This window comes from Pseudophryne corroboree (genome assembly GCF_028390025.1).
Source record: "Pseudophryne corroboree isolate aPseCor3 chromosome 3 unlocalized genomic scaffold, aPseCor3.hap2 SUPER_3_unloc_79, whole genome shotgun sequence".
Lineage (NCBI taxonomy): Eukaryota > Metazoa > Chordata > Amphibia > Anura > Myobatrachidae > Pseudophryne > Pseudophryne corroboree.
Window position 1 is genome coordinate 215,545 of NW_026967573.1, and position 72,089 is coordinate 287,633.

A 72,089-nucleotide genomic window follows, 5' to 3' on the forward strand; every position below is an offset into this window, starting at 1 on the left:
TAAGTAAATTCTTATTTTCTAAAGTGCACCAACAAAGAGACACTCCTTTTCTTTCCAGTGTTCTCCTCCTGAGGATAAGAAGAAATGGGAAAAATCCACCGATAGTGGATGCATCAGAAAAAGAGTGCACCACACATTAAGGCTTCTTTAGATATAAGTTCACTAGTGTTTTTTCTAAACCCCCTAACCAGTCATTGCAATTTGCTTAATGGCGCACCTCCAACCAGGTTAGCTAATCTTTGGTATTAACACTTTCGGATTGTTCCCTCTATCGGTTGGTTCATACATAGAAGGATCATATAACAATTATCATTTGGGCCTGCGCATAGTCCCTCGGACTTAACATCTTCCCTGGAAATACTTGTGGATGGAGCCCTTCATTCGCTTTGCCGGGATTCAATGGTGGTCAATCTGTTGAAATCAGAGCACTACATTTTGGCCACATGCTCGTTACTAGGTGTAAAGCCTACGTTGTATCTCTCTTTCCGGACACAAGTCTGCAGAGGTGGAAAGACCTGCTGGTGAGAAAATTGTCAACTCAAGTGGAACGTGACCCGTCAACAGCTCCTCCTTCATTTTCTCCAGCAACTGGGGCTGCGAGGAAAAGGATAACATTTCCGAGCCCACCTTAACATTTCCAAGCTCATGGCTTAATCTTTGAGACAAGCATACGCTACTGGCAGGATCAACCATTAACAGTAATAATACGAGTCACACATTAACAGGAAATTGTTTCTGTCACCATAGCGACAATTATCTGGAAATAAGATAATACACATACACATAAAAAGACTCAACGGAAATCTTTTGGTTTTAAACGTATCTTTAATAATCTCTGATTAACCCCCTATAAGCTTCCAGAGTGCACCTCATATCTCATCTTTTCCAAGTTACTACAAATGATATGAGATCGGTAGCAGCACTACTTTCAGGATTATTACACAGAACACACATAAAGGCTGACACAGCAAATAACAGTAACACATACAAGGGATTCATTGGAAATACGGAAGCACAATCATCATTAAGTCTAATTATCAACTGGTGCTGTGAGTGACCTATACACCTCTTTACTGCCTCCAGTAGCCCCCGGTACTGCACTGCGGCCCTCCGCCCTGTCTCCCTCAAACTACTGCCACCGCCCTGTCTCCCCCCACTACTGCCACCTTCCTTGTCCTCCCCCACTACTGCCATTGCCCTGTCTCCCCCCCGACAACTGCACCCGCCCTGTCTCCCCCTCTGACACCTCAGCGCTGCTTGGGGACAATATTACCCACAGACAGTGCCTCCGGCAGCCCCCACTACAGCACTAGTGCCACCATCATGTCTCACACCTGACATCTCAGCAGTGCTTGGGGATTTTTGGTACTACTGGTAACAGTCCTTCATCTGCAGATTGAAGTAAGCAAGCAGGGCAGTAAGGAGGCAGAAGCTGCTTCTGGTACCATGGACCCTGGTCATGTAGGGTTGGGAGAGTCAGTGAGATTATGTAAGAGTAACCATCTTACAGGCAGCCGGTGAAGGGAGCAGAAAATGGGTGTTATGTGGCAGGAACAGGCTGGTTAGGTAACAGCCTGGCTGCTGCATTCTGTACAAGCTACTAGCGGTGCAATTCTTTTGCTGGGAGACCCAGGTAGAGGACATTGCAGTAGTCTATGTGTGATGATACAAGTACATGTATGACTGTAGGTAGATCTTCTGAGGGAAATAAGTGCTGGAGTCTGGCTATGTTCCTCAGATGAGGATCTGATTGTGGCAGATACCGATGTCTAAGTGTCACTCCACCATCCAGGACACCAAGAGTCCGCACAGGATCAGCATTTTGTAACTCTGAACCCCCAAGCGTAAGTCTGGTTGGTAGGCAAAGCTGAGCTGTAGCCCTGCCCTTTGTTGGTGAGCTTCTACCATATGGACCTGTTTCACCAGGACTGAGTCACAGCCAACTGACATCACCCACACCTGGAGCTCAGCTAGACAACCATTAAGTATTGGTACTGGGTTTTCAGTACCTGGAGCAAAAGACAGGTGTCTGTATAGCAGTGGCAGATTAGGGCATGACATCTGATTATTTCCCCCAGTGGTAGCATGTATATTGCAAAAAGCATAGGAGATAGGATAAGAACCTTAAAGAACAACGTATGGCAATGATGAGTATACTCCAGAAGATTAAAATGGTTCCTCACCTGAGTGATGTCTATTGTGTGCAATATGAGATGATTTATTTCTCAGAGTATAGAAATGGCTTCTCATCTGTGTGAGTTCGCTGATGTCTAACAAGATGTGATTTTTGTGTATAACATTTCCCACACTCAGAGCAAGAAAATGGCTTCTCACCTGTGTGACTTCTGTGATGTTTAACAAGATGTGATTTGTGTGCAAAACCTTTCCCACACTCAGAACATGGAAATGGGTTTTCACCTGTGTGAGTTCGCTGATGTGTAACAAGATATGATTTCTGTGTAAAACATTTCCCACAATCAGAACATGGAAATGGGTTCTCACCAGTGTGACTTCTGTGATGTATAACAAGATGTGGTTTTTGTGTAAAACATTTCCCACACTCAGAGCAAGAAAACAGCTTCTCACCTGTGTGACTTCTGTGATGTATAACAAGATTTGATTTGTTTGCAAAACATTTCCCACACTCAGAGCATAGAAATGGCTTCTCACCTGTGTGAGTTTGCTGATGTGTAACAAGATATGATTTCCGTGTAAAACATTTCCCACACTCAGAACATGGAAATGGCTTCTCACCTGTGTGACTTCTCTGATGTTTAACAAGATCTGATTTGTTTGCAAAACCTTTCCCACACTCAGAGCATAGAAATGGCTTCTCACCTGTGTGAGTTCGCTGATGTGTAACAAGATATGATTTCCGTGTAAAACATTTCCCACACTCAGAACATGAAAATGGCTTCTCACCTGTGTGACTTCTCTGATGTTTAATGAGATCTGATTTGTTTGAAAAACATTTTCCACACTCAGAACATGGAAATGGTTTCTCACCTGTGTGACTTCTCTGATGTATAACAAGATCTGATTTGTATGTAAAACATTTCCCACACTCAGAACATATAAGTGGCCTTTCACCTGCCTTAACTGTGTGCGGGTTAATAGGTTTTGTGTTCTGTGTAAAACATTTGGCATCTATAGAACATGGAAACACTGTATCTACTTTCAGAGCTGTAACAGATGCACCAATATCAGAGTGATCAGGAGAACATTTCCCAGGATCAGAGGGATCAGCTGATAGAGCTGGATGTATAATTGGGGTAATGGGGTTAGCTCCTGGAGAATCCTGTCTACTGGCGTCATCTTTTATTTCACAATCCAGGGATAACATTAGATGTCCTTCTGAGATATTCCTGCTTGTGTGTCCATCTGCTGGAAATAAAATACATTATGGAAATGTGAAATTTTCTGTAACAATATTAATCTTGTAAACAATAGGAGAAGACGACTCTCTGGGAAACTTAATTGTAAACGTATGTATAATAAAACATAACTTTTAATGAAGGCTTTATAATATTGTGTCTCAGACTATCATTGTGTCCACCCTCCTGAGAACACTCACAATAATAAATGTAATATTAAAACAGTAAGCGCAAACCTAGATCAGGGTAAAGACGTGGATGTAATCTTTTTAGACTTTGCCAAAGCGTTCAATACTGTACCACACATGAGACTTATCTACAAGCTACAAGAATCAAGGCTAGGAAGCACAATATTAACTTGGGTCAAAAACTGGTTAGATAATAGGAAGCAGCGCGTTGTGGTTAATGGATCTTTTTCAACTTGGACTTAAGTGCTAAGTGGTATGCCGCAAGGCTCAGTATTAGGACCGCTATTGTTCAATATTTTCATTAACGACCTAACAGAAGGTCTAGAGAGCATGGTGTCAATTTTTTGCAGATGATACCAAATTGTGTAAGGCTAAATACAGAGGAGAATGCCGAGTCTCTTCAGAATGACTTAGTTAAATTAGAAGCATGGGCAGCCAAATGGAGAATGCGCTTCTACACAGACAAGTGTAAGGTAATGCACTGTGGTAACAAGAACAAAAATTACACCTACCTACTAAATGGGGTAAAATTAGGGGATTCTGTACTGGAAAAGGACTTAGGTGTCCTCATAGATAGCAAACGAAGCAGTAGTACCCAAAGTAGGACTGCAGCAAAGAAGGCTAATAAGATATTAGCATGCATAAAACGGGGTATTGATGCTAGGGACGAGAGTATTATACTCCCGTTATATAAATCACTAGTGAGGTCACACCTTGAATACTGTGTACAATTCTGGGCACCGTACTACAAAAAGGATATCCTGGAGCTTGAAAAGGTACAGAGGAGGGCGACCAAACTAATTATGGGCATGGAGACGATGGAATACAAGGAAAGGCTTGAAAGACTAGACATGTTTACATTGGAAAAGCGGAGACTAAGAGGGGATATGATCAACATCTACAAATATATACGGGGACAATACACAGAGCTTGCGCGGGACCTGTTTTTGGTTAGATCAACACAGAGGACTCGTGGACACTCGCTCAGGTTAGAGGAGAGGAGATTCCGCACAATACGGCGTAAAGGCTTTTTCACGGTAAGGACAATACGTGTTTGGAATTCCCTGCCCGAGGGAGTTGTAATGGCGGAATCTGTCAACACCTTTAAGAATGGGTTAGATAAATTCCTAATGGATAAGGATATCCAGGGGTATGGTGCATAGTCACGCATTATAGTTACTATAAATAGGGATAAAATGCAACGGCTGACAGCAGCATCAGTCAGAAATTTTAGTCAAATCATCATGCATAGGAGACCACAAATAGGTTGAACTCTATGGACAATTGTCTTTTTTCAACCTCAGATACTATGTTACTATGTTATAATAAGACTTCGATATCTCACTCTCTCTTGTACTGGTAACTAACCATGAAGTATAAATGGAGATGTAGTCACTCACCAAGTCCTATGTCAGCACCAATGTAAAACAATGGATGGGGAACATATCATATGAATTGGAGATTCTAGATGAACAATAACATCAGTCATATGAGCTGATGGATCAGAGAAATGTCTCCTAATGTTACTCCTGGAAGCATTGGTAAGGTAGCATTCCTTTATGTGTGTGCTCATCAGGGCCGGTGCAAGGTTTCTCAGCACCCTAGGCAAATAGTCTGCAGCCCCCCCCCCTCTCTGCCAAAATACTGAGCCCGCAGGTAAAATTTAGGGATAGGATATTAGGGTTGTTTTAGCAGTTTGTGTTAAGGCAGAGGTTCTCAAACATGGTTCTCAAGGCACCCCAACAGTCCAGGATTTAGGTATATCCATGGCTCGGCACAGATGGTTAAATCAAATTGACTAAGGAGCTAATTAAGTCACCTCTGGCCAAACATGGATACATTTAAAACGTGTGTGTGTGGTCGAAGTGGAAATTTTGAAGTGGAGGTATGGAAAAGGGCGCTTCTTTGAAAAAGGGCGTGTGGCCACTTCAGTGTAGTTTACTACCCCTTATACACATTTTGCACCACAATAGTAGGATCCCTTATACTTTCTAGTACTGGTGCCCATTTCACATTATACCACACACTTTGAGCCAAAAATCACATTATACCACACAGTATGAGCCAAAAATCACATTATAGCACATGGTATGAGCCAAAAATCACATTATAGTACACGGTATGAGCCGAAAATCACATTATAGCACATGGTATGAGCCGAAATTCACATTATAGCACATGGTATGAGCCGAAAATCACATTATAGCACATGGTATGAGCCGAAAATCACATTATAGCACACGGTATGAGCCGAAATTCACATTATAGCACATGGTATGAGCCGAAAATCACATTATAGCACATGGTATGAGCCGAAAATCACATTATAGCACATGGTATGAGCCGAAATTCACATTATAGCACATGGTATGAGCCGAAAATCACATTATAGCACATGGTATGAGCCGAAAATCACATTATAGCACACGGTATGAGCCGAAATTCACATTATAGCACATGCTATGAGCCGAAAATCACATTATAGCACACTGTATGAGCCGAAATTCACATTATAGCACATGGTATGAGCCGAAAATCACATTATAGCACACGGTATGAACCGAAATTCACATTATAGCACACGGAATGAGCCGAAATTCACATTAGAACACACGGTATGAGCCAAAATTCACATTATGCCACACACATAGCCACATATCTACATACTCACAGCCACATACAGTATACACACACGCATATATATATTTACACACACAGCCACATTTACACACATACACTGTCCCTACCCTGACACTCTCCTCCATCAGTTACCCTCTGCTCCCCAGTTGCCGGGTAGCCAGGGGTGTCAGCATACGGAAGCCAGGCAGCTGTGCTGTGGAGCGGGAGCCAGCCACCGGAGTTGTTATCAAAGAAAGAGAAAGCCGGGCAGCAGAGCTGTCAGGGGGGCAGGAGCCGGAGCCTTGGCGTAATCATGCTGCATGCGGGAGCCGAACCTTGCAGCCGCACTTGTCAGGGCTCAGGGACGGGAGCCGGGCACTGTACTATTTCAAATCTGTCGCGGACCGGCAGCCAATCAGGAGCTGCTGCTACTGATTGGCTGCCGGTCTGCGGCAGATTTGAAATAGTAGCGCCGCGGTCAGCTTGCTGCGGCGGGGGACAGTGCTCGAAGAAGTGCCGGTATACCATACCATAGTATACCGGCCCACTTCAGGCACTGTAATATATATATATATATATATATATATATATATATAAAGAGCAAGTTCAGGCGGCACTCCACGGATTTTCAAAACCAAATTAAACAGCTACACAGGCTTGATTGTCAACGTTTCAGGTGCTGTTTAATCACACCTTTCGTCAGGTAAATATATATTAAACAGCACCTGAAACGTTGACAATCAAGCCTGTGTAGCTGTTTAATTTGGTTTTGAAAATCCGTGGAGTGCCGCCTGAACTTGCTCTTTGTATCTGCTCTGTTTGGACCGTGGGAGGGCACCCAGGTATTTAACAAGTTGTTTGGAGTGCTGGTCATATTGGAACTATATATATATATATATATATATATATATATATATATATAGAACAGAATTGATACTGCGGCACTCGGAGTCGTTTAAAACGAGCAAAGTGTAGTCAAAAAAATGTACATCACACAGTCCAATGTTTTGGGGTGTCTAACCCCTTTGTCACACCTTGACTTTTTTTTGACTATACTTGGCTCGTTTTAAACGACTCCGAGTGCCGCAGTATCAATTCAATATACTATCTTCCTCACTGAGGGCACCGGGGCCAATCAACATCTAAACCGGAGTGCCGGGCTGATTGTAATATATATATATATATATATATATATTTCTCTGACGTCCTAGTGGATGCTGGGAACTCCGTAAGGACCATGGGGAATAGCGGGCTCCGAAGGAGGCTGGGCACTCTAGAAAGATCTTAGACTACCTGGTGTGCACTGGCTCCTCCCACCATGACCCTCCTCCAAGCCTCAGATTTCGTGCCCGGCCGAGGTTGGATGCACACTAGGGGCTCTCCTGAGCTCTTAGAAAGTAATAGTCTTAGATTTTTTTATTTTCAGTGAGACCTGCTGGCAACAGGCTCACTGCAGCGAGGGACTAAGGGGAGAAGAAGCGAACTCGCCTGCTTGCAGCCGGATTGGGCTTCTTAGGCTACTGGACACCATTAGCTCCAGAGGGATCGACCGCAGGCCCAGCCTTGATGTTCGGTCCCGGAGCCGCGCCGCCGTCCCCCTTACAGAGCCAGAAGCAAGAAGATGGTCCGGAAAATCGGCGGCATGAAGACTCTGTCTTCACCAAGGTAGCGCACAGCACTGCAGCTGTGCGCCATTGCTCCTCTCACACACTTCACACTGCGGTCACTGGGGGTGCAGGGCGCTGGGGGGGGGCGCCCTGAGGCAGCAATAAAAACACCTTGGCTGGCTAAAATACCTCAATATATAGTCCCAGGGGCTATATATGAGGTAAATACCCCTGCCAGAATTCCATAAAAAGCGGGAGAAAAGGCTGCGAAAAAGGGGCGGAGCCTATCTCCTCAGCACACTGGCGCCATTTTTCCCTCTCAGCTCCGTTGGAGGGAAGCTCCCTGGCTCTCCCCTGCAGTCTACACTACAGAAAAGGGTTAAAAAAGAGAGGGGGGGGGGCACTAAAATTAGGCGCAGTATACATTATATATAAAAACAGCAGCTATAGGGGACATAACGTGTGCTGGCATACTCTCACTCTGTCCCCCCAAAGGGCTTTTGTGGGTCCTGTCCTCGTTTAGAGCATTCCCTGTGTGTCTGTGGTGTGTCGGTACGGCTGTGTCGACATGTTTGATGAGGAGGCTTATGTGGTGCGGAGCAGAGGCCGATATATGTGATGTCGCCCCCTGTGGGGCCGACACCAGAGTGGATGGATAGGTGGAAGGTATTAACCGACAGTGTCAACTCCTTACATAAAAGGGTGGATGACGTAACAGCTATGGGACAGCCGGCTTCTCAGCCCGCGCCTGCCCAGGCGTCTCAAAGGCCATCAGGGGCTCAAAAACGCCCGCTCTCTCAGATGGCAGACACAGATGTCGACACGGAGTTTGACTCCAGTGTCGACAAGGTTGAGACACAATCCACTAGGAACATCCGTGACTTGATCCCGGCAATAAAAAATGTGTTATACATTTCTGACATTAACCCAAGCACCTCTAAAAATGGGTTTTAGGTTTGGGGAGAAAAAACAGGAAGTGTTTTGTTCCACCATCAGATAAATAAATGAAGTGTGTGAAAAGCGTGGGTTCCCCCGTTAAGAAACTGGTAATTTATAAAAGTTACTGATGGCGTACCCTTTCCCGCCAGGAGGATAAGTTACGCTGGGAGATATCCCCTAGGGGGGATAAGGCGCTCACACGGTTGTCAAAAAAGGTGGCACTGCCGTTTTAGGAACGGCCACTTTGAAGGTACCTGTTGATAAAAAGCAGGAGGCTATCCTGAAGTCTGTATTTACACACTCAGGTACTAGACTGAGACCTGCAGATCGTGCTGCTGCAGCGTGGTCGGTGACCCTGTCAAACATACTATTTTGCTAATAGGAGAACATATTAAAGACGTCGTCTTATATATGAGGGATGCACAGAGGGATATTTTGCCGGCTGGCATCCAAAATAAATGTAATGTCCATTCTGTCAGGAGGGTATTAGAGACCTGTCACTGGACAGGTGATGCTGACTTAAAAAGCGCATACAGATTCTGCCTTATAAGGGTGAGGAATTATTTGGGGATGGTCTCTGGGACCTCGTATCCACAGCAACTGCTGGGAAGAAATATTTTTACCTCAGGTTTCCTCACAGACAAAGGTACAGTCCTTTCGGCTTCAGAAAAGCAAGCGGGTCAAATGGCGCTTCCTTTCTGTACAGAGACAAGGGAAGAGGGAAAAAGCTGCACCAGTCAGCCTGTTCCCAGAATCAAAATTCTTCCCCCGCTTCCTGTGAGTCCACAGCTTGACGCGGGTGCTCCACAGGTGTAGCCAGGTACGGTGGGCGGCCGTCTCAAAAATTTCAGCAATTAGTGGGCTCGCTCACAGGTGGATCCCTGTTTCTTTCAAGTAGTATTTCAGGGGTACAAGCTGGAATTCGAGATGTCTCCCCCCAGCCGTTTCCTAAAATATGCCTTGCTGACAACTTACTCAGGCAGGGAGGCTGTGCTAGAGGCAATTAATAAGCGGTATTCCCGGCAGGTAATACTCAAGGTGCCCCTACTTCAACAAGGACGGGGTTACTATTCCACACGGTTTGGGGTACCGAAACCGCATGGTTCGGTGTGACCCATTTTATATATATTAAAATCCTTGAACACATACATAAAAAATTCAAGTTCAAGATGGAATCGCTCAGGGCGGTTATTGCAAGCCTGGACGAGGGGGATTACATGGTATCCCGGGACATCAAGGATGCTTACCTGCATGTCCCCATTTACCATCCTCGCCAGGAGTACCTCAGATTTGTGGTACAGGATTACCATTACCAAGTCCAGACACTGCTGTTTGGACTGTACATGGCACCGAGGGTGTTTTATCAAGGTAATGGACAAAATGATGATACTCCTTCGTAAAAAGGGAGTTTTAATTATCCCGTACTTGGACAATCTCTTTATAAGGGCGACGTCCAAGGAGCAGTTGGTAGTCGGGGTAGCACTATTTTGGAAAGTGCTACAACAGCACGGTTGGATTCTAAACAGTCCATTGTCACAGCTGGTTCCTATGACACGTCTACTGTTCCTGGGAATGGTTCTGGACATAAACCAGAAATAGTGTTTCTCCCGGAGGAGAAAGCCAAGGAGTTGTCATCTCTAGTCAGAGACCTCCTGAAGCCAAAACAGGTAGCGGTGCATCATTGCACGCGAGTCCTGGGAAAAATGGTAGCTTCCTACGAAGCAATCCCATTAGGCAGGTTCCATACAAGAACTTTTCAGAGGGACCTGTTGGACAAGTGGTCCGGATCGCATCTTCCGATGCATAGGCTGATAACCCTGTCTCCGAGGACCATGGTATCTCTACTGTGGTGGCTGCAGAGTGCCCATCTTCAAGAGGGCCGCAGGTTCGGCATACAGGACTAGGTCCTAGTGACCATGGTTGCCAGCCTTTGAGGCTGGGGGGCAGTCACACAGGGAAGAAACTTCCAGGGACTTTGGTCAAGTCAGGTGATTTCCCTACACATAAATATTCTGGACCTGAGGGCCATTTACAATGCCCTGAGGCCGGCAAGGCCTCTGCTTCAAAACCAGCCGGTACTGATCCAATCAGACAACATCACGGCAGTCGCCCATGTAAACCAACAGGGCGGCACAAGAAGCAGGATGGCGATGGCAGAAGCCACAAGGATTCTCCGATAGGTGGAAAATCATGTGTTAGCACTGTCAGCAGTGTTCATTCCCGGAGTGGACAACTGGGAAGCAGATCTTCTCAACAGACACGACCTCCACCCGGGAGAGTGGGGACTTCCTCCAGAAGTCTTCCAAAGGATTGTACACCATTGGGAAAGGCCACAGGTGGACATGATGGCGTCCCGCCTCAACAAAAAGCTATAAAAGATATTGCACCAGGTCAAGGGACCCTCAGGCGATAGCTGTGGACGCTCTGGTAACACCGTGGGTGTACCAGTCGGTTTATGTGTTCTCCCCTCTGCCTCTCATACCAAAGGTACTGAGAATAATAAGAAGGCGAGGAGTAAGAACGATACTCGTGGTTCCGGACTGGCCAAGAAAAGCTTGGTACCCAGAACTTCAAGAATTTATATCAGAGGACCCATGGCCTCTGCCACTCAGACAGGACCTGCGGCAGCAGGGGCCCTGTCTGTTCCAAGACTTACCGCGGATCCTGAAGCAAAAGGGCATTCCGGAGGAAGTCATTCCTACGCTTACTAAAGCCAGGAAAGAGATTACAGCAAATCATTATCACCGCATATGGCGGAAATATGTTGCATGGTGTGAGGCCGAAAGGGCCCCAACAGAGGAATTTCAACTAGGTCGATTTCTGCATTTCCTGCAAGCAGGAGTGACTATGGGCCTTAAATTAGGTTCCATTAAGGTACAGATCTCGGCTCTGTCGATTTTCTTTCAAAAAGAACTAGCTTCAGTACCTGAAGTTCAGACATTTGTAAAGGGAGTGCTGCATATTCAGCCCCCGTTTGTGCCTCCTGTGGCACCTTGGGATCTCAACGTGGTGTTGAGTTTCTTAAAATCACATTGGTTTGAACCGCTAAAAACCGTGGATCTGAAATCTCTCACGTGGAAGGTGGTTATGTTATTGGCCTTGGCTTCTGCCAGGCGAGTATCAGAATTGGCGGCTTTGTCTTGTAAAAGCCCTTATCTGATTTTCCATATGGATAGGGCAAAATTGAGGACTTGTCCCCAGTTTCTCCCTAAGGTGGTGTCAGCGTTTCACCTGAATCAGGCTATTGTAGTGCCTGCGGCTACTAGGGACTTGGAGGACTCCAAGTTGTTAGACGTGGTCAGGGCCCTGAAAATATATGTTTCCAGAACGGCTGGAGTCAGAAAATCTGACTCGTTGTTTATCCTATATGCGCCCAACAAGCTATATGCGCCCAACAAGCTGGGTGCTTCTGCTCGTTGGATTTGTAGTACAATTCAGCTTGCGCATTCTGTGGCAGGCCTGCCACAGCCAAAATCTGCCAATGCCCATTCCACAAGGAAGGTGGGCTCATCTTGGGCGGCTGCCCGAGGGGTCTCGGCTTTACAACTTTGCCGAGCTGCTACTTGGTCAGGGGCAAACACGTTTTGCAAAATTCTATAAATTTGATACCCTGGCTGAGGAGGACCGGGAGTTCTCTCATTCGGTGTTGCAGAGTCATCCACACTCTCCCGCCCGTTTGGGAGCTTTGGTATAATCCCCATGGTCCTTACGGAGTTCCCAGCATCCACTAGGACGTCAGAGAAAATAAGAATTTACTCACCGGTAATTCTATTTCTCGTAGTCCGTAGTGGATGCTGGGCGCCCATCCCAAGTGCGGTTTATCTGCAATACTTGTACATAGTTATTGTTAACTAAATTGGGTTATTGGTGAGCCATCTGTTGAGAGGCTCAGTTGTTTTCATACTGTTAACTGGGTTTCATATCACGAGTTATACGGTGTGATTGGTGTGGCTGGTATGAGTCTTACCCGGGATTCAAAATCCTTCCTTATTGTGTACGCTCGTCCGGGCACGGTGTCCTAACTGAGGCTTGGAGGAGGGTCATAGTGGGAGGAGCCAGTGCACACCAGGTAGTCTAAGATCTTTCTAGAGTGCCCAGCCTCCTTCGGAGCCGCTATTCCCCATGGTCCTTACGGAGTTCCCAGCATCCACTACGGACTACGAGAAATAGAATTACCGGTGAGTAAATTCTTATTTTAGAAAATATGGAATACATATATCTTGGTGCTTAGGATGCCAAAATACCGACAGCGGCATCCCAGAGATTAAAATCCTGACACTTACTAATTAAGTAAACTAACCCTGATCCCTAACCCCCCCAAACCCTAATACATCTTTCCCGCAGCCTGACCCTAATTGTCCCCCCTCCCCCCCAGCTTACCCCTAACCCTAACCGCCCCCTTCCAGCAGCCTAAACCTCCCCAGGTGTGCCTAACCCTCCCCCCACCACAGACTACACCTAACCTAAACGTCCCACACAGCGGTCACGGTGTAGGAGGGTATGGCTCAATCCCGGCTGCACGGAGGACACAGGTGCAGGTCAGGGAGAGCGGACGCGGACGATGCCAGGAAGCAATGTATGGCACGGCGATTGGCCGCCCTCCCTGCACTGCTACTCACTTCTCGGCAGCATGAGGATGAGTTGCGAAGTAAGGACAGGCGGAGGGAGGCGGGCGGGGGCAGAGGTGGGGAAGCCCTCTCCACGTCGGGTGTAGGTACCGCTGAACGCCCCCACCCCCGGCTCAAAAAGCTTTTTTGTCTCCGGCGCCAGAGGGGAAGGTGGGAATAGCTTATTTCATATTAGAGATCGCATTCTAGAGACTGCTTGGCTGGATAATCTGCAGACATTTTCAGATATTTCTCCTGTGATACTGGGTAAAAGACGTCTATTCCACCTAAGGAAATGTACAATACAAATGTGAAACGGCGCCTTCGCAGTGATACCTTCAACCGAGGATGGCCCTGCTATTCTGAAAACATAGGATTTTAATACCTACCGGAAAATCATTTTCTCGTAGTCTGTAGGGAATACTGGGATGGTCTTAGTACCATGGGGTATAGATGGGGTCCATTGGAGCCTGGCACTTTAAAACTTCTTCAGAGTGCGCTGGCTCCTCCCCTCTATGCCCCTTCTGTAGACTCAGTCTAGGAAAACGGTGCCCGAGGAGACGGACATACTTTGAAAGGAGGAAAAGAGACAAGAAAGTGGTGAGAGAATGAACCAGCACACAACATAACAAGAGGATAGCAACACTAAACACAACTTGAAAATAGGGACAGCAAAAGCAGACCCAAACTACAACACACAAGAACAACTCTTGCTGGAAAATATCAAAGCACAGAGGCGGATGCCCAGTATCCCCTATGGACTACGAGAAAAGGATTTACCAGTAGGTATTAAAATCCTATTTTCTCTAATGTCCAAGAGGATACAGGGATGGTCTTAGTACAATGGGGAAGATACAAAACTATAAACCGGAGAGTGCTGAGACCCCATCAAAACTGATTGACCAAACTGAAGGTCCTCAGTAGCCATGGTGTTGAACCTTTAAAACTTTACAGCGTGTTCGAACCCAAACAAGTAGCTGTCCAACATAACTGCAAAGCCAAGACACCCCGGGCAGCCACCTAGGAAGAACCCACTGACCGTGTGGAGTGGGCCTGAACAGACCTCGGCGGCAGCAAAGCCGTCGAAGAGTGAGCCTGTTGCTTCGAAGCAGGACAACCAATCTTTGAACAATTATAGAGAACAAAAAGCGAGTCTAATTTTCTGAGACGAGCTGGCCTCCAGGCATAAATCTCCAAAGCCCGAACCACGTCCAAGGATATTGGTGTAACAGACGTGCCAGTGACAACCAGAACCACCATCGGCCAATTGATATGAAATGCTGACACCACCTTAGGCAAGAATGTCTAGCGAGTTTTAAGCACCGCTCTGTCCTCATGAAACACCACAGAAGGACTCTTACAGGATAAGGCCCCTAATTCCAAAACACGCCTGACTGAGGCCAAGGCCAACAACATGATAGCCTGCCATGTCAAATACTCCATGTCCACCTTGTGGAAAGGTTCAATCAAATTGATTGGAGAAAGGCCAGAACCAAATTGAGGACTCACGGCGCTGTGGGAGGCACAAAGGGTGGTCGAATATGAAGGACACCTAAGATCTGGACCACTGGGAGAACAGCCAATTGTTACCTGGAAGAAAAAGACAAGGCTGAGATTTGGACTTTTATGGAGCCTAAACGTAGGCCCACATCCACAACAGCCTGCAGGAAGTGCATGAAATGTCTCAGATGAAAATCCACAGCAGAATACTGTTGACCCTCACACCAAGAGACACATTTCTTCCATATGCGATGGTAATGTTTCGATGCGACCATCTGGCCGGCTTTCAGCATAGTCGAGATAACCTTGCCCGGAATCTCTTTTCTGGCAAAAGTCCTCCCAATATACTTCCATTGCATCAAACGTAGCCGTGGTAAGTCTGGATAGACAAATGGCCCTTGTGTAAGACAATCATCCTGAATTGGCAGAGGCCAGGGGCCTACGAGTAATAAGGCTAGAATGTCTACATACCAGGCCCTGTGGGGCCAGTCTGGGGCAATCAGAATTGCCTGAACCCTGTCCCTTTAAGTCCATTGAGAACTCTTGGAATTAGAGGAACTGGAGGGAACAAGTACACCAACCGGTAAATCCACGGTGTTGCCAAAGTGTCCATTGCTGTAGCCTGTGGATCCCTCGTACCAGAATAGTAATGCAGAAGCTTCTTGGTGAGCTGAGAAACCAACAAGTCGATTTGCGGGTAGCCCCACCTATTAAATATCTGCTGAAACACTTGCTGGTAGAGGCCCCATTCCCCCAGGTGCAGCTTGTGTCTACTTAGGAAGTCTGCTCCCTATTTGTCTACTCCAGGAATTAATATGGCGGAAATGGCCTTGGGATTCCGCTCCACCCAGAGGAGTATCTGTGACACCTCCCTCATTGCAGCTCTGCTGTTTGGAACTCCTTGTTGGTTTATGTACACCACAGTTGGTGCATTTTCCGGCCATACCTGTATGGCCTGATACTGAAGGATATAAAGAGTTCAGCAGAAGGGCATTGTAGATCGCCCTGAGTTTCAAAACAGTTATCGGAAGGGAAGCCTCTTGATCAGACCACCTACATTGGAACCGAACCCCAACCATGGAGGCTTGCATCCGTTGTCAACAGAATCCAATCCTGAATTCCGAAGTGTCGACCCTCCAGGAGGGAGATCAGCAACCACCATAAGAGGGAAATCCTGGCGTTTGGTGAAAGGCATATCATCTGGCGCATGTGCAGATGTCACCAAGACCATTTGTCTAGCAGATCCAGCTGGAATGGTCATGCATGAAATCTTTTGTATCGAATTGCGTCATAGGAGGCCATCATCTTTCCCAGTAAGCGTATGTAAAGATGTACCGAGATTTTGTTCAGCTTCAAAATGGAACATACCATCGTCTGAATTATCTTTGCCTTGTCCATAGGAAGGAACACCTTCTGAGACACCGTGTCCAGTATCATTACCAGGAACTGAAGCCTCTGTGTAGGTTCTAGGTGGGATTTCTGCAGATTGAGAATCCACCCATGATCCGTGAGTAGTTGTGTTTGAAGGCTGATCTTTTCCATCAACTGTGCTCTGAATATAGCCATTATGAGGAGATCGTCCAAGTATGGAACGATGTTCACTTCCTGCTTGCGGAGTTGTAGCAACATCTCTGCCATCACCCCTGATAACAACCTCAGTGCCATTGAGAGACCGCAAGGCAAGGCCTGGACCTGGTAGTGACTGTCCTGTAGTGCAAAACTGAGGTAAGCCTGAAGAGGCGGCCATATTGGGATGTGAAGATACGCATCCTTAATAGCCAGAGAAACCAGGAATTCCCCTTCTTCCATGTCACGCTTGGCTTGAGTTGGGGATCTGACGACTGATAATTGACTGAGGGAGCAGCTATCGGCAAAGGAAGGAAACGAGGTGGCTGAATGTAGTTCTTACTCATGGATTGAAGTCTTAGGCCCAAAGATGTAGAGGGGTAGGGAATGAGGACAATGACCATGAATGATACACCGAAGAAAGAGGAATTCAGTTTTAATGAGACCTCATCATACACAACGACTAGGAGGTAGGTCTGAATGAATTCTGAAAGATGGAAGGTTAGTGACTTGTAAACGATGCTGAAGAAAACTGAATGAAGAGATGACTTGTGATTTGTAAACAATGCTGAAGAGAGGATCGCTGTGAGCACCATCAGCAAACGTAGACCTCTACCAGATAGAGGGCCCAGTGGTTAAACCACAAGAGCAGGTGGACTGGGAGCAAAGGACTGCAATAACAGAACTGACCACCAGGCGGCTACAACAGAACCAGGATACCAGGGGTTAACCTGGGAGCGCAGGGCACCTTACAGCAAGTAACTTGAAGTACTGGCAACATAGCTAAGCATCAACCCCTTTTTATAAGGGAAGCCTGTACCGGATTGGCTGGATGCGGATTGGATACCTATTGTCACGGATTGGTCTCCAACATGGTGGCTACCTGCACAGAGGACACATGTGGAACCAGCACACAGCCACTACCTCTGGCCTCAGCCTCCCAGACGCCGCACTCCAGCAACAGGACACTTGGAAACAGACACCTCCAGCTGCCATGCTCCGCTACCCTGGACCCGGACCTCGGCCTCCAGACACCTGGCAGCCGCACCAGAGGACCTTGCTGCTGTAGCTCCTATCCACCGCAGCGACAATAGTCAGCTAAGAGGAAGGCCACAGGGACCAGAGCCGGAGGTAAGACTCCGGATGCTGACAGTATCCCCCTTTTTAAGGTTGTCCCCGAACACCCACGCTGCTTAGTGGGATTCATGGCATGAAAGGCACAACTCAGTCTTGGAGCATGAACATCCTCTGCAGCCACCCAAGATCTTTCCTCCGGACCATATCCTCTACAATCTATGAGATACTGGAGATGACCATACCTCTTGCGGAAGTCAAGAAACTTATGAACCACCAATTCCTAATTTTGAGCAGCTTGAACCTTCGGAGGTTTAGGCAAAGCTGCCCGAAAATGATTTAGTACAAGAGGCTTTAGCAGAGAAATGTGAAAGGCATTGGGAATTTTCAAATAGGGAGGCAGTTTCACCCTGTAAGAAATAGGATTCAACACTCTTTTAATAGGATACGGACCAATAAATCTAGGAGCAAACTTTTTGGTAGGAACTTTGAGTCTGAAGTTTCTGGTGGATATCCAAATACGATCTCCCACTTTGAGACTAGGAACAGCCCTATGTTTCCGATCAGCGTAGGTCTTTTATTTCTGGGAAGTCTTAAGTAGCGCCTTATGAATATGTCTCCAAATCTTAGTGAACTGACGAAGAGCGGATTCAGCAACAGGAACCTCAAAATGTGGGAGAGATTAGAAGGAAGGAACTCGTGGATGAAAACTATAGTTAATTAAGAAAGGAGTGGAATTGGTAGATGAATGATACAGGTTATTGTATGCAAACTCAGCAAATGGGAGTTAATCAATCCAGTCTTCCTGAGCAGGGGACATGAACGTCCGTAAGAAAGTTTCCAGATCTTGGTCGACTCTTTCAGTCTGTCCGTCAGTCTGGGGATGGTAGGCTGACGAGAAGTTCATCTTGATTCCTAGGACAGAGCTGAGAGCTTTCCAGAACTTGGTGACGAATTGAGGACCCTGATCAGAAACTATTTCCTGTGGAAGGCCATGCAAATTAAAAATCTATGAGAAAAACAATTTGGATAGCTGAGGAGCAGAGGGAAGACCGGTGAGGTGCATGAAGTGAGCCATCTTCGAAAATCATTCCTCAAATGACCCAAATGGTGTTGTGCCCCCTGGAGACTGGCAAATCGGTTATGAAATCCATAGAGATGCGAGTCCAAGGCTTTTGAGGTGTTGGAAGTGGATGAAGAAGACACGAGGGAGATGTTTGTGGACTTTTATGTTGAACACACTTGGAACAGGCTGCTACAAATTCAAAGACATCCGTTTTAAGATGAGGCCACAAGCAGAATCGCTGAATTAACTTGAGAGTCTTAAGACCACCGGCATGACCCATGAAAGATGAAGAATGAGCCAACGTAAGCAATTTCCTGCAAAATTTTGGTGCTACAAAAGTTCTCCCCAGAGGAGGTAGAGGAACAGTATGAGTTGAAGCAAATGAAGATGGATTCAGAATAAATTGTTTCTCAGTGGAGTTGAGTGAATCATCCATTTGAAAAGAATGAGAAAATGCATCTGCTCTTCGATTTAAGGTTCCTGGGCGGTTAAAGAGTTTGAAAGAGAACCGAGAGAAGAAGAGAGCCCACCTGGCTTGCCCTGGGTTTAAACAACGAGTTTAAACAATGGGTTTAAGCCATCATGGAAGGACTTGGAGAAGACGGGATGGGAGAAGATTCTAAATGATCAGGACTGGGACTCAATGTTAGTTGATTAGGAAGAAGAAAAGGTCTCAAGTCAGTTTGAGAGGTTTCCTGTTGAGGACGAGGTTTAGCTTTCTTATGAGATAATTTTCCAGTTCTGCCCATTCTTCAGCATAACATTACGGAGATAAGAGAACAAGGTCAGGAGACCAGTAGTGACATAGCAGAAGTATTGAAGTGTGGAAATAGGGAGACATCAGTGAGCATAGACCACCAGTGGCCATCGGTTACAGAAACATTCTGAGGTCAGTTGTTTATGGGTAATAGCAAGAAGATGACATCCATGAGCGGTCAAGTAATTTATAGGAGCCAGCAACTGGAGCCTGCTACTGTCCTGGACACATGGACTGTTACGCCGTAGCTATACTGATGCCCCAAGAGCTCTAATTGGATTTTGCTGGGATTGAGGGGAGCAGGAGGGGAAAAAACCCAGCAGCAGTCCAACAGTACGGAGGATGTAGTCAGCACAGTCTGCCACCAGAGGGAGTCGACAGAGCAGGAGTGGAAGCCAGGCAATAATAATAATAAAAGCAGTTCAGGCGACCACTTACTGCCCAGGTAGGGCCGCAGCGGCAGAAGTCCCTGCCAGAAATCACTGAGGCTGTAGTGAAGGGCACTGATCATGGGCTGGCAGTGTCTGTAGCTCCCAGAGAAGCGGCTGGTTTCAGGAGGGCATGTGTTTATATTGCCAGTTTTCAAGATGGCCACTTCTGGCAGGGAAGCCCATATCAGAAGAAACTGGCTGGCTATGGTGGGTGAACCAGGTCAGTAATAAGGCAGGAGAGGAGAGGGTACTAGGATGCAGTGGCACAGGGTAGCGTATCTGGCTGCATAGCAACCCCACGTGTATGTCCTCTATAATTCACAGCTCCACCAGATTTCCCCCGTAGCACCATGGGTTAGGAGGAGAGGAGGAGATGCCGGGACACTGCTGGAGTGATGACAGGCAAGTGCTCCATGCATTCCCCGCTGCCACGACTCAGGGCTTCAACGGCCGGACAGTAGGAGAAGGCAGGCTGCGGGTGGGTGAGCTGACTAACCTGACGCGTCCCTGCTGAGGCCACCAATCCCCATAGTATGCACCGCATCAGATGCTGGGAGAGCAGCTCCTCTCCGTGTCTCCTGCCGATCCCCAGTCAGCCTCTCCACACGACTCCAACAGCACGGCTAGGCACAAGTGTGGACAGGGCGCACAGCCCACAGTGAGTAGCAGCGCTACCTCGCTGAGGTCCGGTCCGCAGTGGGATCACTGCATAACTTCAGTCCGCGGCTTCAGAGAAGGGTGTAGGCCGCAACCTGCAAAAGCCAAATGAATGGCTCCCCGGCTCCGCATCCTAGAAAACACACAGAGGGGCAAGAAAGGGCCCAAAAGAACCCGTAGGACAGCTGTAAAAGGCAGAAAGGACCTATATAAGCAGGAGCTCCTTTATCCTGCTTCCTGCTGCCTTTCCAGTCAGGACACACCCCGTGACATCATTTATTGATGTTGAAAACAAAAGTAATGTAGATTTTCACACCAATCTAAGACCTGCGAATCTACTTTGGGACCCACCTCTCTTTTTTTTTAAACAGTCCCCAGCTGGACGAGGATAATTGGAATTCCATCTCTTGGAATTCTAACTTCCTACTGGGCATAACCCAAAATTTCCATCAGCTGTTTTGGGATGTTTAAGCACAGTTGCCTTAGTTTTTAACACAGGCTCTGCTGCCTCTTCTAAGGATAGAATGGCTTACGTAGAACTAATTAGCTCAGATGATATGTTCACTGAGCTGAGACCTTCCGAAGTGCAATGAGTCCTCATCCTCCAATGAATCCTCATCTAAAACATGTGTAGACGTTGTATCATGTCTATGTGATTTACTTACCACCAGCCTTTCAGCCTGCTTTTTTGAGAGGCTGACAATTCCCTAGGTGTATAAACCTCAGAATGAATGTTGCATGTAAGCGTTAATAGGGAAACCTATTACTGGTATAGGAGCTGGAATAAACTGCTCAGTTACATTGGATAATGGTGGTCATTCCGAGTTGTTCGCTCGTTGCCATTTTTCGCAGCGCAGCGGATCAAGTGAAAAATTGGCAATTATGCGCATGCGCTAAGTACTTTCACATAAAACTTTGTAGTTTTACCCAAGCTCCAGTGACGTTTTTCAGTCGCTCAAGTGTTCGTAGTTTGATTGACAGGAAGTGGGTATTTCTGGGCGGCAACTCAGCGTTTTCAGGGAGCGTGTTAAAAAAAACGCAGGCGTGCCAGGGTAAAACGCAGGAGTGGCTGGCCGAACGCAGGGCGTTTGTGACATCAAACCAGGAACTAAACGGACTGAGATGATCGCAATCTAGGAGTAGGTCTGGAGCTACTCAGAAACTGCATTAATTTTTTTAGTAGCAATTTTGCTACTCTTTGGCCCTCATTCCGAGTTGTTCGCTCAGTGTTTTTCATCGCATCGCAGTGAAATTCCGCTTAGTGCGCATGCGCAATGTTCGCACTGCGACTGCGCCAAGTAACTTTACTATGAAGTTAGTATTTTTACTCACGGCTTTTTCATCGCTCCGGCGATCGCATTGTGATTGACAGGAAATGGGTGTTACTGGGCGGAAACACGGCGTTTTATGGGCGTGTGGCTGAAAACGCTACCGTTTCCGGAAAAAACGCAGGAGTGGCCGGGGAAACGGTGGGAGTGCCTGGGCGAACGCTGGGTGTGTTTGTGACGTCAACCAGGAACGAAAAGCACTGAACTGATCGCACAGGCAGAGTAAGTCTGAAGCTACTCAGAAACTGCTAAGTCGTTTGTGATCGCAATATTGCGCATACATCGGTCGCAATTTTAAGAAGCTAAGATTCACTCCCAGTAGGCGGCGGCTTAGCGTGTGTAACTCTGCTACATTCGCATTGCGACCGATCAACTCGGAATGAGGGCCTTTGTTCGCAATTCTGCTAAGCTAAGATACACTCCCAGAGGGCGGCAGCCTAGCGTTTGCAGTGGTGCTAAAAGCAGCTAGCGAGCGAACAACTCGGAATGACCACCAATGTCTGTGCAAAGTAGCCCATGAAGGTTTACCAGAACCTATGCCTGCCTCACTGTACACATGGGTAAGCGTTTTCGTGACCCGGCGGCGTGTTGTTGGAGCGACTCTAAGGTGCGTATAAGATGCTTTTTTAGAAAGATAACTCAAAACAAATAGTAATACTATAAAAATAAAATAAGAAAACTTACGGCTGCTAAAAAACAGCAGCCCTCTGACCATGGTCCGGCTCCTGCCGCACCAAACAAAAAACTGATTTGCCTGAGCGGGAATATATGGACAGGCCCGTTGCATTCTGGGATGCCGAAAGCTTTGACCGTTTCTTGCAAATTCGCTGTCACGTCATCATATCCCAATGTTATCCTGTGGATAACCTGTGGACCCTGCCGGAGAAAGATATATATATCTAAGAGGATAGAATTTGATTGGTGTTGTAACACTGTTTTGTTGGCAGGTTACTTGATACTTTTGTCCTCATTGGTTACTATAGGTCAAGTGGAGGCGGTTCTCTCCGTGTCCCCGGACGTAGCGTGTGTCATATGATGTCACTTTGATGCGCTGGAGCACACGACGGACAGCGGCAGGGACGGTTCTACTGGGTATATTAATGACACGGGACGTGCACATGCGTGTATATGGTGACACTAAAACTACTGGATGATCATTCTGAATGTCTGAGGTATTGATACAATGCAAATTTGTTGAGATATTGTTTCTTTTTCAGATGGAGCAATGGATTGTGCACGTGATGCGACTGGTAAAAGGGAGCCATTGGTTTTGGCAGAGACCGGCATTTGTTTGTTGGTGATCCCTTGTAGACAGTGAGTAGTATCCATCTACAGTGAAAGAAGCATGGACACCAAGAATCTCAGCGGCAGAACAGTGGTCGTGAAAGTAGATCACGACCACAAGCATTTAGGGCACCTAGCAACCACCAATCATTCCAAACGCATCAGGAACTGCTCCAACAGTACAATGCCGGACCTAGCCAAACAGTCCCAGATCTGGTGAATTGGAGGGCCACGTGAGATGTGGTGGCAAGTCAGACTGGTGCTCATAAAACCAATCCAAGTCTTTCGGCCACTGTTCCACTGCTGAGAGTATACCTAAAGTTTATGTTATGCACACCAGTGCCTGCAGGAATGTACTGGTGTCTGAACTGTTATGCACACCAGTGCCTGCAGGAATGTACTGGTGTCTGAATGGAGAGGGATGCAAAACAAATGAACTCACAGACAGACTGGGGAATATGACATTACGTACACAGAAGGTGATAGGGTAACAAAATAAACACAAAGTGAACAGAGAAGCCCAGAGGCTAAGAAACTGGGTGTCTCCCTAGTATTAGGAATGCTCAGATGGAAAAAGCAAGATGTTGTGTTTTAATATGTAGAGAACCCGAAACGTTGTTGCTAAGGGCAACAGCAAACCCCTAAAGGGTTACCAACGGGTGTGGTAGTAAACTCCTTGGTCAGAGATGGAATGATAGACACAAGGAGAGTCTCCACAATCCTAATCCTCACTTGCAGTGCACAGGTTCAGCTTTCTGCCACTAAACTGACACCTGAACACCTTGCACAGTGAGAAAGGATTTTGGCAGGCAAGTCTTAGAATACAGCCGCAAACTTGCTAAGTTCACAGAGTAGCAAAAGAACCCCAGCAAGTTAAACGACTGACTCCAGTCTTACTGCTAGGTCTGGATTGGCAGAGTGTAGTACCAAATCCCCAGGCCTATTTGCAGTAAGCAACAACAAATACAAAGCTACACAGTACTGGCTAACTTTCAGGAACTGACTAACCAACAAAGATTCAGCAGCATCTGCTTAACCTGAGAAGAGGGTTTATAAAGCAGGTGCTGTCCACGCCCCACTCAGACCTCACAGACTGTGAGCACAAAAACCAGCATCGGATCCCCTGCCGTGCACAGAGCCTGTAACCACTGCACAGCAAAAGACCCGAACCGGAGTATCAGCTGCGCTCAGGTTACTCCGCTAGCACTTGTCTCCCGGTTGCCATGACGACGTGGCAGCACAGGGCAGGAGACCCTAACAGTTTAACACTAATGTGATAGCTATTTTTATGGTAATTATTTTTAGCAATAGAGTAGGACCTGCAGTATAGTGGAGTCACTTGTCGGGGGCTGCAGGCTTAAATGCACTGAGCAATACATGAACTAAAACTCCATCGTTTATTATTGTTAGTTAATATAGTGAGTGCAAGACACATTTATGTATGTAGTAAGGCTACTGGGAGACCTTAGATTGAGCAATATTGGATCTGTCCATTACATTCCCTAAAGTCATAACCTCAGAACTGCACAGAGCAGGAACCATTATTCACAAGTAATTAGGATAGTGTTCATCATGAGCAAGTCCACAATTACCGTCTGAAGGTTACACAATTATTTCAGGGATACACAATTGGTATTTGAGGATAAAGTCTTTAACAGAAAACACCCCTGAAGAAGTCACTATTGACGAAACGCGTTGGGTTACACACAATTTGGATTTAGAGTGAATTGGAGTGGATAAGAACAAGGTCGTCCATGCAAGGGTGACAACAAGTGCAAAACGCTTGTCTTATGATTATACAGATATGTACTTGTGATAAGCTTTTAACCTGTTTTACTTGAAGTTCTAGATTCAAATTTAATTTTATTTCTGAATCTTATGCGAATTGTATTTGGTGAGCTCAGGTCTACTGTATAGCAGGAAATATTTCATACCTGCATCATCTAACAAAATGCATATAGATTAGGCACTCCACAAAAAACAATACTAATTATATTATATACATACATACATACACATTTATATATAATTACTAATAATAAACTTCTGCTTGTTACTTTTAATAACATTATAGTGTTGTGGTTAATAACTCTCTACATGTGATATTTGTCATGGATAGCCTTGTGTTAGAAACACCCAACTGAGAACAGGGCTGATGGCGGAGGAGGGTGTAGGATAAGAGATTGCTGTAGTGACTGAGCAAGGAGAATATGTGACTTCTGTAATAAGTGTTTATTACTCACCTGTGCTGATATCTGTAGGGATCTCCTCCTCCTTACACTGCTGATCACCCCTCACATACGTCTCTTCTTCTCCCGCTATATCTTCTGCCTTCATATCAGTCACATACGTCTCTTCTTCTCCCTCTATATCTTCTGCCTTTATATCAGTCACATACGTCTCTTCTTCTCCCTCTATATCTTCTGTCTTTATATCAGTCACATACGTCTCTTCTTCTCCCTCTGTATCTTCTGCCTTTATATCAGTCACATACGTCTCTTCTCCCTCTATATCTTCTGCCTTTATATCAGTCACATACGTCTCTTCTTCTCCCTCTGTATCTTCTGCCTTTATATCAGTCACATACGTCTCTTCTTCTCCCTGTATATCTTCTGCCTTTATATCAGTCACATACGTCTCTTCTTCTCCCTCTGTATCTTCTGCCTTTAACTCAGTCACATACGTCTCTTCTTCACCCTCTATATCTTCTGCCTTTATATCAGTCACATACGTCTCTTCTCCCTCTGTATCATTGGCCTTTATATCAGTCACATACGTCACTTCTTCTCCATCTATATCTTCTGCCTTCATATCAGTCACATACGTCTCTTCTTCACCCTCTATATCTTCTGCCTTTATATCAGTCACATACGTCTCTTCTTCTCCCTCTATATCTTCTGTTTTAATATCAGACAGACGTTCTACCTAAAAAAAACAGAAAAAAACACTATAATGACATTTGCATACAGGCAGATTAAACTGAGGTGAAACAGTATAATATCAGTGTATAATACAGGTTGAGTATCCCATATCCAAATATTACGGAATATTCCGAAATACGGACTTTTTTGAGTGAGAGTGATATAGTGAAACCTTTGTTTTTTGATGGCTCAATGTACACAAACTTTGTTTAATGCACAAAGTTATTAAAATATTGTATTAAATGACCTTCAGGCTGTGTGTATAAGGTGTATATGAAACATAAATGCAATCTGTGCTTAGATTTCTGTCCCATCACCATGATATCTCATTATGGTATGCAATTATTCCAAAATACGGAAAAATCCGATATCCAAAATACCTCTGGTCCCAAGCATTTTGGATAAGGGAGACTCAACCTGTACATAGCTTCTTTACAGATCATATAGTGACAGTCACTTTGGTATATTGGGGAGACTATAAATCCCACCTACCTGATCCTCCTGTGGGATCCTATGATACTCCTCTGTACAGTCCTGGGAATACAGAGGACGGGGACATCTCTCTGGGGTATCTCTGTTACTGGGGCCATCTGTAGGAGACACACAGTGACTGAGTACAGTGTATATATGTGATTATCAGATGATGTGTGTATATAGGGTGCCCCCATACCTGCTCTCCCCTGTACAATACATGACAGTCTCCTCTTACCCAGTGATGTGAGGGGCCGGTGATTCTCCATCATCACGTCCTTGTACAGACCCCTGTGTTCCTCTATATACTCCCCCTCCTGCATGGAGACATAGACAGTGACATCCTGACACCTTATAGCAGGGCTGGCCAAACCGGTCCTCGAGATCTACCAACAGTACATGTTTTCCAGGCCTCCTGGAGATCTGTAGAATTGTCAGTTAGGAATGAATGCAGCACATCTTAATTAGTAATGACTACACCTGTGTACTAGCTAGGTGGTCTGGAAAATGTGAACTGTTGGTAGATCTCGAGGACTGTTTTGGCCAGCCCTGCCTTATAGGAACCTGACACAAACAGTGATACAGTCATCACCCAGAAACATCCCCCGGTATTACTGTATAATATCCCATTCCCAGCAGTCACCTCTCCAGTCATCACCCAGACACATCCCCCGGTGTTACTGTATAATGCCCCATACCCAGCAGTCACCTCTCCAGTCATCACCCAGACGCATCCCCTGGTGTTACTGTATAATGTCCCATTCCCAGCAGTCACCTCTCCAGTCTCAGCCGGACACATCCCCTGGTGTTACTGTATAATGCCCCAATCCCAGCAGTCACCTCTCCAGTCATCACCCAGACACATCCCAGGGTGTTACTGTATAATGTCCCATTCCCAGCAGTCACCTCTCCAGTCTCAGCCGGACACATCCCCTGGTGTTACTGTATAATGCCCCAATCCCAGCAGTCACCTCTCCAGTCATCACCCAGACACATCCCCTGGTGTTACTGTATAATGTCCCATTCCCAGCAGTCACCTCTCCAGTCATCAGCCAGACACATCCCCTAGTGTTACTGTATAATGTCCCAGTCCCAGCAGTCACCTCTCCAGTCATCACCCAGACACATCCCCCGGTGTTACTGTATAATGTCTCATTCCCAACAGTCACCTCTCCAGTCATCACCCAGACACGTCCCCTGTTACTACTGTATAATGTCCCATTCCCAGCAGTCACCTCTCCAGTCATCACCCAGACACATCCCCTGGTGTTATTGTATAATACCACATTCCCAGCAGTCACCTCTCCAATCAGCAGCTGAATGATCTTGTTGGTGAGTTCCAGAATCTTCTAGTCATTGTGTCTCTCATGTATCAGTGAGTGAGGTGGAGGCACTGTGACGGGGCTCTATGTCCTGCTTAGTCCTCCAGACACACGAGGGGGGCTGTTGGGTGTCTCATACTCACAGAATGTCTTCTTCACTACTGTGTAACCCTGCGAAATGGAGAAGACATCAATATCTCTGTAAAAACTCCCAGATACCCACACCTACCCGGTCATGTTCCTGTATTATTCCTATAGATATAAGTGACGTCACTGTGACACTCCCAGATTACCTCTCCAGTCATGTCCCTGTATTATTACTATAGCTATAGGTCATAATATTATTATAGCTATATGTGATGTCACTATCATGCTCTTAGACCAGCTCACCTCCCCAGTCATGTCCCTGTATTATTACTATAGATATAGGTGATGTCACAGTGACACTCCCAGATCACCTCACCTCCCCAGTCATGTCTCTGTATTATTACTATAGATATAAGTGATGTCAAAGTGACACACCCAGAGTCCTCACCTCCCCAGTCATGTCCCTGTATTACTATAGATATAATTGATGTCACTGTGACACCCCCAGATACTCTCACCTACCCAGTCATGTCCCTGTATTATTAATATAGATATAAGTGATGTCACTGTGACACTCCCAGATCTCATCACCTTCCCAGTCAAGTCCCTGTATTATTAATATAGATATGTGATGTCACTGTAACACTCCCAGATCCTCTCACCTGCCCAGTCATGTCCCTGTATTATTACTATAGATATAAGTGATGTCACTGTGACACTCCCAGATCTCATCACCTTCCCAGTCAAGTCCCTGTATTATTAATATAGATATGTGATGTCACTGTAACACTCCCAGATCCTCTCACCTGCCCAGTCATGTCCCTGTAATTACTATAGGTATAAGTGCTGTCACTGTGACATTCCCAGGTGTGTGATATACATTTGCTTCATACTGCTCCAATTATCATCTGTTACACATGCCAGGGATATGAGGAGGAGGAGGAGGAAGGAGGAGGAAGGAGGAAGGAGGAAGGAGGAGGGAGGAAGAAGAAGAAGAAGAAGAAGAAGAAGAAGAAGAACTAAAGACTGCAACCTAGTATAAAAATAATAACATGTCTTTATTAACAGGACACCACAGATTGCTCCTCCTGTACAATAATAATAACAGGACACCACAGGTTGTTTACCCTGTATAATAATAACAGGAAATCACAAGCTGCTTCTCCTGTATAATAATAATAATAATAATAATTACAGGACACCAAATGCTGCTGCTCCCTCTGTATAATAATAATAATAATAATAATAATAATAACTGGATTCCACAGGCTGCCCCTCCTGTATAATAATAATGACTGTATTCCACAGGCTGCTCCTCTTGTATTATAATAATAACAGGACACCACAGGCTGCTCCCCCTGAATAATAATAATAACAACAACAGAACACCAGAGACTGTTACTCTGTATAATAATAATAACAACAACAACAGGACACCACAGGCTGCTTCCCCTGTATAAAAACAACAACAACAACAATAACAAGACACCACAGGCTGTTTCCCCTGTATAATAATAACAACAACAACAACAACAACAACAAGATACCACAGGCTGCTCCAACTGTAAAATAATATTAATAATAATAATAATAACAGGACACCACAGGCTGTTCCCTGTGTAGTAATAATAATAATAATAATAATAATAATAATAATAAAAGGACACCAAAAGCTACTCCCCCTGAATAATAATAACAACAGGACACTACAAGTTGCTCCACCTGTATAATAATAATAATGAGTGAAAATATACAGATTTTCAAACCAGCGCCCCAACACAACAGTGCTGCTAAAGTGGTCACCCCCACTTTAAACAGTTCACAATACAATTTCAATTTGCAGATGTGCGCACCCTATGAGGTATATACGAATCCACAGTCTTAATATCCTGTTTTTTTCTGTTGAATGTTCAGTAATTATCCCACTTTCTCCTTAGGAGCCAAATGGACAACCTCTTCTTCCCTCAAAAATAAACCGGGATAAAGGAATATAGTGAAGTACAGTTTTTTATTTTTGTATACAACAACTAAAATTCATAAAATAAACTCCACCAACATTAGTGGGATAATTCTGCGTACCGGAATGAGTGGGGCGACCAGTGAAGGCTACCCTGAAGCGCTTAAGAGTACACAGGTACCTCCCGGGTAATCAGCACCGTATTCCCTCTGGCACCAGGCTTCCTGGATGCTTCCACGGATTCTTTGGTTGCTGCAGTCCGTCCCCAAAACAGGAGGAAGTGGGATAATTACTGAACATTCAACAGAAAAAAACAGTATATTAAGACTGTGGATTTGTATATACCTCATAGGGTGCGCACTTCTGCAAATTGAAATTGTATAATAATAATAATAATAATAATAATAAAAACAGGACACCACAGAATGCTCCTCCTGTATAATAATAATAATAATAATAATAAAAATAATAATAATAAAATAACAGGACACCGCAGGCTGCTCCTCCTGTATAATAATGATAATAATAATAATAAAATAACTGGACACCACAGGCTACTCCACCTGTATAACAATAATAACAGGACACCACAGGCTGCTCCCCCTGTATAATAATAACAACAACAACAGGACACCACAGGCTGCTCCCCCTGTATAACAATAACAGGACACCACAGGATGCTCCTCCTGTATAATATTAATAACAGGACACCAGAGGCTACACCCCCTGCATAATAATAATAATAACAACATGACATCACAGGCTGCTCACCCTGCATAATAATAACATCAATACATCACAGGCTGCTCCCCCTGTATAATAAAAATAATAACAGGACACCACAGGCTGCTCCCCCTGTATAATAATAACAGGACACCACAGGCTGCTCCTTCTGTATAATAATTACTGGACACCACAGGCTGCTCCTCCTGTGTAATAATAACAGGACACCACAGGCTGCTCCCCCTGTATAATAATAATAACAGGACACCACAGGCTGCTCCTCCTTGTAATAATAACAACAGGACACCACAGGCTGCTCTCCTGTATAATAATAACAGGGCACCACAGGCTACTCCCCCTGTATAGTAAGACGCCATTACCTGATCTCCACGGACACTGCGAGGCTGCAACAGTCGATGAAAACTCACTTCCTGTATGTGGACCGCACAGTCCGGAAGTATGGTGGAACGCACAGTCCGGAAGTAGGGTATGATTGGCAACGGCTGTTACCTGGTTACTGGCCCCTCCCCTCCTCCACCCCGCCCACAGCCCGCCCTCTGTAATAATTAATACCATATATGTCCTCAGTGCAGGAGGCCGGCGGCCATTTTCTTGTAGACCAGTCGAGCAGCAGCAATAGGTTCCCTGGCCGTGTAGTGACGTCAGGAGCGGCGGCCATTTTCCCCTGGTCTGAGCTCCGCCTTCCTTCTATCATTCCCACAAGGCAGCAGGAGCAGAGAGCAGCCATTGCTGTGTCTGGCAGCAGGTAATGATATTATTATTATTATTCTATAGGCTGAGCAGCTCTGGTGTCAGGTTCTGTACTACAGGGGGAGCAGCCTCTGGTGCCTTGTTATAGTGCAGCTGGAGCAGCCTCTGGTGCTGCATTATCCCTGTACAGGTGGCTGACACTCTAGTGTCCTATTACTGTAATACAGGTGGTGCAGACCCCGCCGTTACCGTAATACAGGTAGGCAGACCCCGCCGTTACCGTAATACATTTGGTGCAGACCCCGCCGTTACCGTAATACAGGTAGGCAGACCCCGCCGTTACCGTAATTTAGGAGGCGCAGACCCCGTTGTTACCGTAATACAGGTGGCGCAAGATCCAGCCGTTACCGTAATACAAGTGGCGCAGATCCCGCCGTTACTGTAATACAAGTGGCACAAGACCCCAGCCGTTACCTTAATACAGGTGGCACAAGACCCAGCCGTTACCTTAATACAAGTGGCACAAGACCACACTGTTACCGTAATACAGGTGGCGCAGACCCCGTCTTTAACGTAATACAGGAGGCGCAGACCCCGTTGTTACCGTAATACAGGTGGCGCAAGATCCAGCCGTTACCGTAATACAAGTGGCGCAGATCCCGCCGTTACTGTAATACAAGTGGCGCAGACCCCGTCGTTACCGTAATACAGGTGGCGCAGACCCCGACGTTACCGTAATACAGGTGGCACAAGACCCAGCCGTTACCTTAATACAAGTGGCACAAGACCACACTGTTACCGTAATACAAGTTTCGCAGATTACCTTAATACAGGTGGTGCAGACCCCGCTGTTACCGTAATACAGGTGACGCAGACCCCGATGTTACCGTAATACAGGTGACGCAGACCCCGCTGTTACCGTAATACAGGTGACGCAGACCCCGATGTTACCGTAATACAGGTGACGCAGACCCCGCTGTTACCGTAATACAGGGGGCGCAGACCCCGATGTTACCGTAATACAGGTGACGCAGACCCCGCTGTTACCGTAATACAGGTGGCGCAGACCCCGCTGTTACCGTAATACAGGTGACGCAGATCCCAGCGTTACAGTAATTCTATATACGGGACATCACAGGTGTTGTGTCCTGTGGCATTGTGCTGTACAGGGGGAGCGGCCTGTATTGTCATAATATACGGGGCTAGCATCCTGTGCTGTCATAGTATACAGGGGGAGCATCCTGTGCTGTCATAGTATACAGGGGTAGCGGCCTGTGTTGTCATAATATACAGGGATAACATCTTGTCTTGTCATAGTATACAGGAGGAGCAGTCTGTGTTGCAATAATATACAGGGGTAGCATTCTGTGTTGTCATAATGGACAGGAGGAACAGCCTGTGGCATCCTACTCTATAGGGGGAGCAGCCTGTGGTGTCCTGTTGTTGTTATTATTATTATTATACAGGAGGAGCAGCCTGTGGTATCCTGTTATTATTGTACAGAGGGAGCGGCCTGTGGTGTACAGGTATTATTATTATTATACAGGGAGAGCAGCATGTGGTGTCCTGTTATTATACAGGAGGAGCAGCCTGTGGTGTCCTGTTATTATTATACAGGGGAAGCATTATTATTATTATACAGGGGGAGTAGCCTGTGGTGTGCAGTTATTATTATTATTATTATTATTATTATACAGGAGGAGCAGCCTTTGTTGTCATATTATTAATATTATAAAGAAGGAGTAGCTAGTCGTGTCCACTTATTATACAGAGGCAGCAGCCTGTGGTGTTTTGTCGTTATTATTATTATTATTATACAGAAGGGAGCGGCCTGTTGTGTCCTATTATTATTATTTTTTTGCAGATGGAGCAGCCTGTGGTGTCATTTTATTATTACTTTAAAGGAAGAGCAGAAGGGGGTTTTCTGTTGTTATTAGTATAATACAGGTTTTTGTGTATGGTTATTATTATACAGGGACAGCAGCTTGTGGTGTCCTGGTATTATTATTATTATTATTATACATTGGGAGTAGTGGTGATATCACAGTGACATCACTTATATCTCTAGTAATAATACAGGGGCATGACTGGGGGGTGAGGGAGATCTGGGAGCGTCACAGGGACATTACTAATATCTCTACTAATAATACAGGGACGTGACTGGAGAGGTGAGGGGATCTGGGAGCGTCACAGTGACATCACTTATATCTATAGTAATAATACAGGGACATGACTGGGGAGGTGATGGGGATCTGGGAGTCTCATAGCGACATCACTAATATCTATGGTAATAATACAGGGACATGACTGGGGAAGTGAGGGGGATCTGGGAGTGTCACAGTGACGTCACTTATATCTGTAGTAATAATACAGAGACATGACTGGGTAGGTGAGGGGGATCTGGGAGCGTCACAGTAACATCACTTACATCTATAGTAATAATTCAGGGATGTGAGTAGGAGGTGAGGATCTGGGAGCGTCACAGCACAGTGACATTACTTATATCTATAGAAATACAGGGACATGACTGGGGAGGTTAGGGGATCTGGGAGTGTCACAGTGACATCACTTATTTATTCTTCATTCACTAGGGGGCACTGTAGTACTTTTGGGATATGGACGGTGTGTGCAGGGATAGGCACATTTAAACATCGGAGCCTCCCCATTACACTGAGGTAAGGAGCAGGCGGTCAGCTTATGCCGCCGCCGCTCCATTGGCCCAGTTTGTTGCTGTGATAGTGGGGTAGTCAGCTGCTGCTGCCGCCCCTCCATGTGTGGGGAACGTGTTTTGCATGAGCTGCTTACTAAGGTATAGCTTTACTGGCTCAAACTCCCCTGCTTCCCGGCTCCCACTAGTGGTCAGACATATACTGCCACTGGGCACCTGTGTCGCTTCACACCTGCCTGCTCCCCGGCACCCGACAGCGCAGCCGCTGCCCTCTACAATCTGCCCCTCTAGACAACTGGGAAGCGGCTCCCAGCAGTGGTCAAATAATGCTGCCGCTGGGCACCTGTCAGGCTACATCTCACTGCTCCAGAGAAGCGTCTCTCGGCAGCGCGGCTCCCAGCAGCGGACAGATCACACTGCCGCCGCTGGACGCCCATAACACCACACATCTACCCCGCTCTCTGGCTTCCACAAGCGACCATGGTGGGTAGCTGCTGCAGGGCGCTGTCACTCAGAGCCGGTGCTTGGTATATAATGCGGGGGGGGGGGGGGGATGGACGAAGCTAGGCGCGGCTCACTGCTTTAAGCATTTGGGGAGGTCATGGCGGTCCCTAGTTCAGCGGTTCCCCTAAATATAAGGGATGGTGGCCAGGGCTATAAGGGACATAACAGGCTATTGCCTAGGTTATGAGTGCTTTTGGGGGTACATAGGTTTTACATCTAGGGTATAGTCAGATGTCTATATGTTTAAAAAACAAACACATGCTGGGACGCCATTTTCACACAAAGGTTACACACCTACTTCCTGCTTCTTCCTACAGCAATATGTCAGTCCTACAACACACGGCCACTGGAGGGGGCAGGGGTGTTTAGTAGGTGGCACAGCGACCATCATAGATTTCCTCTATGACACAGTGCGGTGCACGTGGTATTATAGACGCTACAGTTATTTTCACTGAGTTGTGCGGACGTTGTCTCACTGTATTATTGTCTGTCTGTCTGCATGACAATATCAGAAACAGCAGCTTGTCTGTGATAACTGTGAGAATGCCTGATTTGCAGTCAGAGTTGTCCGCTGCACGCAAAAGACCATGAGGCGGCTAAGTCTGATTCACGGATAATACCGTGTGAGCAGCCAATGTGGGCTCAGGATGTTTCTAGAACTTTGCTGGGTTACAAAGTCCAATTTCTAAGAATGGTCATCGTTTGTCTCATAATTACATTCTGATGGTGCAATGCCACATCTGATATCTCAGCATTGGGTCAGGGGTCAGATAGTGAGGTCACTAATAGCCCGAGCTATGATGATCTCATTAGAGCGGTACGCCAGCTGCTAGGTTGCACTGAAACATATGAGGTTTTATTGCTAGCAGACTATGGGCGACTGCGTGTTTTTCTTATTCATATCTCTTAATAAGCATTTCATAGAAGCATGGCTAAATCCAGTTAAACACTTTTCTGGGACAACACGATTTCTGTCTAAATATCTTTTCCCACAGGCTATGACAACTAAATCGCCATCGGTGGAGTCTTCAGTTTCTAAACTGTCACTAAAATTGATTATTCCAGTCCCAGGTGCAGCTACGCTTAAAGACCCCTCGGAGAGTAAGCTGGAGGCCATGCTAAAGTCCATGTATACAGCAACAGGGGTGATGCTTACACCTGTTTGAGTTGGAATTTGGGTTAACAAGGCTGTAGTTGCATGGGCGAAACAGCTCAGGTTAGGCCTACAACAGGGTTTTCCCTCAGACCAGCTTATATTTCTTACCGATCACATTTGTGAATTGGTTGAGTATTTAGGTACGGCTTCGTTGGATGTGGGACAAGTTTATTCTTGGCTTGCGGCCCAACAGCCGCTGTGGTTGCGTTCTTGACAGGCCGAGGTAGATTCCAAACGAGGAATAGAGGCGTGGCCTTCTACTGATGTTATTTGGTCCTGAATTGGACAAATGGAATTCTCAGTCAACGGTGTTGATGGGGGGGATCTGTTTTCCTGCCTTTGCCTGCACCAGTTCCTTAAAGGAAATACACTGGACCAGCGTTCAAATCTATTAGACCGCAGTCCTTTCGAGGCTGGGCTAGAGGAACAACCATGCAGAGGGACGTGGTTTTCAACAAACCACTAACCGTCGTCAGGACACAAAGGTCGCTGACAAGCCAGTGGCATGACGGGCTTCCAGCCCATCTCGGCTCTTCAGTTGTGGGAGCACGCCTTCAGAAGTTTCCCTTCATGTGGTTTCAGCCATCAAAGATGGGTGGATCCGCAATTTTGTTTTCAAAGGTCTCAATGAGTTTGATTGTCTACCACCAATGCGTTTTTTCAAGACAGGTCTGCCTGTGTCAGCAAACAAGTGAGCAGGTCTGCAGGCCACTATTCAGTCTCTCGTACATTCAGCAGTTTTGGTTCAGGTTCCAGTACACCAACAAGGTCAAGGGTTTTATTCCAATCTTTTTGTAGTACCAAAGCCGGATGGCTCAGTCACACAGATATGGAACCTAAAGGGGTTCAATCGGTACGTCACTTACTACACATTCAAGATGGAATCCCTACGGTCAGTGATTGCAGGTTTAGAACCACAGCAATTCATGATTTTGCAGGTTCTCAAGGATGCGTACTTACACATTCCAATTTGGCCACCGCATCAGGCGTACTTAAGTTTGCAGTACAACAAGCGCCTCGGGTATTCACAAAAGTGATGTCTGTGATGATAGTTCATCTCAGAACCCTGGGAGTGATAATCGTTCCGTACTTAGATGACCTTCTCATCAAGGCTTCGTCTCAACAAATACTTCATAAACATGCCTTACTGTTGTACAGTGCACTAGTTCAGTACGGTTGGATTGTCAACTTTAAAAAAAAATCAAGTCATGTCCCGTGTCAAAGAATTCAGTTTTAGGAATGATTCTGATTACGGTGGATCAACGCATTTACCTGCCACAACAGAAAGTACATGCTATTCGTCATCTAGTACTGCTAGTGCTCAAACCACGGACAGTCTCGGTGCATTTGTGCATTCGACTGGTAAGACAGATGGGGCATCTTTCATCACACTCCAGTTCAGAAGATTTCCACTTCAGGTCCCTTTCAACTGGATCTTCTCGCATAGTGACACAGGCTCTCATCTACAAATTCACCAGATGGTGCGCTTGTCTCCAGGGCCAGAGTATCAATACTCTTGTGGCTCCACATACACAATCTCACTGCGGGAAAAAGGTTCGGAGTCTGGAATTGGATAATTCTGATGACGGACGCAAGTCTCAAAGGTTGGGGAGCAGTGGTCCAACATTGCCAGTTTCAGGGTCTATGTTCAGACCGAGAAAGATTACTGTCAATCAGTGTCCTGGAACTCAGGGCAATTTACAACGCTCTGCGTCAGGCAGTTCACTTGCTCCTGTCTCAGACTGTTCAGGTTCAGTCGGACAACGCAACGGAAGTCGCATACATCAACAAACCAGGAGGGACTCGAAGTCACATGGCCATGCGAGAAGTTGCTCAAATCCTCAATTGGGCCGAACATCACCACGTGATATTGTTGGCGGTCTTCATTCCAGGAGTGCACAACTGGAAAGCAGATTATCTCAGTCGTCAGGATTTTCCTCCAGCTGATTCCGCTATGTCCAGACCTACTACAGCAGGGGTCATTCCTTTACCCCAATTTAGCGTGGCTGCGTTTTACGGGGTGGTTGTTGAGATCACTCTCAAGACGAGAGAGCATTCCACAGTTGGTTATACCAACCATATTACGTGCTAGAAAGCCAGTTTCAGCAGCTCATTATCACAGGATTTGGCTAGCTTATATAGGTTGGTGTGAAGCTAGGATCTTTCCGAATATTTTGCTCTTTTATAGACGTGGTTAGATGGAGAACTGCGTTTAGCGACACTAACGGTGCAGGTCTCTGCCTTGTTAGTTTTTTTTCAAAGGCATTTGGCACTTTTGCCAACAGTTCACAATTTCCTGCAAGGTGTCCTTAGAGTTCAACCTCCATTCATTCCACCTACAGCTCCATGGGACTTGAATCTAGTTTTGTATGTTTTTTCAGTCAAGTTTTGAACCCTTGCAAAACGTTCATGTTAAGTTTATAACTTGGAAAACCGTGTTTCTCTTACGTCCTAGAGGATGCTGGTGTCCACATGAGTACCATGGGGTATAGACGGGTCCACTAGGAACCATTGGCACTTTAAGAGTTTAATAGTGTGGGCTGGCTCCTCCCTCTATGCCCCTCCTACCAGACTCAGTTTAGAAAATGTGCCCGGAGGAGCCGGTCACAGCTAGGGGAGCTCTGAGAGCTTCTTTAGTTTTATTGTTTTCTTGAAGTAATTTAGGCACAGGGAGGCTGCTGGCAACAGCCTCCCTGCTTCGTGGGACTTAGGGGGCAAGTAGTGTCCGCCCTGCGGGGTCTGAGCCACTATCTCCGATGATAGGACACTGAGCTCCTGAGGGTGATGATCGTTAGCTGCCCCAGGCGACCGCACTCTCCCGCAGTATGCCGCCACCCCCTAACAGAGCCAGAATTCCGGTGGTGAGTCAGTCACCGCCTCCCCAGACGCAGCGCTGAATGCAGGAAGATTGACAGTGGAGAGGCGGTCCGGGGCGGATACTCACGGTTGGATGCCATTTTCTGGGAGTGGTCATCCGAACACAGGTGTTTCCAGGCAAACGGAGGGCGGATGTCTGACGTCAAAGCCGGTAGGAACATCGCTGGATCTGTCGCACAAGCTACTTAAGAGGCTTGCCTACACTCGCCTTACACACTTTCTTAACTCGCACAACTTATTGGACCCACTTCAGTCAGGCTTTCGTGCCCAACATTCCAGAGAGACGGCACTGACCAAAGTAGTGAATTATGTAGTCCATTGTTTCCCAACCACGGTCCTCAAGGCACGCCAACAGTGCAGGTTTTAGCAATATCCAGGCTTTAGCACAGGTGACTTAATTAGTAGCTCAGTTATTTTGATTTAACCATCTGTGCTGAAGCCTGGATGTCACTAAAACCTGCACTGTTGGTGTGCCTTGAGGACCGCGGTTGGGAATGCCTGATCTAGTCACTGCTAGATCTAAAGCCCATTACACACTAGTCATTCTTCTAGATCTCTCTGCTGCTTTTGACACTGTTGACCACTCTCTGCTCAAACAAATACTACAATCCCTAGGTCTTCAGGACACAGCCCTCTCCTGGTTCTCATCCTACCTATCTAATCGCTCTTTCAGTGTTCACTTCTCTGATTCTACCTCCTCTTCTCTACCTCTATCAGTTGGAGTACTGCAAGGCTCAGTCTTGGGTCCTCTGCTTTTCTCAATCTTTACCTCCTCTCTTGGTAAACTAATCAGCTCCTTTGGATTTCAGTATCATTTGTACGCTGATGATACTCAAATCTACCTATCCTCCCCAGATTTGTCACCACCAGTATTGGCTCGTGTCACTGGATGCCTGTCTGCCATTTCATCTTGGATGTCATCTCGCCACCTCAAACTCAACATTTCCAATACCAAATTAATTATTTTCCCACCAGCTAAGAGTAGTTACCAACCTGATATCTCTATTACTGTTGACAATGCAACTATCCACCCCACCCCACAAGCTCGTTGCCTAGGTGTCAACCTTGACTCTGAACTGTCCTTTGTTCCACACATTCAATCTGTCTCTAAATCATGTTACATTCACCTTAAAAACATCCAAAATATGCCCTTATCTTACACAAGACACTGCAAAAACTCTAATCCATGCACTCATCATCTCCCGCATTGATTATTGTAATAGTCTCCTTACTGGTCTTCCCATACATAGGCTCTCACCACTTTAATCCATTTTAAATGCAGCTGTGAGGCTAATCTTCCTCGCCAGACGTTCTTCATCTGCTGATCCGCTCTGTCAGTCTCTCCATTTGTTACCTGTTTTCTACTGTATCAAATATAAAATACTTTTACTTACATACAAGGCTATTAACCAAACTGCACCATCATACATCTCCTCACTCATCTCAAAATATCTCCCTACCAGACCTCTCAGCTCTGCACAAGATCTACGTCTCTCATCCACATGTATTACCTGTTCCCACTCAAAATTACAGGACTTTACCCCGGCTTCACCCACTCTGTGCAATGCACTCCCACACACAATAAGACTCTCCTCTAGTCTCCAAACCTTTAAACGTTCTCTGAAAACTCATCTCTTCAGACAAGCCTATCAAATTTCAGACCCACACACATAACCTTCAATGCTTCCCTATCCAGTTACATCCCCTCTGTACAGTCCACATAAATCCCCTCTGTACAGTCCACATAACCTCACATTTTGTCTTCCAACATTGCTGGGTGATCAGATCATATACAACCCATTAAGAACCTAGCAACCTGGGGAACCATTATGTAACAAGTAGCATCTATCCTTGTGTATCAATGCCTATTTCCCTATAGGTTGTAAGCTTGCAAGCAGGGCCTTCCTACCTCTGTCTGTCTTTGCCCAGTTTTGTTCTATAATTGTTGTTCTACTTGTAAAGCGCAACGGAATATGCTGCGCTATATAAGAAACTGCTAATAAATAATAAATAAGTAGATCCAGCCTTACTCCTAGGTTGCTGGAAACTTTTTTTTAGCTTAGCAGGGCTGCACAAGTGAATGCAGCCCTGCTAAGCTAAAATACACTCCCCCATAGGCGTGGATTAGTTGATCGCACCAGCAGCAAAAAATTGCTGGCTGCGATCAACTCGGAATGACCCCCATTGTCTCTACCTAGGGAAGCGCTGTGTGTGTGCTGGTTCCAAGCTCTGTGCTTCTCTGATGGATTTGGGGGGAAACGGGGTCTGGCATTTTCCTATGTGAGTGTGGGTTTATGTTTCTCACATAACCATGTCCAGGGGTGCTGTGTCTTATGCTACAGAGGACGCTTCTTCTCCAGAAGAGTCCATTTCCTGTACCCAGGAATGTAATGTTTTGTCTCAGATTCCTTTCGGGCTGCTAAGACTAAAAAGTCCAAACCTCCTACCACCTTCTTTAGAGGAGGTCGTGCAAAATCAAAAAAACCTACACCTGCAGGTTTCCATGAGCAGAAGCCGGCTTCTGGTACATCAAAATCTTCAGCATGACGGTGGACCGCGCAGCCTGGAGGATGGACGGGTGGGAGCGAGACTCATCTGGGTGTCGTCCAGCCTGGATCCCAGGGTGCAGGATATTGTGTCCCAGGGGTACAAGCTGGAGTTTCAAGATCTCCCACCTCACCGATTCTTCAAATCAGGCTTGCCAGCTTTACTGACAGACAGGGCTATTCTACAGGAAGCCGTCTAAAAATTGGAAAAGTCAGAGGTTATTGTTCCAGTTCCACCTCATCAGCAAAACAAGGGTTACTATTCGAACCTTTTCGTGGTACCGAAACCGGATGGTTGGGTCAGGCCAATTTTGAACTTGAACTTCAAAATGGAGTCTCTGAGGGCAGTGACCTCAGGTCTGGAGGAGGGGGAGTTTCTGGTGTCCATAGTTATCAAGGATGCGTACCATCACATTCCCATTTGGCCGCCGCATCAGGCTTATCTCAGGTTTGCACTGTTAGACAATCACTATCAGTTCCAGGAACTGCCATTCGGTCTCTCCACGGCACGAGGGTCTTCACCAAGGAGATGATGGTTCTCCGAGAGACAGGGAGTGAACATAATTCCATATCTGGATGATCTGCTGATAAAGGCATCGGCCAGGGAGAAGTTGTTACAGTCCATTGCTCTCATGAGTCATCTGGTCAGGGAGCACGGTTGGATCCTGAACCTTCTAAAGTCCCATTTGGAGCCGACAAGGCGATTGTCTTTCCTGGGGATGATCCTCGACACGGAGGTGCAAAGGGTGTTTCTACCGGTGGAGAAGGCGTTGGTGATACAGTCCATGGTCTGGGATGTCTTAAAGCCTGCCCGGATATCGGTCCATCAGTGCATTCACCTTCTGGGGAAGATGGTTGCCTCTTACGAGGCTCTACAGTACGGAAAATATCATGCTCGGTCATTCCAACTGGATCTCCTAGACCAGTGATCGGGATCTCACCTACTCATGCACCAGAGGATACGTCTGTCGCCGAAAGCAAGGATTTCACTCCTCTGGTAGCTGCAACTGCCTCACCTTCTGGAGGGCCGCAAGTTTGGGGTTCAGAACTGGATCTTCTAACCACTGATGCAAGTCTCAGAGGTTGCGGAGCAGTCACCCAAGGGGAAACCGTCCAAGGAAGTTGGTCAAGTCAGGAATCCCTTCTTCCAATAAACATCCTGGAGCTAAAAGGCGTGTTCTACAAGCAGCACAGCTTCTGCAAGATCAGACCTTTCAAGTGCAGTCGGACAATGTAACGACGATGGCCTACTTAAACCGGCAGGGCGGAACGAAGAGCAGAGCTGCAATGTCAGAAGTGACAAAAATCCTCCTCTGGGCAGAAAAGCATGCAGTAGCGCTGTCAGCAATCTTCATTCCGGGAGTGGACAACTGGGAAGCGGATTAACTCAGCAGACACGATCTCCATCCAGGAAAGTGGGGCCTCCACCCGTAGGTGTTCGAGGAGGTAACAATTAGTTGGGGTGTACCTCAAATAGACATGATGGCCTCCCGCCTCAACAAGAAGCTTTGGAGGTACTGTTCCAGGTACAGAGAGACCGACAAGCAGTGGCAGTGGATGCCCTGGTAACGCCGCGGGTGTTCAAGTCAGTGTATGTGTTCCCTCCACTTCCACTCATTCCAAGAATTCTAAAGCTTGTAAAAAGAACAAGGGTTCAGGCGATCCTCATTGCTCCAGACTGGCCAAGGATGGATTGGTACGCGGATCTGCTGGATCTTCTGCTGGAAGATCCAAGGCCTCTTCCTCTTCGGGAGGATTTTCTGCAACAGGGGCCGTTTGCTTATCAAGACTTACCACGGCTACGTTTGACAGCATGGAGGTTGAACGCCAGCTCTTAGCTCAGGAGGGTATTCCGAGCAGTTATTCCTATCCTGATACAGGCTAGGAAGGGAGTAACGTCTAAACATTACCATCGAATTTGGAAAAAGTATGTGTCTTGGTGTGAATCCAAGAAATTTCCTGTGGTGGAGTTTCAACTTGGACGGTTTCTCCTTTTCCTGCAAGCAGGTGTGGATATGGTCCTGAGGTTGGGATCCCTATAGGTCCAGAGTTCGATTTTATCCATTTTCTTCCAGAAACAATTGGCTGTCCTCCCTGAGGTTCAGACCTTTTTTAAAGGGGTTCTGCACATCCAGCCTCCCTTTGTGGCGCTGACGGCACCCTGGGATCTTGACGTGGTGTTGCATTTCCTGCAATCGGATTGGTTTGAGCCTTTACAGGAGATTGAGGTCAAGTTTCTTACGTGAAAGGCTGTCACGTTGTTGGCCTTGGCTTCTGCGCGGCGTGTGTCGGAATTGGGGGCTTTGTCCTGTAAAAGCCCCTATTTGGTCTTCCATGAAGATAGGGCGGAACTCAGGACGCGTCAACAGTTCCTTCCCATGGTTGTGTCGGCTTTTCATATCAACCAACCTATTGTGGTGCCAGTGGCTACTAACTCCTAAATTGCTTCAAAGTCCTTGTATGTTGTGAGGGCTTTGAAGATCTATGTGACGAGGACTGCTCATCACAGAAAATCGAACTCTGTGTTTGTCCTGCATGATCCCAAGAAAATTGGGTGTCCTGCTTCTAAGTAGACGATTTCTCGCTGTATCAGGTTCACTATCCAGTATGCTTATTCTATGGCAGGCTTGCCGTGTCCAAAATCTGTTAAAGCCCACTCTACTCGTAAGGTGGGTACTTCCTGGCCGGCTGCCCGGGGTGCCGTTTGCCAAGTTCTACAAGTTCGATACTTTGGCCTCTGAGGACCTCAAGTTTGGTCAAGCAGTTCTGCAGAAGCCTGCACGCTCTCCCTCCCGTTCTGGGAGCTTTGGAACATCCCCATGGTTCTAATGTAGACCCCAGCATCCTCTAGGACGTAAGAGAAAATAGGATTTTAATTACCTACCAGTAAATAATTTTATCGTAGTCCGTAGAGGATGCTGGGCGCCCGCCCAGCACTTCGTTATCCTGCAGTGGTTCTTTGGTTCAGAACTGCTTTGTTCTTAGGTAAGTACTTTGTTTCTTTACTGATTTCAGTAATGTTTTAGCGGTTACTGAGTTTTCAGGCTTGTTTCCCTTGTATGTGTGAGCTGGTGTGAATCTCGCCACTATCTGTGTAACATCCTTCTCTCGAAGTTGTCTGTCTCCTCGGGCACAGTTTTTAGACTGAGTCTGGTAGGAGGGGCATAGAGGGAGGAGCCAGCCCACACTGTTAAACTCTTAAAGTGCCAATGGCTCCTAGTGGACCCGTCTATACCCCATGGTACTAATGTGGACCCCAGCAACCTCTATGGACTATGAGAAAAGGATTTACCGCTAGGTAATTAAATTCCTATTTTCTCCTAGCCTTAACTTCGGCAAGGCGTGTTGCACAATTGGGTGCCTTGTCATGCAAGACACCATATCTGGAATTTCATACTGACAGAGCGGAACTTTGGACAAATCCCGCTTTTCTACCACAGGTAGTATCTTCTTTCACAGCAATCAACCAATCGTAGTTCCTGTTTTTCAGAAGATTCAGGTACTCCAGCTACTTTGGATGTGGTACGCGCACTCCGCGTTTATGTAGCCCGAACATCAACAGTACATAAAACGGATACTTTGTTTGTTCTCTATGATACAGTCAAGATAGGTTGTCCAGCTTCCAATCAGTTCTTGGCCAGATAGATTAATTTGACCATTCGTCCGGTGTACTTTCATGCTAGTCTAACACCACCTGCATCTGTTTTATCACATTCCACGCGTTCTGTGGGAACGTCATGGGCAGCAGGTCGTGGAGCTTCTACGACGCAACCTTGCTGTATGGCTACATGGTCATCAGTGAACACATTTGTGCGCTTTTACAAGTTTGAGAATTCTGCGGCATCAGCTTCTAGCTTTGGCCATCTAGTGTTACAGGTACCAAACAGCTCTCCTGCCCAAGGGGGAACTTTGGTACGTCCCGAGAGTACTCCAGTGACCCCTAGTGGATGAAAAAGAAAACAGGATTTTGCTACTTGCCAGATAAATTATTTTCTTTACATCCACAGGGGGCATTGGACGCCCACCCAGAGCAGTTTCACCTGTCTGGTAGTAAGTTCAATAGTTCACATTTTCACCGACTTGTTCAAATGTTAAAGTGATTGCTATCTATTGTCGTGTCAACTTCTAGTTGTCCGTTATGTTATAATGTTATATGTAATTCTCCGTTCTTCATCCTCTCTGTCGCTCCTATTTGGCTAGGCAAAAAACACTAAGGCATCTTGGGAGTATGGAGGGGGAAGGAGGGTTAAACATTAAAAATTTTAAATGTGCCTATCCCTGCTATCACACCGTCCATATCCCAAGAGTACTCCAGTGCCCCCTAGCGGATTCAAAGAAAGGGATTTATCTGGTAAGTACCAAAATCCTATTATCTATAGTAATAATACAGGCACATCACTAGAGGTGAGGGGATCTGGGCGTATTTACAGTGATATTTATGTCTTCTCCATTTCAAAGTGTGAAGAAGACATCTGGTGAGCGTGAGACAACCAGCAGCCATCCTTGTGTATCAGGAGGACTGAGCAGGTCCCAGAGCCCCATCACGGTGCCTCCACCTCACTCACTGATACATGAGAGACACAGTGACCAGAAGATCCTGGAACTCAGCAAAAAGACCATTCAGCTGCTGACTGGAGAGGTGACTGCTGGGAATGCGACATTATATAGTAATAGTGTTCACTCTAGGCTGTTTTAGCAGGGCGCCGCGCCCTGCCTGTTTTTTAACAGGCAAAACCCGCCCTGCCCCTTTTCCGGCGCCCTGCTAAAACAGCCGCCCGCTCCCTGCCCTCCCGGCGTGTATAGATGCCGTGCGCATGCGCGCGGCATCCATTCACGCATTGGGAGAGGGCTGGGGGAAGCCCAGCACCGACGGAGGTGCTGGGCACGCCCCCAACAGTGACGTCGCCGGCCACAGACGCTCTCTATAGTAGCGTCTGTGGGCCGCACCGCCCCCCTAAAATGACGGAGGTGTGGCCACGCCCCCTAATTTGCGTGGTCGCGCCCCCATTTCGGGCGCGCGCATGTGCCCCCCTGAGTCCGGCGCCCTGCCCCAGTTCACTCCTAGAGTGAACACTATAGTAACACCAGGGGATGTGTCCAGGTGATGACTAGAGAGATGACTGCTAGGAATGGAACATTATACAGTAACACCAGGGGATGTGTCCAGGTGATGACTGGAGAGGTGACTGCTGGGAATGGGACATTATACAGTAACACCAGGGGACGTGTCTGGGTGATGACTGGTGAGGTGACTGCTGGGAATGGGGCATTATACAGTAACACCAGGGGATGTGTCTGGGTGATGACTGGAGAGGTGACTGCTGGGAATGGGACATTATACAGTAACACCAGGGGATGTGTCTGGGTGATGACTGGAGAGGTGACTGCTGGGAATGGGGCATTATACTGTAACACCAGGGGATGTGTCTGGGTGATGACTGGAGAGGTGACTCCTGGGAATGGGACATTATACAGTAACACCAGGGGATGTGTCTGGGTGATGACTGGAGAGGTGACTGCTGGGAATGGGACATTATACAGTAACACCAGAGGAAGTGTCTGGGTGATGACTGGAGAGGTGACTGCTGGGAATGGGACATTATACAGTAACACCGGGGGACGTGTCTGGGTGATGACTGTATTACTGTGTGTGTCAGGTTCCTATAAGGTGTCAGGATGTCACTGTCTATGTCTCCATGTAGGAGGAGGAGTATATAGAGGAACACAGGGGTCTGTACAAGGACATGATGATGGAGAATCACCGGCCCCTCACATCACTGGGTAAGAGGAGACTGTCATGTATTGTACAGGGGAGAGCAGGTATGGGGGACCCCTATATACACACATCATCTGATAATCACATATATACACTTTACTCAGTCACTGTGTGTCTCCTACAGATGGGCCCAGTAACAGAGATACCCCAGAGAGATGTCCCCGTCCTCTGTATTCCCAGGATTGTACAGAGGAGAATCACAGGATCCCACAGGAGGATCAGGTAGGTGGGATTTAGGATCTCTCCAATATACCAAAGTGACTGTCACTATATGATCTGTAGAGCAGCTGTGTGTGTCTTATACACTATTATACTATTAATATACTATTATTAATGTATATTGTTTTGTGGGCTATTTAGGATGAATGTCTCACTGACATTAAGATAGAAGATATAGAGGGAGAAGAAGAGATGTATGTGACCGATATAAAGGTAGAAGATATAGAGGGAGAAGAAGAGACGTATGTGACTGATATAAAGGCAGAAGATATAGAGGGGGAAGAAGAGACGTATTTGACTGATATAAAGGCAGAAGATATAGAGGGAGAAGAAGAGACGTATGTGACTGATATAAAGGTAGAAGATATAGAGGGAGAAGAAGAGACGTATGTGACTGATATGAAGGCAGAAGATATAGAGGGAGAAGATGAGACGTATGTGACTGATATAAAGGCAGAAGATATAGAGGGAGAAGAAGAGACGTATGTGACTGATATGAAGGCAGAAGATATAGAGGGAGAAGAAGACACGTATGTGAGGGGTGATCAGCAGTGTAAGGAGGAGGAGATCCCTACAGATATCAGCACAGGTGAGTAATAAACACTAATTACAGAAAAGAGTCACAGTTTCTCCTTGCTCAGTCACTACAGCAATCTCTTATCCTACACCCTCCTCTGTCGGTACAAACTAATGAGGAATATATATTTTTCCAGTGAGGGAGTCAAGAGCCATCAGCCCCTATTATACTTTTGCTCTCCCCCTCACATCATGTCACTGTGTGTTACCAGCCCAGAGACCTGACCAGTCTCCTCCCCACACTCTCTGGTGTATCTTATACATCAGTAGACATCAGCCCCTATTATACTCCTGCTCTCCACCCCTCACATCATGTCACTGTGTGTTACCAGCCCAGAGATCTGACCAGTCTCCTCCCCACACTCTCTGGTGTATCTCATACATCAGGAGACATCAGCCCCTATTATACTCCTGCTCTCCCCCTCACATCATGTCACTGTGTGTTACCAGCCCAGAGATCTGACCAGTCTCCTCCCCAGACTCTCTGGTGTATCTCATACATGAGTAGACATCAGCCCCTATTATACTCCTGCTCTCCCCCCTCATTCAGAATCCTGCACATTCCGTGTTTATTACCTGTCCCCTGGCACTTGATTGATGGCCTTCTCTCTCTAAGTAATCGGGCTGTTTGGCATTAGGGGCATAGAGAGAAGTAAGGGGGACATATTTATAATGAATTTTCCCAACTAGAATCCAAAATCTACCATTGCAATCCACCCACTTGCTTTCCAGGTGAAAGGGGCAGGATCTATTAGAAAGGATGGATACACCACAGGAGATATAGCATGTTGGGTAGTTATTGGTAAACTGAGGGGGAGAGTGCAATGGAAAATGTGATTCCTGAATGGCTACCACCGCCGCCTTCTGGTCAGGGAAATATATTAATGCAAGACGTCTGTTACGGGGAGAATGAGGACATTTTACATTAAGACTTAAAAACTTCACCGTGATAGAGATCAGATCATGGTATGAAACCTCTAGGATCATCTGTGTAAAGTCCAATAGAGTCTGTAGGGCGTGTGCATACTTCACATTATCAAATAACAGAAAAAATAAAATAGGGAACAAAAATGGGAGACAAACAGAAATAGGGTCCATAAAGAAGCTAGAGGTTCCGTCACTAGGGTACTGTGACAGAAAGGTGGAAAAAGGTGGTGGTCGGGCCTAAGAGGGAAACCCACCGACTACTCCAAGTAGCCATACGAGAGTGTAACATCTAGTCATCATAGTAACAATTGTACAAAGAAATCTCAATGTAACCAATATATCCAAAGGAAGTAAGGACCAAGAACATGGCCTGATATCCAATGTAGGTTCCACCAACACAGTTATAAGGGCAACAGGATGTTACATGAATCAGTCATGCTTTACCTGAACACCCAAACATTCTAGAAAGGTATTATGAAATGTAATGGTGGAAACAATGTCGGACCATATAGCAATTATATAGCACAGGAAATAAAGATAAAAAGATACATTTTATACCCATAACAAAAGAAAATAAATTTGGCCCAAAAATAGATCCATGCCCAGTAACTTAGTCCCAGTTGGCACATGTTACAGTAGGAAACAGACTCTGAGTGTCTGTAACAGTCTTACTCCTTTAGCATATCATGTCCCTGTCTTATTACTATAGATATAAGTGATGTCACTGTGACACTCCCAGATCTCATCACCTTCCCAGTCAAGTCCCTGTATTATTAATATAGATATGTGATGTCACTGTAACACTCCCAGATCCTCTCACCTGCCCAGTCATGTCCCTGTATTATTACTATAGGTATAAGTGCTGTCACTGTGACATTCCCAGGTGTGTGATATACATTTGCTTCATACTGCTCCAATTATCATCTGTTACACATGCCAGGGATATGAGGAGGAGGAGGAGGAAGGAGGAGGAAGGAGGAAGGAGAAAGGAGGAGGAAGGAGGAAGGAGGAAGGAGGAGGGAGGAAGAAGAAGAAGAAGAAGAAGAACTAAAGACTGCAACCTAGTATAAAAATAATAACATGTCTTTATTAACAGGACACCACAGATTGCTCCTCCTGTACAATAATAATAACAGGACACCACAGGTTGTTTACCCTGTATAATAATAACAGGAAATCACAAGCTGCTTCTCCTGTATAATAATAATAATAATAATAATTACAGGACACCAAATGCTGCTGCTCCCTCTGTATAATAATAATAATAATAATAATAATAACTGGATTCCACAGGCTGCCCCTCCTGTATAATAATAATGACTGTATTCCACAGGCTGCTCCTCTTGTATTATAATAATAACAGGACACCACAGGCTGCTCCCCCTGAATAATAATAATAACAACAACAGAACACCAGAGACTGTTACTCTGTATAATAATAATAACAACAACAACAACAACAGGACACCACAGGCTGCTTCCCCTGTATAAAAACAACAACAACAACAATAACAAGACACCACAGGCTGTTTCCCCTGTATAACAACAACAACAACAACAACAACAACAAGATACCACAGGCTGCTCCAACTGTAAAATAATATTAATAATAATAATAACAGGACACCACAGGCTGTTCCCTGTGTAGTAATAATAATAATAATAATAATAATAATAATAATAAAAGGACACCAAAAGCTACTCCCCCTGAATAATAATAACAACAGGACACTACAAGTTGCTCCACCTGTATAATAATAATAATGAGTGAAAATATACAGATTTTCAAACCAGCGCCCCAACACAACAGTGCTGCTAAAGTGGTCACCCCCACTTTAAACAGTTCACAATACAATTTCAATTTGCAGATGTGCGCACCCTATGAGGTATATACGAATCCACAGTCTTAATATCCTGTTTTTTTCTGTTGAATGTTCAGTAATTATCCCACTTTCTCCTTAGGAGCCAAATGGACAACCTCTTCTTCCCTCAAAAATAAACCGGGATAAAGGAATATAGTGAAGTACAGTTTTTTATTTTTGTATACAACAACTAAAATTCATAAAATAAACTCCACCAACATTAGTGGGATAATTCTGCGTACCGGAATGAGTGGGGCGACCAGTGAAGGCTACCCTGAAGCGCTTAAGAGTACACAGGTACCTCCCGGGTAATCAGCACCGTATTCCCTCTGGCACCAGGCTTCCTGGATGCTTCCACGGATTCTTTGGTTGCTGCAGTCCGTCCCCAAAACAGGAGGAAGTGGGATAATTACTGAACATTCAACAGAAAAAAACAGTATATTAAGACTGTGGATTTGTATATACCTCATAGGGTGCGCACTTCTGCAAATTGAAATTGTATAATAATAATAATAATAATAATAATAATAATAATAAAAACAGGACACCACAGAATGCTCCTCCTGTATAATAATAATAATAATAATAATAAAAATAATAATAATAATAAAATAACAGGACACCGCAGGCTGCTCCTCCTGTATAATAATGATAATAATAATAATAAAATAACTGGACACCACAGGCTACTCCACCTGTATAACAATAATAACAGGACACCACAGGCTGCTCCCCCTGTATAATAATAACAACAACAACAGGACACCACAGGCTGCTCCCCCTGTATAACAATAACAGGACACCACAGGATGCTCCTCCTGTATAATATTAATAACAGGACACCAGAGGCTACACCCCCTGCATAATAATAATAATAACAACATGACATCACAGGCTGCTCACCCTGCATAATAATAACATCAATACATCACAGGCTGCTCCCCCTGTATAATAAAAATAATAACAGGACACCACAGGCTGCTCCCCCTGTATAATAATAACAGGACACCACAGGCTGCTCCTTCTGTATAATAATTACTGGACACCACAGGCTGCTCCTCCTGTGTAATAATAACAGGACACCACAGGCTGCTCCCCCTGTATAATAATAATAACAGGACACCACAGGCTGCTCCTCCTTGTAATAATAACAACAGGACACCACAGGCTGCTCTCCTGTATAATAATAACAGGGCACCACAGGCTACTCCCCCTGTATAGTAAGACGCCATTACCTGATCTCCACGGACACTGCGAGGCTGCAACAGTCGATGAAAACTCACTTCCTGTATGTGGACCGCACAGTCCGGAAGTATGGTGGAACGCACAGACCGGAAGTAGGGTATGATTGGCAACGGCTGTTACCTGGTTACTGGCCCCTCCCCTCCTCCACCCCGCCCACAGCCCGCCCTCTGTAATAATTAATACCATATATGTCCTCAGTGCAGGAGGCCGGCGGCCATTTTCTTGTAGACCAGTCGAGCAGCAGCAATAGGTTCCCTGGCCGTGTAGTGACGTCAGGAGCGGCGGCCATTTTCCCCTGGTCTGAGCTCCGCCTTCCTTCTATCATTCCCACAAGGCAGCAGGAGCAGAGAGCAGCCATTGCTGTGTCTGGCAGCAGGTAATGATATTATTATTATTATTCTATAGGCTGAGCAGCTCTGGTGTCAGGTTCTGTACTACAGGGGGAGCAGCCTCTGGTGCCTTGTTATAGTGCAGCTGGAGCAGCCTCTGGTGCTGCATTATCCCTGTACAGGTGGCTGACACTCTAGTGTCCTATTACTGTAATACAGGTGGTGCAGACCCCGCCGTTACCGTAATACAGGTAGGCAGACCCCGCCGTTACCGTAATACATTTGGTGCAGACCCCGCCGTTACCGTAATACAGGTAGGCAGACCCCGCCGTTACCGTAATTTAGGAGGCGCAGACCCCGTTGTTACCGTAATACAGGTGGCGCAAGATCCAGCCGTTACCGTAATACAAGTGGCGCAGATCCCGCCGTTACTGTAATACAAGTGGCGCAGACCCCGTCGTTACCGTAATACAGGTGGCGCAGACCCCGACGTTACCGTAATACAGGTGGCACAAGACCCAGCCGTTACCTTAATACAAGTGGCACAAGACCACACTGTTACCGTAATACAAGTTTCGCAGATTACCTTAATACAGGTGGTGCAGACCCCGCTGTTACCGTAATACAGGTGACGCAGACCCCGATGTTACCGTAATACAGGTGACGCAGACCCCGCTGTTACCGTAATACAGGTGACGCAGACCCCGATGTTACCGTAATACAGGTGACGCAGACCCCGCTGTTACCGTAATACAGGGGGCGCAGACCCCGATGTTACCGTAATACAGGTGACGCAGACCCCGCTGTTACCGTAATACAGGTGGCGCAGACCCCGCTGTTACCGTAATACAGGTGACGCAGATCCCAGCGTTACAGTAATTCTATATACGGGACATCACAGGTGTTGTGTCCTGTGGCATTGTGCTGTACAGGGGGAGCGGCCTGTATTGTCATAATATACGGGGCTAGCATCCTGTGCTGTCATAGTATACAGGGGGAGCATCCTGTGCTGTCATAGTATACAGGGGTAGCGGCCTGTGTTGTCATAATATACAGGGATAACATCTTGTCTTGTCATAGTATACAGGAGGAGCAGTCTGTGTTGCAATAATATACAGGGGTAGCATTCTGTGTTGTCATAATGGACAGGAGGAACAGCCTGTGGCATCCTACTCTATAGGGGGAGCAGCCTGTGGTGTCCTGTTGTTGTTATTATTATTATTATACAGGAGGAGCAGCCTGTGGTATCCTGTTATTATTGTACAGAGGGAGCGGCCTGTGGTGTACAGGTATTATTATTATTATACAGGGAGAGCAGCATGTGGTGTCCTGTTATTATACAGGAGGAGCAGCCTGTGGTGTCCTGTTATTATTATACAGGGGAAGCATTATTATTATTATACAGGGGGAGTAGCCTGTGGTGTGCAGTTATTGTTATTATTATTATTATTATTATACAGGAGGAGCAGCCTTTGTTGTCATATTATTAATATTATAAAGAAGGAGTAGCTAGTCGTGTCCACTTATTATACAGAGGCAGCAGCCTGTGGTGTTTTGTCGTTATTATTATTATTATTATACAGAAGGGAGCGGCCTGTTGTGTCCTATTATTATTATTTTTTTGCAGATGGAGCAGCCTGTGGTGTCATTTTATTATTACTTTAAAGGAAGAGCAGAAGGGGGTTTTCTGTTGTTATTAGTATAATACAGGTTTTTGTGTATGGTTATTATTATACAGGGACAGCAGCTTGTGGTGTCCTGGTATTATTATTATTATTATACATTGGGAGTAGTGGTGATATCACAGTGACATCACTTATATCTCTAGTAATAATACAGGGGCATGACTGGGGGGTGAGGGAGATCTGGGAGCGTCACAGGGACATTACTAATATCTCTACTAATAATACAGGGACGTGACTGGAGAGGTGAGGGGATCTGGGAGCGTCACAGTGACATCACTTATATCTATAGTAATAATACAGGGACATGACTGGGGAGGTGATGGGGATCTGGGAGTCTCATAGCGACATCACTAATATCTATGGTAATAATACAGGGACATGACTGGGGAAGTGAGGGGGATCTGGGAGTGTCACAGTGACGTCACTTATATCTGTAGTAATAATACAGAGACATGACTGGGTAGGTGAGGGGGATCTGGGAGCGTCACAGTAACATCACTTACATCTATAGTAATAATTCAGGGATGTGAGTAGGAGGTGAGGATCTGGGAGCGTCACAGCACAGTGACATTACTTATATCTATAGAAATACAGGGACATGACTGGGGAGGTTAGGGGATCTGGGAGTGTCACAGTGACATCACTTATTTATTCTTCATTCACTAGGGGGCACTGTAGTACTTTTGGGATATGGACGGTGTGTTAGCAGGGATAGGCACATTTAAACATCGGAGCCTCCCCATTACACTGAGGTAAGGAGCAGGCGGTCAGCTTATGCCGCCGCCGCTCCATTGGCCCAGTTTGTTGCTGTGATAGTGGGGTAGTCAGCTGCTGCTGCCGCCCCTCCATGTGTGGGGAACGTGTTTTGCATGAGCTGCTTACTAAGGTATAGCTTTACTGGCTCAAACTCCCCTGCTTCCCGGCTCCCACTAGTGGTCAGACATATACTGCCACTGGGCACCTGTGTCGCTTCACACCTGCCTGCTCCCCGGCACCCGACAGCGCAGCCGCTGCCCTCTACAATCTGCCCCTCTAGACAACTGGGAAGCGGCTCCCAGCAGTGGTCAAATAATGCTGCCGCTGGGCACCTGTCAGGCTACATCTCACTGCTCCAGAGAAGCGTCTCTCGGCAGCGCGGCTCCCAGCAGCGGACAGATCACACTGCCGCCGCTGGACGCCCATAACACCACACATCTACCCCGCTCTCTGGCTTCCACAAGCGACCATGGTGGGTAGCTGCTGCAGGGCGCTGTCACTCAGAGCCGGTGCTTGGTATATAATGCGGGGGGGGGGGGGGGATGGACGAAGCTAGGCGCGGCTCACTGCTTTAAGCATTTGGGGAGGTCATGGCGGTCCCTAGTTCAGCGGTTCCCCTAAATATAAGGGATGGTGGCCAGGGCTATAAGGGACATAACAGGCTATTGCCTAGGTTATGAGTGCTTTTGGGGGTACATAGGTTTTACATCTAGGGTATAGTCAGATGTCTATATGTTTAAAAAACAAACACATGCTGGGACGCCATTTTCACACAAAGGTTACACACCTACTTCCTGCTTCTTCCTACAGCAATATGTCAGTCGTACAACACACGGCCACTGGAGGGGGCAGGGGTGTTTAGTAGGTGGCACAGCGACCATCATAGATTTCCTCTATGACACAGTGCGGTGCACGTGGTATTATAGACGCTACAGTTATTTTCACTGAGTTGTGCGGACGTTGTCTCACTGTATTATTGTCTGTCTGTCTGCATGACAATATCAGAAACAGCAGCTTGTCTGTGATAACTGTGAGAATGCCTGATTTGCAGTCAGAGTTGTCCGCTGCACGCAAAAGACCATGAGGCGGCTAAGTCTGATTCACGGATAATACCGTGTGAGCAGCCAATGTGGGCTCAGGATGTTTCTAGAACTTTGCTGGGTTACAAAGTCCAATTTCTAAGAATGGTCATCGTTTGTCTCATAATTACATTCTGATGGTGCAATGCCACATCTGATATCTCAGCATTGGGTCAGGGGTCAGATAGTGAGGTCACTAATAGCCCGAGCTATGATGATCTCATTAGAGCGGTACGCCAGCTGCTAGGTTGCACTGAAACATATGAGGTTTTATTGCTAGCAGACTATGGGCGACTGCGTGTTTTTCTTATTCATATCTCTTAATAAGCATTTCATAGAAGCATGGCTAAATCCAGTTAAACACTTTTCTGGGACAACACGATTTCTGTCTAAATATCTTTTCCCACAGGCTATGACAACTAAATCGCCATCGGTGGAGTCTTCAGTTTCTAAACTGTCACTAAAATTGACTATTCCAGTCCCAGGTGCAGCTACGCTTAAAGACCCCTCGGAGAGTAAGCTGGAGGCCATGCTAAAGTCCATGTATACAGCAACAGGGGTGATGCTTACACCTGTTTGAGTTGGAATTTGGGTTAACAAGGCTGTAGTTGCATGGGCGAAACAGCTCAGGTTAGGCCTACAACAGGGTTTTCCCTCAGACCAGCTTATATTTCTTACCGATCACATTTGTGAATTGGTTGAGTATTTAGGTACGGCTTCGTTGGATGTGGGACAAGTTTATTCTTGGCTTGCGGCCCAACAGCCGCTGTGGTTGCGTTCTTGACAGGCCGAGGTAGATTCCAAACGAGGAATAGAGGCGTGGCCTTCTACTGATGTTATTTGGTCCTGAATTGGACAAATGGAATTCTCAGTCAACGGTGTTGATGGGGGGGATCTGTTTTCCTGCCTTTGCCTGCACCAGTTCCTTAAAGGAAATACACTGGACCAGCGTTCAAATCTATTAGACCGCAGTCCTTTCGAGGCTGGGCTAGAGGAACAACCATGCAGAGGGACGTGGTTTTCAACAAACCACTAACCGTCGTCAGGACACAAAGGTCGCTGACAAGCCAGTGGCATGACGGGCTTCCAGCCCATCTCGGCTCTTCAGTTGTGGGAGCACGCCTTCAGAAGTTTCCCTTCATGTGGTTTCAGCCATCAAAGATGGGTGGATCCGCAATTTTGTTTTCAAAGGTCTCAATGAGTTTGATTGTCTACCACCAATGCGTTTTTTCAAGACAGGTCTGCCTGTGTCAGCAAACAAGTGAGCAGGTCTGCAGGCCACTATTCAGTCTCTCGTACATTCAGCAGTTTTGGTTCAGGTTCCAGTACACCAACAAGGTCAAGGGTTTTATTCCAATCTTTTTGTAGTACCAAAGCCGGATGGCTCAGTCACACAGATATGGAACCTAAAGGGGTTCAATCGGTACGTCACTTACTACACATTCAAGATGGAATCCCTACGGTCAGTGATTGCAGGTTTAGAACCACAGCAATTCATGATTTTGCAGGTTCTCAAGGATGCGTACTTACACATTCCAATTTGGCCACCGCATCAGGCGTACTTAAGTTTGCAGTACAACAAGCGCCTCGGGTATTCACAAAAGTGATGTCTGTGATGATAGTTCATCTCAGATCCCTGGGAGTGATAATCGTTCCGTACTTAGATGACCTTCTCATCAAGGCTTCGTCTCAACAAATACTTCATAAACATGCCTTACTGTTGTACAGTGCACTAGTTCAGTACGGTTGGATTGTCAACTTTAAAAAAAAATCAAGTCATGTCCCGTGTCAAAGAATTCAGTTTTAGGAATGATTCTGATTACGGTGGATCAACGCATTTACCTGCCACAACAGAAAGTACATGCTATTCGTCATCTAGTACTGCTAGTGCTCAAACCACGGACAGTCTCGGTGCATTTGTGCATTCGACTGGTAAGACAGATGGGGCATCTTTCATCACACTCCAGTTCAGAAGATTTCCACTTCAGGTCCCTTTCAACTGGATCTTCTCGCATAGTGACACAGGCTCTCATCTACAAATTCATCAGATGGTGCGCTTGTCTCCAGGGCCAGAGTATCAATACTCTTGTGGCTCCACATACACAATCTCACTGCGGGAAAAAGGTTCGGAGTCTGGAATTGGATAATTCTGATGACGGACGCAAGTCTCAAAGGTTGGGGAGCAGTGGTCCAACATTGCCAGTTTCAGGGTCTATGTTCAGACCGAGAAAGATTACTGTCAATCAGTGTCCTGGAACTCAGGGCAATTTACAACGCTCTGCGTCAGGCAGTTCACTTGCTCCTGTCTCAGACTGTTCAGGTTCAGTCGGACAACGCAACGGAAGTCGCATACATCAACAAACCAGGAGGGACTCGAAGTCACATGGCCATGCGAGAAGTTGCTCAAATCCTCAATTGGGCCGAACATCACCACGTGATATTGTTGGCGGTCTTCATTCCAGGACTGCACAACTGGAAAGCAGATTATCTCAGTCGTCAGGATTTTCCTCCAGCTGATTCCGCTATGTCCAGACCTACTACAGCAGGGGTCATTCCTTTACCCCAATTTAGCGTGGCTGCGTTTTACGGGGTGGTTGTTGAGATCACTCTCAAGACGAGAGAGCATTCCACAGTTGGTTATACCAACCATATTACGTGCTAGAAAGCCAGTTTCAGCAGCTCATTATCACAGGATTTGGCTAGCTTATATAGGTTGGTGTGAAGCTAGGATCTTTCCGAATATTTTGCTCTTTTATAGACGTGGTTAGATGGAGAACTGCGTTTAGCGACACTAACGGTGCAGGTCTCTGCCTTGTTAGTTTTTTTTCAAAGGCATTTGGCACTTTTGCCAACAGTTCACAATTTCCTGCAAGGTGTCCTTAGAGTTCAACCTCCATTCATTCCACCTACAGCTCCATGGGACTTGAATCTAGTTTTGTATGTTTTTTCAGTCAAGTTTTGAACCCTTGCAAAACGTTCATGTTAAGTTTATAACTTGGAAAACCGTGTTTCTCTTACGTCCTAGAGGATGCTGGTGTCCACATGAGTACCATGGGGTATAGACGGGTCCACTAGGAACCATTGGCACTTTAAGAGTTTAATAGTGTGGGCTGGCTCCTCCCTCTATGCCCCTCCTACCAGACTCAGTTTAGAAAATGTGCCCGGAGGAGCCGGTCACAGCTAGGGGAGCTCTGAGAGCTTCTTTAGTTTTATTGTTTTCTTGAAGTAATTTAGGCACAGGGAGGCTGCTGGCAACAGCCTCCCTGCTTCGTGGGACTTAGGGGGCAAGTAGTGTCCGCCCTGCGGGGTCTGAGCCACTATCTCCGATGATAGGACACTGAGCTCCTGAGGGTGATGATCGTTAGCTGCCCCAGGCGACCGCACTCTCCCGCAGTATGCCGCCACCCCCTAACAGAGCCAGAATTCCGGTGGTGAGTCAGTCACCGCCTCCCCAGACGCAGCGCTGAATGCAGGAAGATTGACAGTGGAGAGGCGGTCCGGGGCGGATACTCACGGTTGGATGCCATTTTCTGGGAGTGGTCATCCGAACACAGGTGTTTCCAGGCAAACGGAGGGCGGATGTCTGACGTCAAAGCCGGTAGGAACATCGCTGGATCTGTCGCACAAGCTACTTAAGAGGCTTGCCTACACTCGCCTTACACACTTTCTTAACTCGCACAACTTATTGGACCCACTTCAGTCAGGCTTTCGTGCCCAACATTCCAGAGAGACGGCACTGACCAAAGTAGTGAATTATGTAGTCCATTGTTTCCCAACCACGGTCCTCAAGGCACACCAACAGTGCAGGTTTTAGCAATATCCAGGCTTTAGCACAGGTGACTTAATTAGTAGCTCAGTTATTTTGATTTAACCATCTGTGCTGAAGCCTGGATGTCACTAAAACCTGCACTGTTGGTGTGCCTTGAGGACCGCGGTTGGGAATGCCTGATCTAGTCACTGCTAGATCTAAAGCCCATTACACACTAGTCATTCTTCTAGATCTCTCTGCTGCTTTTGACACTGTTGACCACTCTCTGCTCAAACAAATACTACAATCCCTAGGTCTTCAGGACACAGCCCTCTCCTGGTTCTCATCCTACCTATCTAATCGCTCTTTCAGTGTTCACTTCTCTGATTCTACCTCCTCTTCTCTACCTCTATCAGTTGGAGTACTGCAAGGCTCAGTCTTGGGTCCTCTGCTTTTCTCAATCTTTACCTCCTCTCTTGGTAAACTAATCAGCTCCTTTGGATTTCAGTATCATTTGTACGCTGATGACACTCAAATCTACCTATCCTCCCCAGATTTGTCACCACCAGTATTGGCTCGTGTCACTGGATGCCTGTCTGCCATTTCATCTTGGATGTCATCTCGCCACCTCAAACTCAACATTTCCAATACCAAATTAATTATTTTCCCACCAGCTAAGAGTAGTTACCAACCTGATATCTCTATTACTGTTGACAATGCAACTATCCACCCCACCCCACAAGCTCGTTGCCTAGGTGTCAACCTTGACTCTGAACTGTCCTTTGTTCCACACATTCAATCTGTCTCTAAATCATGTTACATTCACCTTAAAAACATCCAAAATATGCCCTTATCTTACACAAGACACTGCAAAAACTCTAATCCATGCACTCATCATCTCCCGCATTGATTATTGTAATAGTCTCCTTACTGGTCTTCCCATACATAGGCTCTCACCACTTTAATCCATTTTAAATGCAGCTGTGAGGCTAATCTTCCTCGCCAGACGTTCTTCATCTGCTGATCTGCTCTGTCAGTCCCTCCATTGGTTACCTGTTTTCTACTGTATCAAATATAAAATACTTTTACTTACATACAAGGCTATTAACCAAACTGCACCATCATACATCTCCTCACTCATCTCAAAATATCTCCCTACCAGACCTCTCCGCTCTGCACAAGATCTGCGTCTCTCATCCACATGTATTACCTGTTCCCACTCAAAATTACAGGACTTTACCCCGGCTTCACCCACTCTGTGCAATGCACTCCCACACACAATAAGACTCTCCTCTAGTCTCCAAACCTTTAAACGTTCTCTGAAAACTCATCTCTTCAGACAAGCCTATCAAATTTCAGACCCACACACATAACCTTCAATGCTTCCCTATCCAGTTACATCCCCTCTGTACAGTCCACATAAATCCCCTCTGTACAGTCCACATAACCTCACATTTTGTCTTCCAACATTGCTGGGTGATCAGATCATATACAACCCATTAAGAACCTAGCAACCTGGGGAACCATTATGTAACAAGTAGCATCTATCCTTGTGTATCAATGCCTATTTCCCTATAGGTTGTAAGCTTGCAAGCAGGGCCTTCCTACCTCTGTCTGTCTTTGCCCAGTTTTGTTCTATAATTGTTGTTCTACTTGTAAAGCGCAACGGAATATGCTGCGCTATATAAGAAACTGCTAATAAATAATAAATAAGTAGATCCAGCCTTACTCCTAGGTTGCTGGAAACTTTTTTTAGCTTAGCAGGGCTGCACAAGTGAATGCAGCCCTGCTAAGCTAAAATACACTCCCCCATAGGCGTGGATTAGTTGATCGCACCAGCAGCAAAAAATTGCTGGCTGCGATCAACTCGGAATGACCCCCATTGTCTCTACCTAGGGAAGCGCTGTGTGTGTGCTGGTTCCAAGCTCTGTGCTTCTCTGATGGATTTGGGGGGAAACGGGGTCTGGCATTTTCCTATGTGAGTGTGGGTTTATGTTTCTCACATAACCATGTCCAGGGGTGCTGTGTCTTATGCTACAGAGGACGCTTCTTCTCCAGAAGAGTCCATTTCCTGTACCCAGGAATGTAATGTTTTGTCTCAGATTCCTTTCGGGCTGCTAAGACTAAAAAGTCCAAACCTCCTACCACCTTCTTTAGAGGAGGTCGTGCAAAATCAAAAAAACCTACACCTGCAGGTTTCCATGAGCAGAAGCCGGCTTCTGGTACATCAAAATCTTCAGCATGACGGTGGACCGCGCAGCCTGGAGGATGGACGGGTGGGAGCGAGACTCATCTGGGTGTCGTCCAGCCTGGATCCCAGGGTGCAGGATATTGTGTCCCAGGGGTACAAGCTGGAGTTTCAAGATCTCCCACCTCACCGATTCTTCAAATCAGGCTTGCCAGCTTTACTGACAGACAGGGCTATTCTACAGGAAGCCGTCTAAAAATTGGAAAAGTCAGAGGTTATTGTTCCAGTTCCACCTCATCAGCAAAACAAGGGTTACTATTCGAACCTTTTCGTGGTACCGAAACCGGATGGTTCGGTCAGGCCAATTTTGAACTTGAACTTCAAAATGGAGTCTCTGAGGGCAGTGACCTCAGGTCTGGAGGAGGGGGAGTTTCTGGTGTCCATAGTTATCAAGGATGCGTACCATCACATTCCCATTTGGCCGCCGCATCAGGCTTATCTCAGGTTTGCACTGTTAGACAATCACTATCAGTTCCAGGAACTGCCATTCGGTCTCTCCACGGCACGAGGGTCTTCACCAAGGAGATGATGGTTCTCCGAGAGACAGGGAGTGAACATAATTCCATATCTGGATGATCTGCTGATAAAGGCATCGGCCAGGGAGAAGTTGTTACAGTCCATTGCTCTCATGAGTCATCTGGTCAGGGAGCACGGTTGGATCCTGAACCTTCTAAAGTCCCATTTGGAGCCGACAAGGCGATTGTCTTTCCTGGGGATGATCCTCGACACGGAGGTGCAAAGGGTGTTTCTACCGGTGGAGAAGGCGTTGGTGATACAGTCCATGGTCTGGGATGTCTTAAAGCCTGCCCGGATATCAGTCCATCAGTGCATTCACCTTCTGGGGAAGATGGTTGCCTCTTACGAGGCTCTACAGTACGGAAAATATCATGCTCGGTCATTCCAACTGGATCTCCTAGACCAGTGATCGGGATCTCACCTACTCATGCACCAGAGGATACGTCTGTCGCCGAAAGCAAGGATTTCACTCCTCTGGTAGCTGCAACTGCCTCACCTTCTGGAGGGCCGCAAGTTTGGGGTTCAGAACTGGATCTTCTAACCACTGATGCAAGTCTCAGAGGTTGCGGAGCAGTCACCCAAGGGGAAACCGTCCAAGGAAGTTGGTCAAGTCAGGAATCCCTTCTTCCAATAAACATCCTGGAGCTAAAAGGCGTGTTCTACAAGCAGCACAGCTTCTGCAAGATCAGACCTTTCAAGTGCAGTCGGACAATGTAACGACGATGGCCTACTTAAACCGGCAGGGCGGAACGAAGAGCAGAGCTGCAATGTCAGAAGTGACAAAAATCCTCCTCTGGGCAGAAAAGCATGCAGTAGCGCTGTCAGCAATCTTCATTCCGGGAGTGGACAACTGGGAAGCGGATTAACTCAGCAGACACGATCTCCATCCAGGAAAGTGGGGCCTCCACCCGTAGGTGTTCGAGGAGGTAACAATTAGTTGGGGTGTACCTCAAATAGACATGATGGCCTCCCGCCTCAACAAGAAGCTTTGGAGGTACTGTTCCAGGTACAGAGAGACCGACAAGCAGTGGCAGTGGATGCCCTGGTAACGCCGCGGGTGTTCAAGTCAGTGTATGTGTTCCCTCCACTTCCACTCATTCCAAGAATTCTAAAGCTTGTAAAAAGAACAAGGGTTCAGGCGATCCTCATTGCTCCAGACTGGCCAAGGATGGATTGGTACGCGGATCTGCTGGATCTTCTGCTGGAAGATCCAAGGCCTCTTCCTCTTCGGGAGGATTTTCTGCAACAGGGGCCGTTTGCTTATCAAGACTTACCACGGCTACGTTTGACAGCATGGAGGTTGAACGCCAGCTCTTAGCTCAGGAGGGTATTCCGAGCAGTTATTCCTATCCTGATACAGGCTAGGAAGGGAGTAACGTCTAAACATTACCATCGAATTTGGAAAAAGTATGTGTCTTGGTGTGAATCCAAGAAATTTCCTGTGGTGGAGTTTCAACTTGGACGGTTTCTCCTTTTCCTGCAAGCAGGTGTGGATATGGTCCTGAGGTTGGGATCCCTATAGGTCCAGAGTTCGATTTTATCCATTTTCTTCCAGAAACAATTGGCTGTCCTCCCTGAGGTTCAGACCTTTTTTAAAGGGGTTCTGCACATCCAGCCTCCCTTTGTGGCGCTGACGGCACCCTGGGATCTTGACGTGGTGTTGCATTTCCTGCAATCGGATTGGTTTGAGCCTTTACAGGAGATTGAGGTCAAGTTTCTTACGTGAAAGGCTGTCACGTTGTTGGCCTTGGCTTCTGCGCGGCGTGTGTCGGAATTGGGGGCTTTGTCCTGTAAAAGCCCCTATTTGGTCTTCCATGAAGATAGGGCGGAACTCAGGACGCGTCAACAGTTCCTTCCCATGGTTGTGTCGGCTTTTCATATCAACCAACCTATTGTGGTGCCAGTGGCTACTAACTCCTAAATTGCTTCAAAGTCCTTGTATGTTGTGAGGGCTTTGAAGATCTATGTGACGAGGACTGCTCATCACAGAAAATCGAACTCTGTGTTTGTCCTGCATGATCCCAAGAAAATTGGGTGTCCTGCTTCTAAGTAGACGATTTCTCGCTGTATCAGGTTCACTATCCAGTATGCTTATTCTATGGCAGGCTTGCCGTGTCCAAAATCTGTTAAAGCCCACTCTACTCGTAAGGTGGGTACTTCCTGGCCGGCTGCCCGGGGTGCCGTTTGCCAAGTTCTACAAGTTCGATACTTTGGCCTCTGAGGACCTCAAGTTTGGTCAAGCAGTTCTGCAGAAGCCTGCACGCTCTCCCTCCCGTTCTGGGAGCTTTGGAACATCCCCATGGTTCTAATGTAGACCCCAGCATCCTCTAGGACGTAAGAGAAAATAGGATTTTAATTACCTACCAGTAAATAATTTTATCGTAGTCCGTAGAGGATGCTGGGCGCCCGCCCAGCACTTCGTTATCCTGCAGTGGTTCTTTGGTTCAGAACTGCTTTGTTCTTAGGTAAGTACTTTGTTTCTTTACTGATTTCAGTAATGTTTTAGCGGTTACTGAGTTTTCAGGCTTGTTTCCCTTGTATGTGTGAGCTGGTGTGAATCTCGCCACTATCTGTGTAACATCCTTCTCTCGAAGTTGTCTGTCTCCTCGGGCACAGTTTTTAGACTGAGTCTGGTAGGAGGGGCATAGAGGGAGGAGCCAGCCCACACTGTTAAACTCTTAAAGTGCCAATGGCTCCTAGTGGACCCGTCTATACCCCATGGTACTAATGTGGACCCCAGCAACCTCTATGGACTATGAGAAAAGGATTTACCGCTAGGTAATTAAATTCCTATTTTCTCCTAGCCTTAACTTCGGCAAGGCGTGTTGCACAATTGGGTGCCTTGTCATGCAAGACACCATATCTGGAATTTCATACTGACAGAGCGGAACTTTGGACAAATCCCGCTTTTCTACCACAGGTAGTATCTTCTTTCACAGCAATCAACCAATCGTAGTTCCTGTTTTTCAGAAGATTCAGGTACTCCAGCTACTTTGGATGTGGTACGCGCACTCCGCGTTTATGTAGCCCGAACATCAACAGTACATAAAACGGATACTTTGTTTGTTCTCTATGATACAGTCAAGATAGGTTGTCCAGCTTCCAATCAGTTCTTGGCCAGATAGATTAATTTGACCATTCGTCCGGTGTACTTTCATGCTAGTCTAACACCACCTGCATCTGTTTTAGCACATTCCACGCGTTCTGTGGGAACGTCATGGGCAGCAGGTCGTGGAGCTTCTACGACGCAACCTTGCTGTATGGCTACATGGTCATCAGTGAACACATTTGTGCGCTTTTACAAGTTTGAGAATTCTGCGGCATCAGCTTCTAGCTTTGGCCATCTAGTGTTACAGGTACCAAACAGCTCTCCTGCCCAAGGGGGAACTTTGGTACGTCCCGAGAGTACTCCAGTGACCCCTAGTGGATGAAAAAGAAAACAGGATTTTGCTACTTGCCAGATAAATTATTTTCTTTACATCCACAGGGGGCATTGGACGCCCACCCAGAGCAGTTTCACCTGTCTGGTAGTAAGTTCAATAGTTCACATTTTCACCGACTTGTTCAAATGTTAAAGTGATTGCTATCTATTGTCGTGTCAACTTCTAGTTGTCCGTTATGTTATAATGTTATATGTAATTCTCCGTTCTTCATCCTCTCTGTCGCTCCTATTTGGCTAGGCAAAAAACACTAAGGCATCTTGGGAGTATGGAGGGGGAAGGAGGGTTAAACATTAAAAATTTTAAATGTGCCTATCCCTGCTATCACACCGTCCATATCCCAAGAGTACTCCAGTGCCCCCTAGCGGATTCAAAGAAAGGGATTTATCTGGTAAGTACCAAAATCCTATTATCTATAGTAATAATACAGGCACATCACTAGAGGTGAGGGGATCTGGGCGTATTTACAGTGATATTTATGTCTTCTCCATTTCAAAGTGTGAAGAAGACATCTGGTGAGCGTGAGACAACCAGCAGCCATCCTTGTGTATCAGGAGGACTGAGCAGGTCCCAGAGCCCCATCACGGTGCCTCCACCTCACTCACTGATACATGAGAGACACAGTGACCAGAAGATCCTGGAACTCAGCAAAAAGACCATTCAGCTGCTGACTGGAGAGGTGACTGCTGGGAATGCGACATTATATAGTAATAGTGTTCACTCTAGGCTGTTTTAGCAGGGCGCCGCGCCCTGCCTGTTTTTTAACAGGCAAAACCCGCCCTGCCCCTTTTCCGGCGCCCTGCTAAAACAGCCGCCCGCTCCCTGCCCTCCCGGCGTGTATAGATGCCGTGCGCATGCGCGCGGCATCCATTCACGCATTGGGAGAGGGCTGGGGGAAGCCCAGCACCGACGGAGGTGCTGGGCACGCCCCCAACAGTGACGTCGCCGGCCACAGACGCTCTCTATAGTAGCGTCTGTGGGCCGCACCGCCCCCCTAAAATGACGGAGGTGTGGCCACGCCCCCTAATTTGCGTGGTGGCGCCCCCATTTCGGGCGCGCGCATGTGCCCCCCTGAGTCCGGCGCCCTGCCCCAGTTCACTCCTAGAGTGAACACTATAGTAACACCAGGGGATGTGTCCAGGTGATGACTAGAGAGATGACTGCTAGGAATGGAACATTATACAGTAACACCAGGGGATGTGTCCAGGTGATGACTGGAGAGGTGACTGATGGGAATGGCACATTATACAGTAACACCGGAGGACATGTCTGGGTGATGACTGGAGAGGTGACTGCTGGGAATGGGACATTATACAGTAACACCAGGGGACGTGTCTGGGTGATGACTGGTGAGGTGACTGCTGGGAATGGGGCATTATACAGTAACACCAGGGGATGTGTCTGGGTGATGACTGGAGAGGTGACTGCTGGGAATGGGACATTATACAGTAACACCAGGGGATGTGTCTGGGTGATGACTGGAGAGGTGACTGCTGGGAATGGGGCATTATACTGTAACACCAGGGGATGTGTCTGGGTGATGACTGGAGAGGTGACTGCTGGGAATGGGACATTATACAGTAACACCAGAGGAAGTGTCTGGGTGATGACTGGAGAGGTGACTGCTGGGAATGGGACATTATACAGTAACACCGGGGGACGTGTCTGGGTGATGACTGTATTACTGTGTGTGTCAGGTTCCTATAAGGTGTCAGGATGTCACTGTCTATGTCTCCATGTAGGAGGAGGAGTATATAGAGGAACACAGGGGTCTGTACAAGGACATGATGATGGAGAATCACCGGCCCCTCACATCACTGGGTAAGAGGAGACTGTCATGTATTGTACAGGGGAGAGCAGGTATGGGGGACCCCTATATACACACATCATCTGATAATCACATATATACACTTTACTCAGTCACTGTGTGTCTCCTACAGATGGGCCCAGTAACAGAGATACCCCAGAGAGATGTCCCCGTCCTCTGTATTCCCAGGATTGTACAGAGGAGAATCACAGGATCCCACAGGAGGATCAGGTAGGTGGGATTTAGGATCTCTCCAATATACCAAAGTGACTGTCACTATATGATCTGTAGAGCAGCTGTGTGTGTCTTATACACTATTATACTATTAATATACTATTATTAATGTATATTGTTTTGTGGGCTATTTAGGATGAATGTCTCACTGACATTAAGATAGAAGATATAGAGGGAGAAGAAGAGATGTATGTGACCGATATAAAGGTAGAAGATATAGAGGGAGAAGAAGAGACGTATGTGACTGATATAAAGGCAGAAGATATAGAGGGGGAAGAAGAGACGTATTTGACTGATATAAAGGCAGAAGATATAGAGGGAGAAGAAGAGACGTATGTGACTGATATAAAGGTAGAAGATATAGAGGGAGAAGAAGAGACGTATGTGACTGATATGAAGGCAGAAGATATAGAGGGAGAAGATGAGACGTATGTGACTGATATAAAGGCAGAAGATATAGAGGGAGAAGAAGAGACGTATGTGACTGATATGAAGGCAGAAGATATAGAGGGAGAAGAAGACACGTATGTGAGGGGTGATCAGCAGTGTAAGGAGGAGGAGATCCCTACAGATATCAGCACAGGTGAGTAATAAACACTAATTACAGAAAAGAGTCACAGTTTCTCCTTGCTCAGTCACTACAGCAATCTCTTATCCTACACCCTCCTCTGTCGGTACAAACTAATGAGGAATATATATTTTTCCAGTGAGGGAGTCAAGAGCCATCAGCCCCTATTATACTTTTGCTCTCCCCCTCACATCATGTCACTGTGTGTTACCAGCCCAGAGATCTGACCAGTCTCCTCCCCACACTCTCTGGTGTATCTCATACATCAGGAGACATCAGCCCCTATTATACTCCTGCTCTCCCCCTCACATCATGTCACTGTGTGTTACCAGCCCAGAGATCTGACCAGTCTCCTCCCCAGACTCTCTGGTGTATCTCATACATGAGTAGACATCAGCCCCTATTATACTCCTGCTCTCCCCCCTCATTCAGAATCCTGCACATTCCGTGTTTATTACCTGTCCCCTGGCACTTGATTGATGGCCTTCTCTCTCTAAGTAATCGGGGCTGTTTGGCATTAGGGGCATAGAGAGAAGTAAGGGGGACATATTTATAATGAATTTTCCCAACTAGAATCCAAAATCTACCATTGCAATCCACCCACTTGCTTTCCAGGTGAAAGGGGCAGGATCTATTAGAAAGGATGGATACACCACAGGAGATATAGCATGTTGGGTAGTTATTGGTAAACTAAGGGGGAGAGTGCAATGGAAAATGTGATTCCTGAATGGCTACCACCGCCGCCTTCTGGTCAGGGAAATATATTAATGCAAGACGTCTGTTACGGGGAGAATGAGGACATTTTACATTAAGACTTAAAAACTTCACCGTGATAGAGATCAGATCATGGTATGAAACCTCTAGGATCATCTGTGTAAAGTCCAATAGAGTCTGTAGGGCGTGTGCATACTTCACATTATCAAATAACAGAAAAAATAAAATAGGGAACAAAAATGGGAGACAAACAGAAATAGGGTCCATAAAGAAGCTAGAGGTTCCGTCACTAGGGTACTGTGACAGAAAGGTGGAAAAAGGTGGTGGTCGGGCCTAAGAGGGAAACCCACCGACTACTCCAAGTAGCCATACGAGAGTGTAACATCTAGTCATCATAGTAACAATTGTACAAAGAAATCTCAATGTAACCAATATATCCAAAGGAGGTAAGGACCAAGAACATGGCCTGATATCCAATGTAGGTTCCACCAACACAATTATAAGGGCAACAGGATGTTACATGAATCAGTCATGCTTTACCTGAACACCCAAACATTCTAGAAAGGTATTATGAAATGTAATGGTGGAAACAATGTCGGACCATATAGCAATTATATAGCACAGGAAATAAAGATAAAAAGATACATTTTATACCCATAACAAAAGAAAATAAATTTGGCCCAAAAATAGATCCATGCCCAGTAACTTAGTCCCAGTTGGCACATGTTACAGTAGGAAACAAACTCTGAGTGTCTGTAACAGTCTTACTCCTTTAGCATATTACTTCGAGACGGAAGACAACTCCTCCAGGATTGGTTTAGGTAAAGTGTCATGAAGGACTGTCAACAGGAATGTCCCACTTTTTCAGAATAGCAGGGCCATCCTCGGGTGAAGGTATCACTGTGAAGGCGCTGTATCGCATTACAATAAGCTCAGTAGGAAAGCCCCATTTGTATTGTACATTTCCTTTGGTGGAATAGACGTCTTTTGGCCAGCGTCACAGGAGAAATATCTGGAAATATCTGCAGATTATCCAGGCACTCAGTTGTGGATGAGGAAGACAAAGCAGCCTGTAGGATACGTTCTTTAATATGAAAAAAGTGGACCCTGGGCAGAGTGTCCCTCAGAGCTTGGATAGGAGCCTGTTTGGACTTTGGGAGTCTATGGAACCGATCAATAAGAAGGTCCGCGGCAGAAGCCTACGGTGGAAGTTTCTGAAAAGAGGACCGTGGCATAATCCTGAAGCTCAGCATTTGTAACAGAATCCGGAACGCCCATTATTCTGATATTATTTCTCTGACATCCTAGTGGATGCTGGGGACTCCGTAAGGACCATGGAGAATAGCGGCTCCGCAGGAGACTGGGCACAAATAGAAAGCTTTAGGACTACCTGGTGTGCACTGGCTCCTCCCCCTATGACCCTCCTCCAGAACTCAGTTAGATCTTTGTGCCCGGCAGAGCTGGATGCACACTAGGGGCTCTCCTGAGCTTCCTAGAAAGAAAGTTAGAATTAGGTTTTTTATTTTCAGTGAGACCTGCTGGCAACAGGCTCACTGCTACGAGGGACTTTGGGGAGAAGAAGCGAACTCACCTGCTTGCAGCCAGCTTGGGCTTCTTAGGCTACTGGACACCATTAGCTCCAGAGGGATCGAACACAGGCCCAGCCTCGGAGTCCGGTCCCGGAGCCGCGCCACCGCCCCCCTTACAGAGCCAGAAGCAAGAAGTGGTCCAGAAAATCGGCGGCAGAAGACATCAGTCTTCACCAAGGTAGCGCACAGCACTGCAGCTGTGCGCCATTGCTCCTCATGCACACCACACACTGTGGTCACTGATGGGTGCAGGGCGCTGGGGGGGGGGGGGGGGGGCGTCCTGAGCAGCAATACTGACACCTTGGCTGGCAAACTGGCACCATATATAGCCCCAGAGGTTATATAGGTGCTTTTTAACCCCTGCCAGAATCCATAAAAATGCGGGAGAAAAGTCTGCGAAAAAGGGGTGGAGCCATCTCCCTCAGCACACTGGCGCCATTTTTCCCTCACAGCTCCGTTGGAGGGAAGCTCCCTGGCTCTCCCCTGCAGTTAATACACTACAGAAAGGGTTAAAAAGCACAATTTAGGCGCAGTATACAATATATATGCAGCTATAAGGGAAAACACTCTGTATAGGTGATATCCCTGTGTTATATAGCGCTCTGGTGTGTGCTGGCATACTCTCCCTCTGTCTCCCCAAAGGGCTTTGTGGGGTCCTGTCCTCTGTCAGAGCATTCCCTGTGTGTGTGCTGTGTGTCGGTACGGCTGTGTCGACATGTATGTGGAGGATAATGATGTGGAGGCGGAGCGAATGCCTGTAAATATGTTGTCACCCCCTGCGGGGTCGACACCGGTGTGGTTGGACTTATGGAAGGATTACGTGAAAGTGTCAACTCCTTACACAAAAGGTCGACGACACAGAACAGCCGGCTACTCAGCTTGCGCCTGTTCCAGCGTCTCAAATGTCATGGGGGGCTCTAAAAACGCCCGCTACCTCAGATGGCAGACACAGATGTCGACACGGATACCGACTCCAGTGTCGACGACGATGAGACTAGTGTACCCTCCAAATAGGTCCACCCGTTACATGATTGAGGCAATGAAAAATGCATTACACATTTATGATAATACCCCAGGTACCACATAAAAGGGTATTGTGTTTGGTGAGAGAAAACTATTAGTAGTTTTTCCTGCATCTGAGGAATTAAATGAGGTGTGTGAGTAAGCGTGGGCTTCCCCCGGTAAGAAATTGATAATTTCTAAACGGTTATTGGCAGCGTACCTTTTCCCGCCAGAGGATAGGTCACGTGGGGAAACACCCCATAGGGTAGATACAACGCTTACACGCTTATCAGAAAAGGTGGCACTACCGTCTCTGGATACGGCTGCCCTGAAGGAACCTGCTGATAGAAAGCAGGAGGTTACCCTAAAAGATATAGTCACACACTCGGGCATTATATTGCGACCAGCCATTGCTTCGGCATGGATGGGCAGTGCTCCCGCTGCGTGGTCAGATTCCCTGTCGGAAAATAACTATGGATAGGGACAATATTTTGCTGACAATAGAGCATATAAAAGAGGTGGTCTTATACATGCGTGATGCACAGAGGGATATTTGCCGGCTGGCATCAAAAATAAGCGCTAGGTCCATTGCCGCCAGACGGGGGTTATGGACTCTGCAATGATCAGGCGATGCCGACTCGAATCTGCACATGGAAGTTTGCCCTATAAGGGGATAAAACTGTTTGGGGATGGTTTTTTCAGACCTCGTTTCCACAGCTACTGCTGGGAAATCGACTTTTTTGCCACAGGTTACCCCACAACAAAAGAAAGCACCGTATCATGAAGTACAGTCCTTTCGGCCGCAGAAAAGCAAGAGGGCTAGAGGCTC

At 46.5% G+C, this 72,089-nt stretch overlaps 1 protein-coding gene across 1 annotated transcript; it reads right to left on the minus strand.

The window, feature by feature from the left end:
* Nucleotides 1-1,223: 1,223 nt before the first annotated feature.
* Nucleotides 1,224-30,924, minus strand: LOC134984735 (oocyte zinc finger protein XlCOF22-like). The gene is made up of 6 exons (XM_063950237.1): nucleotides 30,859-30,924; nucleotides 27,691-27,882; nucleotides 26,628-26,706; nucleotides 26,407-26,508; nucleotides 25,247-25,918; nucleotides 1,224-3,381 (listed from the first exon to the last, which is right to left on the minus strand). The coding sequence occupies exons 3-6, from the start codon at nucleotides 26,659-26,661 to the stop codon at nucleotides 2,219-2,221; spliced, it is 1,971 nt and encodes a 656-aa protein (XP_063806307.1). The 5' UTR covers nucleotides 26,662-26,706; nucleotides 27,691-27,882; nucleotides 30,859-30,924; the 3' UTR covers nucleotides 1,224-2,218.
* Nucleotides 30,925-72,089: the final 41,165 nt, after the last annotated feature.

What these genes read in the sequence shown, in the direction of transcription:
- LOC134984735 (XM_063950237.1), bottom strand. Translation starts at nt 26,661, where the DNA reads ATGATGGAGAATCACCGGCCCCTCACATCACTGG. An exon ending in CCGGCCCCTCACATCACTGG is followed by an intron (nt 26,509 to 26,627) that starts GTAAGAGGAGAC and finishes TGTCTCCTACAG; the next exon opens with ATGGCCCCAGTAACAGAGAT. An exon ending in CCCACAGGAGGATCAGGTAG is followed by an intron (nt 25,919 to 26,406) that starts GTGGGATTTATA and finishes TTTTTTAGGTAG; the next exon opens with AACGTCTGTCTGATATTAAA.